This window comes from Calonectris borealis, chromosome 17, assembly GCF_964195595.1.
Source record: "Calonectris borealis chromosome 17, bCalBor7.hap1.2, whole genome shotgun sequence".
NCBI classification, from domain to species: Eukaryota; Metazoa; Chordata; class Aves; order Procellariiformes; family Procellariidae; genus Calonectris; species Calonectris borealis.
In genome coordinates, this window is record NC_134328.1 from 10,533,182 (window position 1) to 10,605,270 (window position 72,089).

At 41.2% G+C, this 72,089-nt stretch overlaps 1 protein-coding gene across 4 annotated transcripts; it reads right to left on the reverse strand.

The window, feature by feature from the left end:
- Positions 1-6,634: 6,634 nt before the first annotated feature.
- On the reverse strand, positions 6,635-58,125 carry BCAS1 (brain enriched myelin associated protein 1). 4 transcript variants are annotated; one of them, XM_075166550.1, is made up of 12 exons: positions 57,910-58,125; positions 57,723-57,804; positions 47,278-47,861; positions 41,634-41,789; positions 41,016-41,060; positions 36,136-36,276; positions 32,918-32,953; positions 32,395-32,598; positions 24,286-24,453; positions 18,025-18,090; positions 13,963-14,229; positions 6,641-8,552 (listed from the first exon to the last, which is right to left on the reverse strand). In XM_075166550.1, the coding sequence occupies exons 1-12, from the start codon at positions 57,976-57,978 to the stop codon at positions 8,478-8,480; spliced, it is 1,893 nt and encodes a 630-aa protein (XP_075022651.1). In that variant the 5' UTR covers positions 57,979-58,125; the 3' UTR covers positions 6,641-8,477. The 4 variants fall into 4 exon arrangements, with proteins under 4 accessions (XP_075022648.1, XP_075022650.1, XP_075022651.1 ...); XM_075166547.1 differs by lacking the exons at positions 18,025-18,090; positions 57,723-57,804; positions 57,910-58,125 and having other exon boundaries at positions 6,635-8,552; positions 47,278-47,850; XM_075166548.1 differs by lacking the exons at positions 36,136-36,276; positions 57,723-57,804; positions 57,910-58,125 and having other exon boundaries at positions 47,278-47,850.
- Positions 58,126-72,089: the final 13,964 nt, after the last annotated feature.

Genomic DNA, 72,089 nt, shown 5'->3' on the forward strand with positions numbered 1-72,089 from the left:
TTTTAGTACAATGTTTGTTTCCAAGTACTTGAAAGCACCTACTCTTGTGTAATGGACTAGGAATAGTAACTACCATCTTTACCCTGTCTACAGCAATTACTTTTTTTTTTTTCCCTTGAAGCTAGAAAAACGGGGCACAGACTCGATGGAAAGAGAGTAAATTTTTCTAAATTCATCCACTTTCCGCATATGGTTTAGTTTCAGTTTTCTCCAAGCTAGAACAATATGCTTTACAGGAGACAAGATGACGAATGCTTAATTTTGGGTTCAGTTAAAACAAATAACTTTCTCTAAAAGCACATGCTTTGTTTCAAAGTGACATTTGTTAAAAGCCTCAGTGTCCATATTATATTACATCACTGCAGGTCAGCTATCATGACTGACACAGTGACATGGGACAATGAAACAAGGCAGATTTGCCTTAACCCTCGCCACGCCACATCTCCTGTACGCTCTGAACACATCACAGACTTCAGGTTCCTTTTGCACTGTTTCTAAATCTCTTTGCAATAATCAACATAGACTACAAACTCAAGATATGTAGAGATTTTTGCTTGTTGAGAAAGAAAAAAAAACCACAAACAACGGCCCCCAAGATTAACCCAATAAAAATAGACTAAAGAAGTATTTACTATAGAGCACACACCAAGAAACAATATTTCATGCTGTCTGGCACAGGCAAGATGCTGACATGCCAAAATCCATCATCATTCTCTCACATCAAGATACTCAATACAAGCCCTGCTTGGGTCTCTCAGTGAGGCTTTGAAGTGACATATTCCCCATTTACAAAACACCAGCACATTTTACAGGGAAAGGCAACTTTAAAAAGTAAGCTTGTTATTTCTGTGATGAATGTTCCTATGTACTTTTAGGCTTCAGTAAATTTACATTTTAGCATTGCCATTCACCTTTAAATAAATATTGATGGAAGCCAAAGTTGTTTATGTTTTCAGGGTTGAAGTTAGGTGGCTAAGTCCACATTTAGGCTTCTAACAAGAAGAAGGGAGAGCATATCACTTCACTGGGTTACAGGTGTGCAACACTTCCAAAAGGTCGGTTTTTAATGAGGGCTCGAGCATTGCCACAGCACTTCCAGACAAATCACAGCACAAACTCCAGAGAAGGCTAAACCCAGAAAAGTTTATCAAGGGCTGATGTCTCCTTGGGAGGCCATAAATGGACTCCACATAAAAGGCTGAGCCCATACTCCAGACTGAAAAGACAACAAAACAATCCCCCACTGGCCTGTCCGCCTGAGGGATGGTTCCGTAACGCACAGCTCCTACCTGGTCCTGTCCGAACCTGACCTTTCTTCTAGCAGCTAATGTGCTAGCTCTATCTTCCTTCCCAATCCTTTTCAAAGGAGCTTAAACTTTCTCAGCAACTCACACATGAAAACCAACTGGGCTGATTCACCCCACTGCAGTAATTAACCCTTGCTACATCTCTATGGGACCTGCAGACCCCACCACAACAGCAGATTGATGGAGACAAAAACCTAGTTTCTACTTGGGAGTTTTACTACACAAAAGGCGAAAGGGCGGGAGATGAGAGCCAAAAATTATTTTCAAGTATAGCCACAACATTGATAAAAGCCTTAGCGTGGATTTAGTCACACTGGATTTAAATTTGTGTAGCTCGTATCTCTGGCAGGGGTGCTCTGCTAGCACAGTTGCAAGCACTTAGCTGCCATCACCAAAATGCTTCTAGTGTGCACCATTAGTGGGTTCTGTGGCTACAGCAAATTGTTTCTGTAACATCTAAGAGGTTCTTGCTCCATGATTAGGGATTTGAATATAGATACAGCCATTTTGTATCAATAAATAGGTGCTTATAGAGTTATCTAGCTTTGATTACTGAATTTGATGAAGGATGCCTGCTAATCTGTGCTGCAGACATTTAAGAGGTTACTGTCTCCACCTGCTTGTTCTCCTATTCTTCTGGCAGCTGAGCAAGAGGACACCTTTCAGTAACCTCAGGTCACACCCAGGGATTTTAGTTTACAGAGATAAATATCCAAGGCTGTGAAATACTTTAGCTGAAGAACTAGCACAGGTTTACTTCTGCAAGTCTCCTGTAGTACTTCCAATGAGAATCACCAGGCTTTAGGAACTTACTAGGTATCTGTTTATCTAGATGTTTATATGAACCTGATCTCCTCAGCAACAAAGCATGATGTGCATTCATTCACACAGAACATGGTATCACCTCCAGAGTGGTGGCAACAAGCACTTATGTTCATATATTTACGAGAAATAGCGTAAGCTATGTAGAGGTAGGAATTTATGGTCTCCTGTACAGAGGCTGAGTGAGAAGGCTTTGAGAAGGAACAGATACAGGACCACAAGCAGGCAGCAGGACATCTGCAAACTAAACTCTCGCTGTTCCTACAAGCCTCGCATTGTAGCAGTGATTACAGCCCTACCCACGCTCCCTCCCAGCCCACACCGGTGGAGGCTGAAGCCAGCTGCTGGCAAAATCCCACACTTTCTTCCAAACCCTCTGTTTGTGCCCTTGAAGGGAGATGCTCCCTGAATGCAGCGCAACCTGCCTGCAGAGGAATCGTGACAGCAGTGTTTTGATTTGAGCCTTCTAAAGTGAATGAGTGATAGGAAGATTTTCGGTTCTACCAGACAGACATATGTTCTTATTTCTATCAGTCTTTTTCTTATCTGGGGTTATATAATCTATTTGTGTAGGAACAGGGCATTTGATAATTATATGCTTTTCCAATACTGTGAATCAGTGGTTAAAAAAAAAAGGAAAAAAAGGAAAAAGATTGCTTCAGAAGCAAGCTCAATTTTACAAGCAAATTTTTCACAAGCAATTCTTTTCCTCCACTTACGACAGCCACTGCCAGTGCTCAAAAGCTGCAAAGAGAAATCTTCCTGTGATGACAGTGCCTCAACATACTGGGTTACTTCAATCTCATTTACTCAAGTAATACAATTTCAGTTTATACCAACTAAGAATCTATTTCTCCAATTGACTAGAAACTGCTGACAGAAAAAAAAAGTGAAAACTCTGCATCTTACTCTTCACTTCCCTTATGTTTTCCAAACAACTCTAATGAAGTAATCAAAAACACCCTTAAAATTTGTGAAGTACTGCAACAAAGATGAGTTTGCAAAATTCTAATCCTGTTTTAAATGTCCTGAAGGTTGTGTGCAGGGTCTGTCTTTATCATTCCCCATGCATTGCGATAATCATGAAGGACCTTACTCCTACTGTGTGTAAAGGTAGGTAAAGGGGTAGTGTCGAATGCTGCATCACCTGCTTACAGCGGGATGTGATAAAGAAGGAATTTGGACTTTGTACCTTTCCGGTTTAAAGTCAAATCGCTAATGCTTCCTGTGCAGGAGGCTGTTTTCCTATGCAGTTTAGTAGGTGACAAATTTAATAGGAAATGATTAAGTAAAAGCAAAGAGTGTTGATAAGGGGTTTATTCTTCAAGGCTTTTGATAATTTGTTTTCAGAAAATAATACAATCTTTAAGGAATTTATATGCATCTTCAGCCTCCGTCAAGGCTGCTGCAGAATTTCCTGTTTTTGTGTTCTCAGAACTGCTAAACTGCTGAAGTTGCCAGTAAAGACCTGGGTGTGTTATCCAGAAGAGGTGGAGACTATAGCAAATCCAGATTCTTCACTGATATTCTCAAATGAGTATACTGAAGTTAGAGCTATTCCATCTCTAACCTCACAAATGGGGTTAGCTCCCACAATCACAACTCCTCTGTGCACTAACCCTTTCTGTTTATCTTCTATCATGCTATCTTTTCTATGTACAAAACCATGGATTTTGTTGCATAAGTTGCCTAAAAGCCACCTGTAAAGATTTACATATAAAAAGGTATTAAGGTAGTCTTAAAACATGTTCTAAGCCCTGGGTGCAGAGCTAGCAATGTGAAACACACAAACCCTGGAAGCAGCTTTGTTACTCCCTTAGATGTCAGGTCCTGGTCTCAGTGTGAGCAGACCGATCCCTCGTCTCCTAAAGCGAAGGACCTCTTTCTTATGAGGGGCAAGATCCTAATCAGATTCCCAACTGGAAAGCTGCTCCAGCTTAACACCAGGCTGAGCGTAGATACGGGTCTGGCATGGTCAACAGGGAGAAAGTCTGCACTTTCTAGATACTCTCAGAGGTGTTTATCGCTTTGCAAACCTCCCTGGGAATGCAAATACAGCACGATTGATGGATGCACACAACTCAACAGAACAAATGCTTTCAGCAGACAGGTGGCCCAACAGGAACCTCCGAAGAATACAAGAACAAGAGTGTAATTATGGTATTTTCAGGCATATATTCTGCAGGAGCTGGGACCCGCAGAAACTCCTCGGCAGTCCCCCCATTTTGGCCGGGGCAGGAGCAGCAGGCGGAGCAGGCCGAGGCGACCTGAAAACATGTGGAGCGGGTCGTGGGGCACCGAGGTGTGGTGCTGCCCAGACAAACAGCCAGCACTGCTCTGGCACCAGCCTTTAAAGCAACACTTCAGCCCCCCACAGGTCACATGCAGGTCTCTTTCTTTCTGCAACCCACCAAGCGATTCCTCACACTTCATGGCCATTTTGCAGTCACCTCCAGGCCCCGTCCCAGCACTCCCACCAGAGAAAAGCCAGGCGGGGTCATGGCAGCCATCACAAACCTACTGTCCCCGAGCACAGACACGGGCCAGGCCCGGCCCTCAGCACTGCCTCAGTTTCCCTCCATCCCCTAAAATGTGGAGGGAAGTGTGACAACTCTGCCAGTCCCCCTCCCACCCTGGGGACAGGGACAGGCGACTTCGGACCAGGTGGTCGGCTGGACGTGGAGCCGGGCCTGGCCATGGAGGCTGGCCTGGTCATGGAGCCGGGCCTGGCCATGGAGGCTGGCCTGGCCATGGAGCCAGGCCTGGCCATGGAGGCTGGTCTGGTCATGGAGCCGGGCCTGGTCATGGAGCCCGGTCTGGCCATGGAGCCGGGCCTGGCCATGGACATGGGCCTGGCCATGGAGATGGGCCTGGCCATGGAGGTGGGCCTGGCCATGGAGGTGGGCCTGGCCATGGAGGCGGGCCTGGTCATGGAGACGGGCCTGGCCATGCAGGCGGGCCTGGCCATGGAGACGGGCCTGGTCATGGAGACGGGCCTGGCCATGCAGGCGGGCCTGGCCATGCAGGCGGGGCTGGCCATGGAGGCGGGCCTGGCCAGGCCTCGCTGCAGCCGCCCTGGCCGTGGCCTCCACTGGGGCCCCCTCAGAGACACCCGCTCCGAGACACACACAAGACAACCACTGGGCAGGGCAGGCCAAAAAAACACCAGGCTTTTGTTTTTTTTTTTAGGCAAGAGTCTGTAGACAATGCTTACACCAAATAAATAATAGCTGCTAAAGTGCAATTACCTGTTTTGTGTGTGCTTATAATTAGCTGCTGGTTACGCGCAGAATTAATGGGCGGACTGTTGAATACCGGAAATCACATTGTTCTACTCGGGCTGTGCGTTGTAAGAGTCAGCGCAGGGCAGTTTTGCCAGGAGTTATCTATAAAAACCTTCTTGAAATGCAGCGGAGTTCAACATCTGGATAGCTTCCAGGGAAGAACAATTGAGCTCAGATATACTTTCATGGGAGATAATTTGCTTTCAGGTTACGAAAACCTGCGGCACCCACCCTGCTGCGAAGCTGCTCCGTGCTTCGCCGGCTCGCGCGGGAGGGCTCGCCCTGCAGACAGCGGGCACGTGCGGCAGAGCCCTGCCCTCACCCAGGAACCCGCTCTTTGGCGGAGCGGGGGGAATAAACACCTGTCCGTTGGAGGGAAGCGTTTTTTACAGAAAAAGTAGCAATTTTAATCCATTCCCTGGGATTCTTATATTTATGAGATTGCATTAGCTGCTTAAAATTCTTCAGAAATACCTATGTGAAACACACCTTAAGATCCTTGAAGCAGTCTGATCTGCTTCAGTTCCCCTTAAAAGATCCTACGCATAAAACCAGAGCTTATTTGTTGACAACAGAGTCTAAATGCAATGTATTGCTTTGGCTGCTCTTTTCCTTTGTCTTGGATTGCAGCCTCTTGCAAAGCTTTGATTTCCAAATGACTTGTTAAGCTTTACTGGGCCTGAACATAAAAGCTGTACTTTTATGTTTCTTATACGGCATGTGGAATGCGGAAGCTCAACTTAACTGTGGATGCATCTCCTAAGACCCTTCTTCCTCTTGGGGCTCCATGTGTGGCTGCTTTATGAGAAGGCTGACTCGCTTCTTCAAAGCTTGGGTTGTTCCTGTTATCAGAAAGGAATCAAACAAAACGGGGAGTTTCTATGTGGGAGGCAGTGCCAACACTTCACCGTTATTTCATCTGCAATAATAGCTCCGTGGCACAAGGGGCATCCACAGCCAAACTTACTGTTTTTCTTGCTTTTCTGCCAAGAGGATTTCCTGATTCCTGAAATTAGCCCCATTGCCAAGTGATACGGTCAAATCACATGGTCAGCAGTCCTAATTGCCTTGGGAACACGGAATTCAATCAACACAGACCTGCTCCTAAAGCATGGATAAGGAAGAGTTGTTCTCTTCCACGGAAGGCCTGATCTATCCATAATATAATATTAATATCTACACTGTCTGTAATATAATAATATATAGATATAGTCTATAATATAATTAATTAGCCAGAGCATATTTTTATTTGAGAATTGCTTAAATACTATTCTAATACAGAAGCAATTACAGCAGTATGAAGTCACCAAATAGCATGATAGCTTATTCCTCTTTTCTGGTAACACTCACTATGCTGACATCTGGCACTTTCATACCAGCATGTAACCATGGTGGTTGTCTCACTGTATGTAGCTTTATATGCATTGACTTAATTAAAGCTGTAGACTCTTGTAGTGTAGACAAAGCCTAAGACTTTTTTGTGGAGCAAAGCTGGATATAACAAGCCCAATTCTTCTCTCATTCTACCATAAATAGGGATGCACAGAAGTCACCTGTCCTACACAGATGTAGAAGTAGGTCATTGTGAATCAGGTTTGAAATCTGTTAGCAGTCACTCTTGATTGATATCACTTTATATGGCATCAAAGGCCCATTGTGCTAGGGAGGAGAACAGAAAGTACTATTATAGCTAAAGGACCCTTTGTCTGTGCTCTCTGTGCATACAACCACCGGCAAGTTTTGGTCACCCGCCGCAAGTCTACAGGTTTGCAGAGGCCAGTGCAAAGATACCACCTACCTACAATGGCTCGTATGGAGAAACAAGGCTCTTTTACCTCTGTCTTCTATGACTAGTTACAAATGTAATTCTGCAGATTTTACAGAATTCTCACTTGATTTCCAGATGTAATCTTTACTCAAATAAAGAATGACAGCTATCAACTTCACTGGCAGGGTTTTTTTGTGTTGATTTATGCCTTAATGTCACATCAATCACCAGAAAACAGGGATGTAAATAACAAACTTTGTTTTAAGATTAAAGCAGCAAATGATTCTTTGAAAGGATAAGTATTCATATATTTAATCATAAGGAGGTCAAAATATACAGTACTGTATCATTCAGATGCTAGCGTGGATTAAAATGTCAGGCCCGCGGTTCCCTGTCCAGGTTAGCTCAGGGTTGAATAAACCACAGAAATCTTAATTTTCTGTAAAATTTATTAACTACAGTTATTACAGGAGTCTTGTGAAGCAGGGAGATGCCTGGATTTTGTTTTTTATTAGGATTAATTACAAGTATGGATATAAACAAATATCTGATGAAACAACTAAGTTTCCTATCATCTGAAAAACATTAATAAGGATTGTAGGTACAGCCTTGGAGTTAGGACTACAGTGGGGACGCGGGTGCCCCCTTGTGTTCCTATTAGAACCTTAAATAGTTTTTAATTTGTTATCCCACTTCACCAAGACAAGAGAGAAGTTGTCTCAATCATGTAAAGCCTTTGCATTTTAGCGTTTTAATTTACATTAATAACCAATATGAAGTATAACTTTAAAACCACTGATTCTATTATACTGCAGACTTTTTGCTAATTTCAGCTCTATTGAAAACCACAAAAGGTGACTTGGTTGTTTTTACATTTAAGTATAACATTTATCAAAGGAGATTTTTTTTTTCCTGGCTGCTTTAAAGCTCTCTAAAGCTGAGGATTTGTTGCTCATGCCTTGCTGCACAAACTGCATTCCTTTGTCACGTGCATTTTTTTCTGCCATTTATTTAATTCACTGCCACTTTCTTACCTTACGTACTCTACCCTCTATAGACTTAAAATCATCCACATGACCTTTCTTTAAATATACTACACATTGCTTGATGATCTTTAGAGTTGCTTTCTAACATCTAATGAACAAACCCTGTAAATGATATACTTTAAATGATACACCAATGTTTGCTTTAGCCTCAGGCATTTGATGACAGCCATGTAAAGGAAAATAATGAGTCATCTCTACTGCAAGGGAGCTTACAGAGAGCTGCTGATCCTTCAGCAGCCCCATGTATTCATTACTTGGATTTCCCAGCAGGTAGGATAGACACTGGATCTGTTTGCACCTCCGCATCAGACATCCTTTTGGAGCCCTGTGGAATAAGATATAGAAATTTATAAAAATTTTTCAGAACAGTTAAGATTGGGATTATGTGTTAGAGTTTTGCTAGCAGATATTTTCCACTCATTTCACCTCTCTGCTTTTCTTAATTTGCCTTTTATTTAATAAGTATATGAGCGCCATCTGCATCATGACAACCCCCGAAAGCTACTGCCTGTGACTTTGCCTGAATGTGTTGGTTATTTTAATGTAATTTTCCCACTCAGCATGGAAAGCAATTGTCTTTAGAAACTGGACTAACGTATCAGAGACACGTTGCTGTGTACTTGTAGTATTGGAGTTTTGGCATAACTTTCTCTAAAATTTCCCGGGCCTAAACGGTTCACTGAAACCATTCTAGAGTCCTTCAAGCATGATTAATAGTGTATTATAGCCAGCCTTGGTCTGCCCTAAGTTAAAGGAACATTAAATACTTGCATGCATGACAGGTATTTGACAATGTTAGGGTGATAAAGCTTTTTTACACTACAAATATAATTCTGGTTTTGGAACCAGTTCAAGACACTAATCCAGCTTAGATGAAGGAAATGCATAGATCTAGCTATACCAACTACCTTTTTGATCAGTAATTGATAAAAACTTGGCTTTAGTTTAAGATGCATTGACCTAATTTTACTGGCCTTGAAGCCATCAAAACTTCAGAACATGACAGCAAAATGGATCCACAAACACTGTTTCAGAGGTCACTGTTAACATTGTGTAGGATGCCAACCCTGTTTGTAGCCAGATGCCTAAACCATTACATGCTAAACAGAAAAACAGCATGACAAAGCGAAAGGTGACTGCTATGTGCCTTCCCTACAATAGGAACTGTGCAAAATCATTGCGAATTATCCTTTCACACAGTACATTGCACACTGGAAACCTGACTCATCACTTCAGGTCACCATAGGACTGTTCTGTGTCAGACCGGGAGAGTCAAAGATCTCAACTTCCTCATCCCTTTCAGGGAAGTAAGAAGAGTGGGTTTTTTATACTGATTAGACTCCACCTCACTGATATTCTTTTAACTTTTCACCTTTGAAAATAAAAAAGAGCAGCCAAAAATCACAATGGACTAAAAGAATCCCCTATCTTAAACTAATGGTAACCTTGTGCAGCTCAGCTGGCTGCAATGGGTTTGCTTCTGCTTACACCGAGGTTGAGTTTGGAAGACCCTCTAGAACAGAATAAATTTTTTTGGCCACTTACATGTAGCAGCAAATGGAAGACACATAAAAAATGTAATAGGTTTTAATATCCATCAAACAATACCAAATGAGCTAGTCATTCCAAATTTATCCAGCAACCCTAAAAACCTACGCATCAGTTAAAAGATTTCCCACATTACAAGAGTAATGGGGTCTGTCAACTGTAGCTGTTCCCCTCTGATGCATGAAGATATTAAGCCATTTCCAGACTGATCTAGGAAACAAGATGATACTATTTGCCATTCTTCCTATAAATGGGTGGAGGGAGGAGTAGAGGAGGGGGAGCTCATTTGAGATAATCCCCATTTTGACTCCTTTAGCACATTTGCAGAAGTGTCATATGTTACTTTCTTGCACTACAGTCTCCCTGCTGCACCCATTTTCAAGGTGGTTGCTGATTAAAGCAGGAAGCTTTGAGGGAGACTGGCTGATGATTCTTGTTAAACTGGAATTTCCAAGCCCAGTCTGAAATAAAGAACTTTGTTCCTGCCCTGTTAACGGACAAATTCCAGCTCTGCCCTCAGATTCAGAAGCACGGGTACCACCGGCTCACGTCTTGCTCTCAGTTACTTTAAATACCCCCTTTCAGTGCAGTGGAAGTTGCCTGCATTTGTGACAGCTAAGCTGGAACATATTATTTTGGGCAGAGCACTTTAAAGTGCACACACAGGAATGTCATGGTATTAAAGTATATTTTTTTTCCAGCTTGTGCTCAGGAGAAGTTTGTGTCAATGTACCAGATACTCTGATCAGAATAGGTCAGAATAGGTTCCGCATGCTAAGCGCTCCCAGCTTCTGACAACTTCAGTATGAGTTATTCCAGCTCAGAAACAGTGTCATTAATCTTTTGGGTTTTTTTTTTTTTCCCCTCTCTAATCTAATCTTTCTAAGACTCACTGAATACCTTTGCATTTTACATTGTAAATTAATCTCTTTTACCATAGGAACAGCCACTGGACCTTATCGTCTGTGCTAAAACCACGCAGCCGGGCCGTAACACTGTTTGCTTGCATAAGTGGCTCCATTTCTATCAAAAGTTTCAGTATTTGTTAGCCCAACTGGGAGCAGATGCTTGAACTGAAGTGTTCTCATCAGCTGCATTCCGGCACTGTGACATCCTCTCACTCTGTGCCCTTCCCCAGAGGAATCGATGGATTCAGGAGAGAGTGGTGTTAAAATAGCTGCTATTGAAATAGCTTGCCAGAATTTAGGAGGAGCTTGGTGGGCACAGATTACATGAGCAAGTAAGGCCTGCGGGATCCCCTCTTAAATATCTCTTGCTTCCATTTTATCAGCATAAAGCTTAATATTTCTGCTGAGTTGTGACCAGATATTTGAGCTGGTATCTTGAAAGGGAAATTCTGGCATTGGTTTGTGTGTGATCTAATACTTTTAGATTAATGATTACACCTTCCTGGGACTTCGTAAGATCACCTAGGAGATGTGTAGATTATTTTTTAGAAGCATTGCAGAACTATTTTCTTAGGTGTGGGTAATCTTCTCGGGGATATTCAAAAAGAGGTAGTCATTCTCTGTGAGATGTTTTCCATACACAGACCTCATTGCTGTGGGTTTGTTTCCCCCCATCCCTGCCCAGTTCAAAAGCACAATAAACTGACCAAATCAGCTATACTGTTATCAGAAACTTCACTTTCTTTAAGTGCCATCTTTTGTTAATGGGAGAGGGAAGCTGTAGGAATACTATTGGCCTCTATAATTGCAATAGAGGATAAGAAACTATACAGCCAAACTGTCTGGCATACTAGTTCAGCAAGCAAAAATATCTCACAGAACATCTCTACTTCCTCTACCTTTATTCTGCATTTTTTTCCCCAAATGGTCTTTTTACCTCTTCACAATCTCCTGATCAAAAAGCTTTTTTTTTGCCTTTTGAATCAGAGACACCTTTCCTGCCTCTCTCTGTGTCTGTCATGAACTTGCATTTGAAAGCATGTTTCCTCAATAGCTTGCACTTCCTTATATCTCCCTTTCTGGAATAATTCTAAATTTGTATCTATTGTTAAACTCTATGAAAGATTTTTGGATATAGCTTGGATGAATGACACCATTCAAAATAAAGTGCAATTGTCAACAGACAAACCCTTTCTCATACAGTGGCTACAGTAAGACTGTTGACAAAGGAGGGCTGTCAGTGCTTAATTTCAACAAGCCTCCAGACCAGAAAAACAAATCTCAATTATCTCTAGAAATAATAGAGGTAGTTAACATTTGCCCCATTTCTAGATAACCTATGCCAGAAAAATGTGGGTGTCTTCCTCCCCTCCAGTTGACGTAAGAGATCTGTTACCATCATCTAAGTGGTTTAAGTAACAGAACTCCTGATTTCACTGCTGGGGAGAGGTTGCCAACACCCAGAGCAGGGTGCGACACCTACGCACCATGCTGGTGAGCGTGGATCAGATGTTACCCACATGCACCGATGTTGGGCACAATGGAAATTTTATATAGGATTTGGAGGCAAAGGGGGGTGAGGAAAGAAAAGTGCACACGGGCATGCATGTATTTGGTAACTTCAATCAGCTAGTATAATTCACAGACACACAAAAACCAATGCCCTGGCTTTTATCACATTGTGCTAAGCAAAAAGATTTCTCCTCTTGACTTCACTGGGAGCCAAGACGAGTGGAAGCCAATGCAAGTTGGTATTTACTCCAGGCGAGCTCCAGGACTTCCTTGCTCCATTGAAACTACAGGAAAATCCCACTGATTCATGATTGACCAGGATTTTACCCCAGAACAATGGAGTGAAACAGAAAGCAGAAGTGGCTGAACTGTTGCTAATCAATACTGCGAAAAGTTATTTTTCTTTTTTTCTTAATTCCCCTTCTAATATGTAATGCAAATGGCCCTCTGTAGGATACATAGTAATTCTGTGAAATGCGTGCAAATTAAACACTCCTTATGATGTGGAAAAACATCTGCCTCTTAATGAGTCATACTGGTCTGCATGGCAGCCTAATTTTATAACCCGGTGTCCTAACAGGGCTAATTTTCAAATCTGCGTTATTATTTCAATCTATATTGCTTGACTTTTCTTCTTTCAAACCTGGAGATTGCTTAGCTCTTTTTCTTTCCTGGCAGCCTTAGAAGTAAGGTAGGGAGGAGCAAAAAAAAGCTGTATGTCTCTTAGGGGAGCCAGATTGACTAGGAATCATTGCAGGTAGCAGTCAAATCTGTTTAGGTTCTTTGCATCACTTGAAATTTGTGGTGAAGCTCAGTTTACGCACAAGGTTTCCAAAAACATGTTAAAAATGACCCCATAGCTCTGTGGATTCATTGCTGTTGCGGCAATGTGAGGAAAGAGGAGCAAACTGCATCCTTCCAATTTAGTTATAAAAAGCAATGGAAATCTCTTCTTTTGCCAAGGCTTAAGAGGCAGTCCCAGGTCTAACCTGTGCTTTTGTTTCTACATTGGCCCCTGAATATGGACAAGGGGAAAAAAAAAAGTTTCCATCTATTTAATGCTCTGAAGAACCACTAGTTGCATCAGTAACACCAAGCCTTACAGAAGCACAGAGTTTTAGTATGCTGAATTCTTTCATTTCTACGTTTCACATTTCAGTGAAGGGGGCGTAGCAAATTTAGGGTAAGATTTAACAAAAAATGCAGGAAGAAAAAATACCACATGGATTTTTGTGTGTGCTTTAACTAGTCTGTAACTGATTGTTAACATGAGGCACTTACGACCGCTATGCTGATTCCCACCCACCCAGTGGTCTACCTTGATTTTTCCCTTGCAGGGATGTCCCAGCTGCTCTGAAGAGCAGCTGAACGACCATCATAGCGGGCAGGTTACTCGGGGAAACCGGCACCACCTCCACTTTTCCTTAATAAACAAACTGTAATTTGTAGGTGGTTCAGTACCTGCTACAGGAACAGTTGAGTCATCCCCGTAGCCAAGGCATGAACCTCTAAAACAGGGGTGTGGGAACAATTATAGCTCTCCCATAGTAAACTGTACCTGCCTGTGAATCAGTACCCTGAGGCCCAGGTTTTCTTGCCTTTGCCCAAAAACTTGCTCCTGTTTGGCCTTAGTCCTGCAAGCTGCTTGTGAAGTTGCAAGAGCAACAATCCCAAAAGCAGCACAAATCTCACATGGTTAACAGCTTGCAGGCCGGGTGCTTAAATCAGCTGGAAAATGACTGAAAAGATAAGATCAAGTTAACGTACAAGGCCCTTAAAAAACCCTCCAAGTGACTGCCTCTTCTCTGTCTTCTTGAAGGAGGGTTCCTTTGAAGCGTCTCCTCCGTTCTGGATGGAGTCGGTCTCGGCTGCTGGCTGCTCCCTGGAGTCTGGCTGCTCCCTGGTTTCCTGTTTGCTGCCTTTCTGCTTGCTCAGCTCCACTGTAGACTTCTTGTCTTTTGAACTCTCTTTGCTCTTTTGGCCCACAGGTTCACTTTCAGCTGGGGCAACTGGCCTCTCTGTGGAGTTTAGTGTCTAAAGCAGTTTCAAACAATGGTTATTTTTAGTGTGCAATGTAAACATTTTAGAAGGAGATCCATAAATATATTAAAAAATGAAAGGCCACCTGGCAGGGAAAAATCCTGCTGTCCAACAGGTTTTCATTTACAGAGTTGGGATGAACTCCTGCAGCCTTGACTTAGGGAAAGACTCCCAGGGAGCCGGTAGAAGTACTTACACGAGCAAAGACTGCAAGATCAAACCATCCCTGCATAGACTTGCTTTATTTACATATACGTCTATGCTGAAGCTGTTTTAGGAGGCAGAGAACATGCATGGAAAGATGCAGAGAGGCACAAGCACGCACTGCCAACTGAGACTCCCCCAGCTCTTGCATCCCAGGCTGTGAAAGCGCCCAAAAAGTGCAAGGGAAAGGTTTGGGAGAGAAAAGAAGTAAAAGATATCATAAAACAAAGGATAAAAACAACTCCGCTATAAAACTGCAATACTCCATGAAAAAATTAACAGCATAGGGTTTGGCTATGGAAGGCCACAGTATCATAGAAAATTTCACCTACAAGTGCAAAAGAAGAGATAGCAAATACTCCAAAGACAAACGCAATGACAGAGCACCTATTTATAGTAAAGCAAAAGATTCTGAAACTCAGAGAAGTACGGGATATATTTGAAATTCGCAGGAGAAAAATCAGATCTGGCAAACAAAGGATAAGACAATGAAACTGTCACTCTTTGTAGAGTAGCAAATATGTTTTTGCTAGGACATCTGTTTGCAAATGGGATTTTCTTTTTTCTTATGAAAAAAAAATGTTGCCTTATTTATTAACATAATAATTAAAATAGCACACACATTTGCCATGTTCAAAAGCTGGAAATCTTACATCTGCCCTCAGGGCACAGCCCAGAGCTTAATGCTATGTAGTTTTTCCAACTTTGGGGATTTTACCATTAGTCTTGAAATATCTGGTGTTCTTCTAAAGGCCTGGGGTTATACACTTACATGACAAGCTTAGCTTTCATTAAAAACAAATACATTTTTAGACATCATGATTTCAGAGAAAAACCTGAAAGCAGAAACTCTGGAGAAACAGAATGCAAATACGTCTCTCATACCTATTAAAAAAAAAACCTCAAGCCACTCTAATTTTGGGGAAACAAGAATGAGAAGAGGTAGCAATACCACCACTGGCCTTTTTCACTTGATTCACCTTTCTTCCCCACTTAAAAAAACCCCACATTTAAATTATAGAACCTGCAACCATTTAATACATTCAGTCTTGACCAGTTAGCTTAAGTCCTCAACAAAATATGTGCTTTAATTTAACTATTTCCTTTTCCAAAGGACAGACACACGTTGGGTATATAGTTGCTTACATCTGGATTTGTCTGCTTTTAGACTTAAACACAGTAATGAAGCTAGTCTTTGCTCTAGTTCTGCAGGAGATGGATGAAGACAGCACATGAAATCTAGAGATGCAGGTGGCCAGCAGCCCCGTACACCACAGGCAGGCACCATCTGAGTGTCAATAGCTTATTGAAGCAAACTGAATAACCTCGGAGTACAGGGGAACTGTTGTCTGGGGCTGCACAGACACCACACGCTACCTGCATCTTGTTCATCTCACTTGAGGAGAGAGACCTGCCTGGACGCACTTCTGGGTGCCCAAGTGATGCAGGAGCTCTCCCAGCACAAGGACAAACAGAACTTCATAAACCTAAGTTTAATTCTGTCTTTCTTCTGACTCATTTTAACTACCAGACGGGAAGCTCTCGGTTGCTGAACCCATCGGTTAGTTTGATAAGATCCTTCTTACTCTTATTTGCCTTAGCTCGCTTTTGAAAAGTTTCTCTTTGGTACAGTTGCAAATGTGCACATTCAATTCAAAAATAACCACAGCACCCAAAATACAGCTATGAGAATGCATATGTCTGAGTTCAAAGGTGCCAGAAAAACTTCTAACCTTTATTAACACTCTGTGAAATCTGTGGGTTTATTCTGTGGGTGTAAAATTAGAGTCGAGTCTTCCTCACCACACGTGTTTGACTGTGTAGTGCCTCACAGTTACAGTATTGCAGCCAAATCCAAACTGGATGCAACAGGACTATTTCTGTGAGCAGGTTTGGGCCTTTGATGTTAGTCAAACAAAACACTTAAAAAAATATTCATAATACATTTTCCAGGTGAAATAAGAAAAAAAAAATCCAATCAGATAATCTCTTTGAGGTGTTTCATATTACCCTTGAAAGGCAGGAAATTGGCATATTTTATATTGATGGGAGCAGCTCAGGAAATACAAAGTGAAGCCTATGAATAATGAAACATGTTAATGTTTCTTATTCTAAAGGGTGATCTGCACCTGACAGATTGCTTTTACTCTCTCAACAGTGCCACTGGAAAAAAAAAAAAGATTAACAGGATAGTATTTTTCCCCATCATGTTACAGGAGACCTTAATCCAAGCTGCTTTTTAAGCGCAAAAGGCAGACACCTAAATTTCTGCAGGTTTTGGATCAGTGTCTTAATGCATTTCTGTAGCATACAAAATGGCAGTGATGAAAAGCAAAGAAGAATCACAGCATTCCAGAGATGCGATAGCATAATTTAAGGAGATCATTTCACAGAAATTCTAAAAAAGGAAAAAGTGAACAGCAGATAGTCTTCCTTGAGCTCTTCTGTGTAATAAAACTGTGCTAATTTACACCCGTGCAAGCGAGAGAAGAATGAAGACTAGTAAGTTGATTAAAGACTAGTAAGTTGATTAAAAAAAAAAAACCTGGTTACTAATTAAAATAATAAAATAATAAAAATTAGATCCAGGACTGTAACTGTTACTCACTTACCCAGATCATTTAATAAAACTGCATATAGAATAAGGAATAAATGTCACAAGACAAGACCTTCTATATTTGGGATGCTTTTAGAGAAATAATTCATAAAGATTAACCTTAGTATCATAGGACATCATGAAAATAGGAAGAGTGAGAAAATAATTTTAGCATTAATTAAAAAAGGAAATAAAAAAGGAAATTCTGAAAGGTCAGTTTTCAATACAACTTCAGTTTTACTGTCAGGTTAAAGGAAACCCTACGTCTATACACAGAACCTGTGTTTTATCTCTCATTGCTGAATGTAATTATTCTGGATGTCTTGACTTGCAACAGATGAGGGTTTGACTCTCAGAAAAAGTAACAGTATTTGTATTTCTAATGAAAACGTGATTTTTCTGAAGCATTTTTAAAGCCATAAAGAACATAATGTAAAGGTCACATGCAAAGTTTTGGTTTAGCTTTTATGAACATAGAATGAAAGAAACAAAAACAGAACAAGAAAAAATATTTTCACAGCTTTTGTTAAATTGCAGTGAATAGTTTTCATTCTCACTTTAATTTCTCTTCTATAGAGTTTCCACCTAAATGATCCTTTCCCTCAGCAGACAAGTAAATCAACAAAGTAAAAATTATTCTAGCTGTGTGTATTTAGTTTTACTACCTAAGCCAAGGTACATGCAGAAAGTAAAATAGCAGCAAGAGAGAGAAGAATAAAATTGAACATAAAAACACTGATTATTTTAAGAAAAGGAACACACCTGGAAAAAAGCATTTTTTTTTTAATCTGATAGTGACCCTTTAAAATCTTGTTTAATAGTATGAATAGGTAAAATAAATAGACAAGTAAAGAAATATGTAAACATATGAAGCTCAGTGAGCATGTAGTGCTTTTCTTTCAGTGATTTTTACATTTCAATAGCTAGAGTTGTATGGAAGTAGGTGACAACAACCCATCACCAAAAGATGAAAAAATCCAGGCACTTACTTGGTGACTGGGGCTTGGGCCATTTACCTCTTCTGAACTGGTTGTCCCTCCATCACCCTTGACTGACTAAAATAACAAAGGATTATAGGACTTCTAACTGGGTTCCTGTTTGAGGCATTACTTCAATATGAAAACACACATGAATCAAAAAATGCAAGGTTTGATTTAAGGATACCCTTTAGAACGCTAAAACAAGGCCAGACATTTCAGAAACTCTACCAACATTTTGAAATACCCCCATCTCCAAGGCAGATTTTTGCTAGTTCTTTTCTATGTGAAGTGATTTTCTCTTGCAAGTTAATTTTCCCATTAAGGCCTGAGAAATATGAATGAGGTCGCAGCGGACCAGAGGTCGTATCAGCCAGTAAACAAGCCAGTGCTATCAGCCCTGCCACGGTAGTTTTCTAGGAAAGAGCTTTTGCTTGCTTTTCAGAGACAAATCTGCCTCATAAGATCTAGTGGGACTTGCTTTCTATTTAACGATCATACTAAGTGCATATCCTGTGAATAATTAAAACCCACTCAGCTTTATGGATATATTTTTATATTTTACCATCATCCATTTTTCACAATTTTTGCTTTCCAGTTTACGCCTTCTCTCTATATACATCTAAGTAATGGCCCTTCTTGGTGCCCACTCTTCCCAGCCAGGAATCAGAGCAGACCCTGAGGCTGTAGCACGGACAGGTCATTCAGAGCAAACCTTGACTCTGAAATATGTTTTTAAGGTACAATCCCCTGTTTCTATCCAGATCTAAAAATGAGAAAAACATGTTTGACAAAGCTAGCTTAATGGGTAAATACTACAAGATTTGTATCAATTAGATTAAGGTTAAGTTACAATTAGTAATATAAAAGAAACAAAAGGAATGGTATGTACATGTTTAATTAAAAAGCATGTTAGAGGGTTCAACATGGTATTCTCTTGGGTACTATATAAGCCACAGAGCTTAGCAGTAAAGCATAAAATAAACTCCAGAATTTCAATGCACCCAAATTTAAATGTCATTTTTCATTGCATAAGTTCAATGAAAACAATGAAAGGATGTGACTTTTGTTCTAAAGATAGATCAGGCGGATTTGTGGTTTTCTGCAGCTTGTAGATTTGTTACTTGAAGCACAACAGTATCAGCTTGATCCTATGTATGGTGTTATTGCAAGGACCTATTTCAGTCTCTGATTTTCCTATAAACCCACAGAAAATCAATATGTACCAGCAGCATGATAGAAAACTAAACCACTCCATGACAATTCATTACTTGTCACAAACTGTGGGAAAAATTCTCTTTCTGGAACATGCCACAGCTCAGCCTCTTGCATGTTTATGCTTGTGACTCTTTATCTGTGTAAGAGGTTGCAGAAATGGAGGGGAGGAAGCACAGTGCGGTCTGTCTTAACATTACAGGATAGAAACTCAGTCCAGAGTGTATGAAGATGTATTGTGATAAGATCTAGTTTGCATTTCTATTTCAGTAAGTCTTTAAATGCCTTCAGGAAAAAAAAGTTTATGCTATAACAGCAACCACTTTGTTACCTTTTTGTTCCAAAAAAAAAAAACAAACCCAAAACACCCAACAGGAAAAAAACCCCAGCCCTGGTTAAGCCAACCTTTAGTAATCCATCTCTTTTTTTTTTTTACCAGAACATAAATAACAGAATAAAAACCTTGAGGTCTTTGCCTAGACAAAGCTCCTTCCTGCCTTCAGTGAAACATATACGTAATGATCACAAGGGTTTCTCTCTAGAGCACTGCTGACCTCTTATCCTTGCCTTTGGTCATTTAGGATTGCTGCTGCTGCCAGCTTCTGAAAGGGTTTTCTGTGGTAGTAAGGGTGGATCAGCATATCTTTAAATGGAGGAGGGTGGGGACAGGCAATAGACTTGCTACATTTTCATGAATAATGAAGGAAAATTAAGGTGGGACAACATAAAATAGTTATTCTTGATTCCAAATGCTACTTATTATGTAAAAGTTTATCGACGTGGGGAAGTAGGCCAGCACAGACACTGCAGACAATTTGGAAAGATTCTTTTTTGTTATTCCAGAAAGATATATTCTCTTTGGGAGCATCTTCATTAATCCAGAAATAGGATGTTTTATTTGCAGAGACCATACTCAACGCTATCTCAGACCAACCGTGCTGCCAGTCAACTTCCCGGCTGAGGACAAAGGCTACAGCCTCGGTTTACAGTTGGTAATTCTGCTCATTCCGATTAAAAAAAATGCCATTTTACACCCTTATCTCCACAACCATTTTGAAAGGATTTATCTTACCTAGCTTTGCATCTGTTTATATTCTGTGGAGAAAAGCAGGAACTTTCAGGGCTCACATCATCTGACATGTCCTAGACCCCGAGGGGCTCTCAGACCCGCTCGCCCCTACTCAGTGCCTTTAAAGGGAACCTGGGGTGACTAGCTCAGGTGTAGCCATTCTGTCAAGGCACCTGCATTGGGTCTGCTCTATCCCACCCTGTAAATAATAAGATAGCTATTTGATTTTGATTAGTGAGGCATGAGTGACTTTCAACTGGAAGCACAAGATTTCACATTCATGTAGGTGTGGCTTATTTAGATAGAAGAGCAGTGGAATTTCTTCATCTCTCATTGAATCTAAATACTTTAAACTAATACTTTATCTTTCTATAATTTCCCAATAGCTTTTATAGCATTGGTTAACCCTCTCCCATTTTAACCACAGCAATGACTTTTGTGACCTTTGCAATTGCAAACAATTCATCACAAACAAGAAGGGACATCTGTACTGAGCGAGTCAGCAGGCAGTCTTCGAGACACACACCGCCTTTTCCAGAGCAAATTACTCCTAGTTCTCGCCATGGTTTTCCTTGTGTCAACAGTGGTAATTATAGTGCTATGGATCTAAACGTTTACTTGCTATCGGCCTGTGCTTGTGCTCTGTGAGCAGAATACGTTAAAACTGAGGCACATGGAGAATAACTGACTTGCATCTCTGAGACTCAAGATAGACTGAAGTAGAATTAAGCTTAATTTCTGAGTGCCAGTCTTGACTCCTGAGAAGATAAGCTATCTTTTCTTAGACACCTGGGTGATTGACCTGTGTAACGTAACTGTGGATGTTATCAGAATACCTTGGGATCATCAGCAGAAGAAAAACCCAGTAGACAATCATTTTAAATTGAAAGTCAATCTCTTTCAGCAGCCAGGGCAATAATCCATCTATTGCCAGAATGGAGACTAAACAATAAAGCATATCAGTAAACAGAAGCCTGGGTTTTATCGAGGAAGTCCTGCCACATTCCTTCCCACTGACAAGCACAGTTTGTTTCAGAGACCGTAAGTACCTGTGCTTGTTAAGATCCTATCTTATGAGAACTCATGGCTCGCTCCATCTGCGGCAAGGCAGGAGGAGTGCTCCAAGAGGACCTGCTGGGTGAGTCAGTGACCTGCATCACCTGGATGGCACGGTTTGTACAGGCTCTGATGCCACTTCAAGGCATTTCCCACACCTCCAGGAGCCTCCTGCCCCAGTGTCACCTGTGGGAGGTGGAACACCACAAGGTACATTTAGGCATTGGCTGAGGTTTGTCCAGATTTGCAAGTGAAAGAGGTTGAACAGATGCAACCACGTGAAGACATCATTTTATCCCCAGTGCTTCAGGTAAGAGGTGCTAAGGACTGAGTTCCTCACACAGGTAGAAAGCACAAGGGGATTGGCTCATGTCAGGCCCTTTGCTGTGCTCCTCAAATGTACATTCATGCCGAGGCCAGAGCTACAGTATAAAGTCTCATATGTCTGAGTTAGCTTTAAATTAACTAGCGTTAGTATGAACAGCAGACTAATGACATTAGCATGAGGACTGGGGAGGCTGCAAATGGCAGCCCCCCAAAATGTGCAAATTACTCTGCTCTGAGCTCCATGGTGCCAGAATTACGCTGCTATCAGGACGTGAGCTAGCAAAGCTGGCTCGGGAATTCCTCCACTTTATGGCTGTTACTGTAGGGTAGCCAGTCCTCAAGAGAAAACTACAGTAGAAATGGACCTTTTCTGAGTGGAAATTGTACCTTCCAGTACAGAGTCTGCCAGTATAGCTATTCTGAGCAAAAGGGCACTATTAGACATCTCTACAGTCCTCATCTCAGCTCTCAGCCCCACAGCACTGGAGCTTCCCCCACTTTTCCATGTGAGAAAATCAAGCCTGTGTTGGAGTCTTAAGCATTTCATGCATTTTCAGCACTCACCACTAGTTCAAAAGCTTTTCAGAAGCTAGTTGTTTAGCAGCGGCTTAAAATCCTTCTTGGGATTAGGAATCAGAACTACTGATTGACCAGCTGGCACGAAGCTGTAGGGCAGCTATAAAGCTCCGATTGTACGCAACAGCACGGCAGTGATCCAGTAATCCAAAAGTTATACAGAGGAAACAGCCTGGGACATACTTCAAGAACAATAAATATATTAAAATAATCCACGACCTGTTTGGAAATCGATAGCCAAAAGTAGAGCAGATGAATACTAAAGGTTTCAAAAAGCTGCAAAACCAGTTACACAGTTAATACAATTCTGTTTCCCATGTGGGTAGATGTTTGCCTACATACTAGTTCTGTCTTTCTAGGCCAAAATCTGGATTAAACCCCAGCTCTGACTAGAGCAGTGTTACATCTGCTGCTTTTAACACAGCTCTGTTTTCTTCCATGGTGACTAAGATGGGTGTGGAACAGCTTTATTTTTTAATCGGTGCTTTTTTTTTTTGGTAGGGTAACATGATTTGAAGCCATGGTTGCCACAGACATCAGTGTTTGATACGCATTGATCCTGAGTCACCTTCTGCATGCCTGGCATGTGCAATGGTGACGAGCCTCTATGCAGGATGACCACAAGTCCCCTTGGATTTAGGAATAAGGTTAAGATTTTTCCAAACTGACTAATTTTGTAAAGTGTTATTTGGAATTAAAGGCCCCTTGGGTGCAAAATTCTTGGCTGATATTAAGAATTTTAGCTTAGAACTTCAAATACACCAGAGTAGCTATGTGGTAAAGTAACTCTGAAGAAGAAAAAGTAAATGCAGCCATCATGGTTTGGGCTAAGGGTAATAAACAACTGAAAATAAAAGAAACACTGTAATCTTTTGGAAATAAAAAAATAAATCAGTATTCGGGGTGTTGCTTGTACCTGACTCACGAATTTTAACCGTTGACAACGTAGCTGTTCACAGCTGTATGTACCAGCATGTACCTGAGAGCAGACAGTTTGGCCAACCTGGGCTATTTATTACATTGTGTTATAAGAAACCACGTTTATCACATTTTAATGTATAAGCTACTCTGACACTCACACCGTGTAACTGCCTGAAAATAAAACAGCATTGATTAAAAATAGAAATTTTTCATACACATTTGCAAACCTTGCCAAAATAGATCAATTGCTATATAAATCCTCAAGACCTGCTACAATTTTAATCAGAGAAGTGTTAGTTCTAGACTTGGATTATTTTCCTGGCCACTTTTCTGGACTTTTTTTGAGGAATACTGTCTGGCTGTCGTTTGTACACAAATCCATCAGGATAGCTCTTCATACCTATAACCACAAGACGATACCAGCCACATCATCACCTCAGTGGTTTCCTTCTTCCCTCCAGTCTTCTTCTGGGAAGGAGGATTAGATTCTACTTTGTGCCTTTCTTTTTCCCACCTAATGTATAACATCTGTGAAGCAGCAATTTTATCCTTTTACATGCCAGTTTAGCAAACCTACATAAGCTGCCAAAAAAAGTTTCACTACTAAAAATATGACTCCCTGAAGCAAGCACAGGACTTAACAATCGTGCAGTGCAGGGACGTTTGATGCTGCCGTGGCAAATAGTGGATGGTTTCCTCTAGGAGCATCTGCCCGGGTCTCACATCACCCAGTGGAAGCGGTTTGTGAAGCTGAAGGCTTCCTCGGTGGCAATCACGAACCCTGGATCAAGCCCCTTGAACTGCCCTGTGCCACCTCGGCGTGGCAAAAAAAGGGCCAAGGCGTAGCCCACGGAGCTGTGCGTGGGGCTGTGGCAGCCCCAGGGCTGTTCCTGGAGGAGCCACGAGAGGGAGATGCAGAACGCGAAATGCGCGGGGGGACGCGCGGCGCCCGGGGCAAGAGGCCCCCACCCGAGGCCTCCGGAGGTGGGCATCGCTCCGCTCCCGCGCTCCCACAGACCTTCGTTTTCAACAGATTTTTCAAGAATTACCACCCCAGCCTTGCAATGAACACATCACTCTCAACTCTCGAAATTCAGCATTTTGCTTACCAGCTTAAAAAACTTCCTCAGGTTTGCTTTGGGGGTTTTACTTTCTTCTCTCCTGGGTTTCACTTCTGCAGCTTCTGGGCTCTTGCTCTCATCTTTGTCGGGAGCCACAGCTTCTAAAGACACGTCTGCTTTTTCATTGCTTACGATCTCTGCTTCTTCCAATGCGTTCTGGGGTTATTTTGGGCAAATATTAAGAAAGTGGAAAAAACATTCAGACTTAATTAGTGAGGTTTTTAAAAAGACGTTACAATCAAAGTGCTTCAGCAGTACAGTAAGCTGGTACATCATGAACAAACGTGGCATGGAAGCATTCTCAGCGTCACTGTATCTATACAGATTTCTTCAGGAATTTGATTAATCTTAATTCAAAAAAGTATATAAACTGGTGGGATTTTAAGCACTTGTTTAAACTGAAAAAATAGCCTTTCTTAAATTGCAGTATCAGTTCCCAAACACAATAATTTATCTTTGATTATGAGTTAAAAAGACTTAAACAAAATCACTTACAGTAGTACACGCCATGAGTAGATGGCACTCAGGTAAAACCCAGTAAAAATGAGAAAGATCATACCCAGGAGTTTGCACACAAAAGAAAGAATAGGATTAAGTAATTTAAACGCACCATGGGCTTTACTAATTGTTAAAACTCTGTTTAGCACCCTTCTTAGAGAGTGAAATACGGAAGTGCAATGTCCCAGCCACAGCGTTCTCAGGTTGGTCACATTCGCAGCACTAGCTCCTCGTCCCAGTTGCAAAGATATAAATGACTTCTGGAGGTACAAGGTAGTTAAGTAGCTCATCTATTACTTCACTTAATCCCATGGGTCACAGTCACCCTCTTTGATAGTGATGACCCTCATTTGAATTCAAGAAAAGCTGCTGGGTACTCAGCAACATTGCCTTTATAGAAGGATTTTGGGTCCCACTGAGCTTTTGTGAATTACTGGAAAGTTCCTTTATTATAATAGTACTCCAACCAGAGGCACGTGGTTTCTAAATTCCTCTGAAATATGGATCCCCACAAGATTTATTGATTAATCTCCTGCATGTCTCATTCCACAGCCTTCTCAAGGCTATCCTGGGAATGCTCAATGTGTTTAACTGAACAACAAGACCTGTGCAGCGCAGAATACGTGAACAGGAGGCACATTTCTGCTGGAGGAGGTGGAGGCACAGCTGGGCAGGAGGCTGAACATGCATTTCCTTAGCCAACTCTTCTGCCCTGGTAAATAACATTCTTCTGTGCCCTCAAGAACTACTAATTAATTCCCATCCCACTGCAATTGTATAAAGAAGTATCTTCCTTTCTGCCATAAAAAGAAGCTATTATGCTAATAACCAGGTAATTTGACCTGAAGCAAGCCCTTTATCATTCTGCGGCTTATTGCAGAAAGGTACAGAACCTTATAAAAGCAGGATAAGTTGCACCCTCAGCCTCCAATACTGAATCAAATGGATGCAGGTAGCCTCGGTATTGGCATTTCAACACATGCTGCTTAAAAAACCAGCATAGTTACAGCTGAAATGTATACTATGGTTACTATAGGAAAGAACTGCTGTGAGTCAGTCTCAATTACTTATATTTCACCATTTTTACGTGTACTTACAGGAACTCACATGTAATGCGTACTCATAGTTATTTTGACCAAATTAATTTTAGCCACATGAACACAAGAAGAATTTAAAAGGTAACACCAAAGATTCTCTGCAGTCCCAGATCCTGATTCAGAGTGCGAAAATGGCTGTCTCCTCATATACTTTTCCAATTGTCTTCAACTCTATGACTCCCATTAGTATCTTTAGTTTAATAGCCCTTGATGGATTTTTTCCTACAGAAATTTAGCTAAACAATTTCTGAATTGATTTACAGCAGCATCCTGTGGCAAAGTATTCTACAGCTAAAGTAGGATTTTTTAAAAAAGTACTTTCTTTTTGTTTGTCACGAAATAATTTCATTTGACACACTCTACTGCTTTTATTTTGAGCAATGACTGATCTTTCCTGTTCACCTTTTACGTTACAGTAGTCATTCTGTATGCTACTGTCACCTCCCTTTCTGCCAACTCCTTTCTGAGCAAAAAAAAAAAAATCCTAATTTATGTAGTTGATACAGAAGCCATTCAATATACTTATGCATTTTTCTCTCAGTATTTTACCTTTTAGCTCTGTCATATTCTTTTTGAGTTGGGGGGAACCCACATACAAGATGGGGACTCGCCATGGACTTCTACAGCAGCACGAGAGATTTTGCTTTGTTTTTTACTCCTCTTTGTGGAAGAATCGAGCATTTTGGGGGTGGGGTAAGGGGGAGAAGAATGATGAGGGAATAAATATTCCTTGTCCCCTGCTGCCTGAGATGACTGCAGCACAGCCCGCTTCCCCATGGAATTGTAGATTTAATTTATATTTATGAACATTTTTGAGATAATCAATCTATAATAATTTTAATCTATATTTCTGCCTATTCACATATACATATAATCAATTCACCATCTATTTGCTTGAAGGAAATGATTCATTGCATGAGTTGAAACAGTGGCTCAATAAAGCAGCAACCTAGCTTCTGGGAGCTCATCATTCAAAGATTACAGTTTGGGATCGTATTACTGCTACGCTGTTACAGCTGCAGCCCAAATGAGTTTTGTCTCTCAAGCTATGTCTATGCAATGGCGTTAGTGTCACTACTGATAACAAATGCATCCTGGGGCGAGATGCCAAACTCTGAAAAGCACTGTCTATTTAAATACAGAAAAGAGCCAAGTTATAGTCAACTATTCAGAGAGATTGATTTGTTTAAATCAGTGACTTTTTGTACATTTCTTGATGGATTCCATAGGAGGCTTTAGGAAAGTTTAAATCCTGTTTTAGAATACGTTATTTTTACTTTTTTTTTTTTTACTTAGATATCCAATGTACCTATGCAGTTACTTTAATTTAGTACTATTAGGCATATCTAAGTTGTTGCAGAAGTGAAAGGTTATCTTGTTTGAGATCTTAGGCTTGCTATTTAAAAATTTATGATGAATTTATTGTAATTATCTCCAGGAATCATTCTTGTATACCCATCTCCCTCAGTAAGACTGAATTAACAGATGTTGAAGATTTTCTTTTAGGATTTTGTGATCTCAAAGATGCCTCTGGAGGCCTAGTCCAACCTCCTGCTCAAAGTTGCTGAGGAACTTGTCAAGTTGAGCTTTTAGTATCTCCAAGGCTGGAGGTTCCACAACTTTGGTGCAATCAGGTCAGGGTATTCAGATATGCTGGGACAAATGGAAACCCTAGAGACATCCAAAATCCTCTCAAGTAAGGCTGATCAAGGTGGCAGATTCTTGGAGCCTGATGACACATGACCATGGTATATGGTGTACTTCAGAGACGCAGAGATTGCCTGTGCATGGTCTTTCAGTAGAAGGGAAAACCCCTTTTAGGTAAAAAGATTTTCTGACATACTTTTAAGAACAGAGTTTTTAATTTTTATTCCTGTTTCCCCTAAGAAGCCGGAAGAAATATTTCCATTTGTGCATTCAAGAAAACCGCCAAGGTGTTTCTGGCAGGAATTGAAAGTGTAATAAGAGCTTGACAAAAATAAAAAGTCAATAAACTTTGAATGATGTTACATTAACCTAAACAGTTCTCTAGAGCAATGGGCTAAATTACTACTTTACTTCACCTGGGATAAAGACAAAAATTATATCAAGTTTTGTGATGAAACTGCCGTTTGGATGTAATAATAATTTGCAAACAGCCCAGCTCTATCAACTTCACGAGTCTTTAATGCGTAAGTGTTCCCATAAATGTAAGTTATCACCTTATACCTACAAATTGCATCAACTGAGGTTGCCAGATTCATGGGTCCAAATTCTGCCTCCAGTTTCCTTAGACACAAATTGTAATAAATTCAACCTAAGTCAGCAGCTATTGTTATGCACCACGGAAAGTATTTAACTTTTTACTAGGTTCTTTCTTTCACTATGTTTGGGAAGCATTCTTCCATCTCTTAAATGATGGTGTCCCTAGTTTTTTCCTAGTAATAAGCTTACTTAAAGCAGTTATGGTGGAAAGTTTGTGTCTACTCTGAGTCTTCTTCTGGTTCTTGTTTTGGGGGAACTGTTACTGCACCATTTTCTTATCTAGGTTCCTGACCATACAAACTATTGCCTTATGAGAGTGTAACTTATTTTGTGACCTGGATAACTTTGACAGGAGTTTTCCTTTTGCTTGCTGCATCTTTCCTCAAAATTGAGGTAAACACTATACCCTGCTTTGATCTTGTGCTGGAGTCTGAACTGGCACTCTCCACTGCATTTCATTAGACTCAAGGAACAGTTCTTCTGTTTTTCCTGGGTCATACTTCATGAAGCAGCTTTTCTTTTATCTTAACAACATTATATGAGAGATGACCTTTTGCTCAAGAAATTTCCACTTAAAAGAGCAGTCATGCTTGAGATCTGTTCCTGCCGCTCGCAGACTCACAGGCAGGAAGCAGAGAGGGTTAGAGAGACTTAACCCACCGCCCTGCCCTCCTTTGCCAATGCAAAGGCGACAGAGGTTGCTGCAGAGTTAAGGTAGCTCAGCTTCAGCCACCAACGCGCTCTCAGACCTCCACCCTGAAGCCCCCTGTGACCTACAGCTGCTGCCTGAAGGTGCCACTCAGCAGGTCTTGAGCTATAACAGCTCAGACTATTAACCAATTAGTATTAACCCCTGTCAGCTTATAGTTAAAGCACACTGGTCTGAAAACAGCCCAGGAACAGGGTTCTGACTCAAGTCCTATTGGTTTTATTCGCTGGGTTGAGGAGGTTAAGGGCCCTCCCTGCTGTACGGATGGCACCTATGCCAGCAGTCAGGTTGTGAAATGGCCCCCAAAAGCCCATTGCTTATTGTCCTCCTCACTCCCTCAACCAGGGGCAATTCTCGTTAAGGTTTCTTCATCCATTTACCCAGCAAAACATGGCCAGAACTTCCTTTTCTCCTGCCTGATAGGTGGTAAACTGCTCCCATCCTGGAATATATGGAAACTTGATAAATCCTCAGTAATTTTAACTTTCATCTTGCACGCTCCACCCAAATATTTATCTTTGCTTTCCTATGGCAGATTATGGTTGCAGGCCCAGCAACAAAAGGAGTTATTCAGCTTCACTTAATAGCTAACCAGTTTACTGTTTCTATTATCAGTGCATAAATACCCCTCAGTAGAACGGGCATGGTTTTTGTGTTTGTATAGCAACAGAACTGCAACAGCTTAAAATTCTATTTTTTTAAAAAATACATCTGCTTTCAAAGATAATTCACAGAGCAGTCTGAATAATACTTCCTCAATCACCTTCCTCCATCATTTACTGGCATGTTTCGATTGGATATAAACAAAGTGCCATGTTTTTCTCTGCCCTGATCAGATATCTACAAGGTCTTGAAAAAGCAGGTTTTGAACACAAATGTGTGAAATTAGTAACTGTAATTTTCTATTAATATTCCTTAGTATTTGCAAAAAAAAAACCACTAGCATGACAAACAGTTATGAAAACTCTTGTGCAGACTGATCAGGAAATGGGGCAAATGCAGTCGAAGTGGTTTCCATCTAAGGAGTTGAATAAGGATTTTTTTTCTTTTTCTTTTACATATTTATTCAGCTGTAGTCAGAGCAGTGGCATTAACTGCAACATGTTGACAGGCACTTCATTAGCTTTACTTTGAAGTAAAAGCTCATCAGAAGATAGATATTTGAGAGACTGCCTGGAAAGAGAGAACCTGAATCTGAATCCTGGATCTATTGAGTGTTGTGGTTGCTATTTGTTAGTTCAAAAGAAAAACTACACATGACTAAATTATACATTTATTTGGAACAGTTGCTAGCTTCGATTCTCTATCCTAGCAAAAGTGCAGTACATTAAGGGTGCCAGAAAGAAAGATAAAGTCACCGCAGGAAAAAAGACAGAATCCTTGAACCAAGCTGAGTTTGAGGCTAAGGACTTTTTTTTTCCCCCCACAACTATCCTCTTTTTTTTTTTTTTAGTTTCAAGCTGACTGGGTCACCAAGGTCTTTCATCAAAAGAAATATAATATTATTCTGTCAAGAAAATCCAGTAAAGCAACATCAGCTTTTTATAGGAAAGGATTCAATGCTCAAGCAGGCAGATTTTTTTTTTTTTTTTTTTAAATCCTTAGGACCAAGTCCAGTTCTCTACTACCGAAATTTACTCCAGGAAACTTGCAAAAACATTTGGTCTCAGGATGATTCCAGACCCAGGAAGTTCTAACCAAGCAGAAATAGCCTCATTTTGCAAAGTTAAAAGTCAGATTTCACATACTATTGTAGTTCAGTGCATTTGGGTAAATGATTTAACTAGCCCTTAATATTTTTGGTAGTAACCAAAACCTGCTTGGAGTTGTAGAGAGTTCTCTACGCTTTCCATTCACTGATGTAAGCAGCTTTATTTTAATGATGATGTAGCATAAATTAAACCCAACATTATGAACAAACAGAACTGAAATACAGAATTTTGGTACAAGGTTTATACCCCTGAGATGTTTGAGATCCCAGGACTTCAGTGAAGATTGTTGTCAGGTTAGAAAGACACAGGGTAGGTACCTAGACCTGGTTTACCTTAGCTATGAGACAATGGGGAGCTGGTGTTCACTGTGGGCAGAACCTACATTATAAAAAGCAGTAAAATTTCTATAACTACATAAGATTTTGGTAAGATTTCAAAAAGTTATTTTGAAAGAGTACCCCAAACTAATCAGATTTTTTTTTTTAAAACCATCACCACTAAACGCTCCTCCACAGGACTGATTTTCAGTATTTTTCTGCAAGAAAATGCTCCCTTCTTACATGCTTTTTCTTTTTCAAACACAAAAGGCCTTGTTACTTCATTATGAAAATACTGAACTTCAGACCAGATTTATTACTCTGTTTTACACTGAAACGGCATACAACCATTTGCCAGAAGGCCTCCTATTTTCTTATTTTGTCTTGATCTTCAGCATACATCCTGCTTCCCATCTCTGTTTTTAAATAAGCCAGGCTACTCAGAGGAGGAGGTTTCCGCAGCAATAACTATACTGAAAACCTCCCTCTCCTGCACAACTTTCCTCTCATTCTAAGTACCTGATTCACCCAGTTCCACAGGAAATTAAGTCCCAAGTAACAAATGTTTCAAGCTTAGATGGTTTTCAAGCATGTTTACTCTGTAAATATCTAAACACCTTTGTTTTTTTTAATAGTAACATTTTTAACAAGTAACATACCCAAACTGTATCTCCAGTATCACTGCCCAGTAGGGAAAATACAGCTAAAGAAGCTGCAGGACTAGCTGCTCAGTCAGCATCTGTGTGTTTGGAAGCATTTCATTTCTGGGATTTGAACTTGAACAGAAGCCCAGGAAAGCAGTTATTCAACATACAGTGATTCAGTAAAGTTTAATACAGCTCTTCTCTTAAATGAAATGAGAAAAGAATAAGCCTTCAGCTTATAAACCACTGAGAATCATAGAAACAGGAACCATGTTTTCAATGTTAGTCCTAATTTTAGTTAAATATTTAACCTGAGGAAAAATATGTCTTCCCAAGCAATCGACCTCAATCCCCCAAACTTAAAGACTGATCCACTCTGGTATGAAACTTTTTCTATTGAGTAAGAATAAACCGACCAGGTTCCAGGTTTTCAGACATTTAGAATTAAATCAAACAATTCTCATAAAAATGGAATGTGTTTTTCTAGCTATATCTCTATTAATGATATAATTTAGTAAAGAATACTATAATCTCTGTAGGATTTTTAACAAACATGTTCAATTGACAGAGTAATATTCATTCTTCCATAATATCATTCAAAAATAGCACAGACAGGTTTAAAAGACTACAGTTTTATAAGATTCTTCGGCAGGAGTCTAACTGCCATTATTAGCCATGTGTATATGTGAGCACCCAAAGCTCACGTATGCATTTGTAACTGCGTATATCATTTATGCCCCTCATGCATTTAGCATGTGGGACATGCTCAACTTTGCAGATTTGACTGCTTTACTGTATCTCTATGCTTAGCAAGAGCTCTAGACACTGTGTGAAGGTGGAGCTGTGGGATGGACCAGCTCCGAAATCCAAACATACCTTTTTCCAAAAGAGCTTGCTCAGTGGCATGGGAGTGGAGGATGCTTTCTCCTTCGTCACCTCTTTGGGGGCTTCGGTGGCTGCTACCTGCTGTTGGGCTGCAGGCTCAGGGGCTTTTGTATTCTGCTTAGTTGTCTGCGGCTCTTGAGAGGAAGGGACATTTTTGTCTGATTTTACAGAGGTAACAGGCTGCTGTTCAGTGCTCTAGAAAGAAACAGGAACACGTTGGCTATTGGAAATGTGTGAAGGACAAGATACTCGCAGCACGTTCAGGCATCGCCTGGTACAAGAGGTAAGCGTGCAGTGGACCACCACTGCAGGACACGCCAAGCAACATGAGCTGCATTGCCCTGTCCTTTCAGATGAAGTAATATCTTGAACAGAGGAAGCAAATTACACAGCAACCCACCCTTCATAACAAAGATGATTAATTGATTAAGAAATTAAAACAGTAGCTTTGAGAATGAAAACGACAGCATTTGACTGCATTATTCATACAGATAACTTGAATCATCCTACTCACTTTGGTATTAGTTGTCTGTTGGGTCTCTTTTGCAGCCTGAAGGGAAACAAAACACAAAGACAGTCTGTCTCTGGCAATGTCAGTGCTCACACAGTTCAGGAATTGTCTGTGTCACAATTTATTTTATTTTTAGTGAATGTTTGTGAAAGTCCTGGCTCCTGCAACCATGGAAACTGATCTCCGGCAGAGGCGAGGCTGCCTGAAGGGACTGCCAGCTCGCATCCTTCTACCTGCAGCAGTGTTGCAGCCTTGTGTTGAATTGCTTTGTGCTCATGCTGCTGTGCTTGCAGCCCTCAACTTGTTCTTTAAAAATATGTGTATTTACATATGCATTCCCAGTTTCTTCAGGTAAGACATTACAGAGGGTTTTAAGGTATCAGCAGAGATTTTTTTCTGAGCTGGGTCCGTGTGTGCAACTTCCAGCACACGCGTACAAGCCAGAGCTGGGTCTTTCCCACTGGGGGAATTGGATACCAGTCAGGGATGTGCTAGCATTGCTTTCAAAGCATGAGGCTTTGCTTTCTGGGATACAAAACACAGGCAGACGACTGCCTGGCGATGAAGGGCACAGAAGAACAGTGGCTTTGTAACTTAGAAGCAGGAGTTGCAGCTCTACAAAGAGAAGCTCTGCAGGTGTTGGAGGTGGGTTTAGTCCATCCACTCACACTTTTGTGCATTAGGTGGGATTGACTTTTTTGTAAAAAAAAAAAAAATATAATCCACAGTGATGGGTCTCCTGGTTTCATCAAAATACACGAAGCCAGGAGGGATCCAGTTTGTTAAACTCCTTTCTGGCCAGTGATATATATCAGTATCTTTTGACCCCAACATCCAGCATAGCTTACACTGAAGATGAGTAACTGAGCTGTACAAAAAGAGGAGCAGCAAGCCACAAACTCAAGTAAATGTGAGCCCAGCACCCCTGGGTTTAGGCAGCCTGCCACACGTTTTGCGGATTTCTTGAAAGAATAGGTGAGAGTTATTTTGCAGGAGCCAAGAACTTCTTTTTGTGGTTAGCTGTAATGAACAAGATCCAGAGCAAGTGGTAAAAAGTAGTGTAATGCCACGAGCTGCCCTCAGTACTAATACTGAAAATAAGTGATTAACCCTTCCAAGTCAGAATTCCATAAATAAGTACAGTTATACTGCAAAACTGGCATGCAAGGCAAGGCAAATATACATGGATGGGAATAAAAGAACTGACAGGGACCCAGCTGCCAAATGCCGTCCAAACTCAATCTTTGAGGTCAAATGGCCAAATCCCATTCCATCAGCTTATGTTATGGATTTACATCAGGATGCATATTGCTGTTTGAAAACAACATTCACAAGTTACTTTAAAGTTAGTATTTATGTAAACACAGGACACTGAAAGACAACGTTTGTTAACCTAATAGTAAATCTTTTTTTAAGGTACTGAGAAGTGTATTTTGGAAGACTTGCAGAGACAGAACTTCCAGAGGAGAGAGTGAAGTGCTTAAAATCAAATATGACTACATATATTAAAACGATCTTTTCAAATAAAGCAATTCATTACCTGTTCATCTAGTTGACACATCATGGTAAGGCATTTCAAATGAAAAGAGATAAACAGAACTACTTTTTTTTTTTTACTAGAGGTGATAACTTCAGGGCTTGTCTGTCACATCACTGCTCTGATTAGAATTTCCACTTTCAATCAGCTTTACAAGCAAACCGTTGGCACCATTTTAATCCATCTCCTTTATTCTTAATATGTCATAAATGATACCCCACTTATTGCTTCTGTATTTTGTATGTGGAAAGAAAGCTGCAAAAATAAACTTAGAAACAAGAAAAAAATATTTAAAAAGTAATAGCATTTTATAAGAGATTTTATTACTGTAAAAATTTAGTGCTGTTGTATTCCTTCAAGATAACTGCTTTCATTCCAGACCAAGTCTTTAAAATCCTATCAAATAGCCAAATGAAAACCAATCATCTCTCTCAACAACTCTTTGGGAGATTTTGAACTATAGAAGAAGAGACTTAGCACCCTAAAAAATGCTAGCCAGCTACGTTTTTACCAGCCCTAATTCATTATGAACAAGTAATTCATATTTTAGTTGTATTAAATATCAAAACTATTAGCTATCAATGTAGTATATACAAGATGAGATCTTAACTTTAAGCTGTTGGCAAGAACTGTAGACTTATAACCATTGGGAAGATTATTATTCCTCCAGTAATATGCAGTTGACATTTTTATCTCAAAAATGAGACAGTGGAAAGAACATTTTTGTTCTGAAAATATCTTAAAGAACTCCCTTTGCCTTGTGCCCTTGATTATAAAGCCCCCTACTCACCAGAAATTCCATGTGGGTGTTTTGAGTGAGCATTAAATATTAATTACTTTCCTCCCCCAGTGGAAGGGTCTCTGCTTCTGCATTCTTTGGGCTAAAAAGCTACAATTCTCTGCTTGCCTGCCACAGAACATCATGGCAGATTATCTTCTTCGGAGAATGCAGAAATGCCCAAATATAGACCTTGAGATCAAAGCTGATGAAAAGTTTTCAGTGACTTTTTTTTTAAAAGATAAAAGCTGATGTCCTCAAAAACAACCATTTGCATGAAAACTGTGCATTTTGAACAACTTTAAAATATCCTTGAAGACCAAACTTTTTCCATCCAAACTACACTTAGAATTCAAACAACAATTGCTTTTCTTGTTTTGAGTGAAAAGTAACTATTTCTGAAGGAAGTTCTGTGTTCCAACCTCCTCTGTGCCATATCAGATGCCACAGTTCACCAAATCACCAATTTCAACCACATGGCAGTGCCCATTAAGGCAATGTGGATCATAAAGCCTTAATTGTAGTTGGACTGAGCTCTTGAACTTGTCCTACAATTGCAGGCACTGTTCATATATTTTGCATAATTCACTCTTTGTCAGTACCTGTTATTTTATTTTTATTTTAAGTGGCCAGGGAGGTTTAGTCAGCATTAGTAAGTAACTGGGAAGCACATAGCAGGGAAGGTTAGGGGGATTGTTTCAGAGTCCTGAATTCACAGATGGTACATGTTGCACATGAAGACTGTTTCTATAACGCATGGCACAGAAATGCTCACACCAGTAGTTTTCGGAGCACTGCACAGCTGGCCAGATGCTGATTTCAGTTACCAATTAAATAACTTCAATCTGTGACAGGAGCCATCTGTTACTGCTCAGGGTTCTGCTCGTGCTAGAGTTTTATACAGACCTTATGCCTAAAGAGTTTACTAAATGTACTGTGTCCTAGCTTGGGAGACTCTGCCTTCTTTTTCTTGGCTCCTTTAGTTTGGGATTCTGCCGCTGTCTTCGGAGCAGGTTGCCCAGCATGGCCTTTTTCCGCTTTCGATCCCTTTTGTACAACAGCATTTGAAGTTGAGTACTTATTGCAAAGTTCTTATTTGGTTCATGAAAAAACATTCAAACACTCATACATGTAGTATTAAAAACAAACTTTTCCTTTTTGCCCTGGACAACAAATTATGTTTTCTTCTTAGTTACTCAGTTCTCCGTAGACTTTTTTTCACACGAGTAGTGAAATAAATATAAAAGCTAGGGCAATCCAGTTGATTCAAAATTAAACCACAATTTCCCTCTAATTATTCATTAAATTGAGACCCAAATCTCACAAAGACTGAGACTTGGGTATTTAAATTCATGAGTAACCAACTGAATTTGGGATTTATAAGTTTAAAGTAGGCAGATATATAAAACTTTGAAAATACCTGAATTCTTTTTATTGCAGTATTATAGGGACTTCAAAATGTTTTGCATAATGCATTATTTAGGAAAAGGGCAGTATGGATATTCATGATATATTATGCCACATAAAATATTTCAAGTTTACACTAACGTTCATGAAATTAGTTAGAAATGAAAGTTTTGGAAAAATAGTAATGATAGACTGATACTAGAAGTGTTGAATGAGTGCTGCTTCCTTTTCATTCCATTCTATATATCTGCAGGAGGCACTTGTTTTGGGAATCATCACCCACTGATGTTAGAGACTGGATCCCCAAAAAGCTAGGCAGCACATTGCAAAATCCACTACAAAAGGCTATAAAATAGAGAAACACTGATAGATGTCTATATGGGGGAAAAAAGCAGTATCAAGCTATTTTTAAAGAGTGGTAGCAGACTACCTGCAGCTCAATGCAGACTAAATTACCCTGCATAGGGTAAAGGTGGGCCTATTCAAATACATGACTTTTCTACAAGTCTTGGAAAAACTTGAGTAACATTTGCCAAAATGTTCCATTTAACTTTTCACAGCATTGGAAAAAAAATTTTTTTAATCATAATTCAGGTACCTCCTCAAAACTTCACTCTTCAAGTCACTGTTGTTGTCCCTCCCGCACCCCCCACAATCTTCAACACAACCCTCTGCATTTATCAGTGGAGGAAAAAAAAAGCTTAAGTTTTCATGTTATGAACAATGGCATTTTTTCCCTTCCTTCCTCACCATTTTCCCCTTTTCAATAATTAAAAAGGGAGGGGGACACAAAAACACAAGTTTCCAAAGTTACTTAACTGAGCTTCAACATACAAACAAGTTAACACAAGAGTCTGTTCTATGGTAACAGCACTGTACGTATGCCCATAACATATGACTAATCACAAAGAATACGGGGCAGCATTCTTCACTCTTCAGTGTCTCACAGCGTCAGGTTTTAAAGCAGTAAGATGTCTCTGATTACCTAGTACAAAGGAGGGCGTGGTATTTTTTGTTTACTACTTGCTAGTATCCTGGACTTTATTCTGATCTCCCTTAAGTAATTTATTTCCTGATTTAATTAAGAATCAGACCAACATATAGTGAAGAAATATAAATTTAAAAAATTATATTTGAATGACAAATGACTCAAGGGTTCACAATTAGCTTGTCTCCTTGCAAGCTTCATTCTGTTTTCTTTTACACTTGAACATGGCAAGAAGAAAAGCTTCCAACCAGTAAAAAGCTTTAAAATCAGTTGACAAAAACATCCAGGAACTGCGGAAGCACAAAGAGACCCAAACTCCAAGGAAACAATCAGCCTACAGTATTTACAGGGTGAAGTATCAAGCACTGTGGATGACCACAACTAGTAGGGTAGGAGGAAAGGTCCGGAGTACCGACCGTAACAGGTATGAGCGCGTGAAGTTGAGATCTGGGTCTCAAGACTGGTTCACTCAGCACAGCTACCTGCGTCCTTTGGACTATGGAGAGGCTGTGGCCAGTCGCATCAAAATTGGCCATTTTTCCCTGCATTTCTCCCATCCTCAGTTTTCCCAAACATACCGTGATGCGGGAACAAGTCAGGATCTGCTACAGAAGGGTCAAATAGATGGTCTGGGGCAGATCTGATCTGAATGCCGTGTTGGTTAGTATAAACTTGCAAAGGATCAATTAATCCAAGGAAGTATGACTCAACTCGCACTAAACTCCTGTGTTTACACGGATGAAATGACAATCATTAAGGGTGTGCCCAGGCTGCTGAAAGCATTCATGTCTTCAGCCAGCTGATTAAAGCCAGAGGCATCGCTGATGACAGCATGTTGCTACAAAAACCACCGAGTTCAGCTTCGCTGATGCCACGCACCTCTGCATTTCAGCAGGGGGGAGGATGCTGAAGCAGGCTGTGGCTGTTTTTCACATTTAAGAGAAAGCTCGTCTGTCCTTTTAGCCATGGGAGAGCACTGCTGAGAGACACTGGGAACGTACCAGCCCTTGTGTGGTGAAACCCAGCTCCTCCCGGCAAAGGGGGTGCATGAGCAGCCAAAATGAAAGCGTGACCAGGACTCAAAGGCCCAGCAGTCCCTGTGCCAGCCAAATCATGCAAAAGCCCCACAGCACCCAGGAGAGGCTCAGACTGCACGAAGGGGAAAGCCTCACGTAAGAACACATCTTCACCATTAAGACAGAAGTTATTCCTCAGGGGAAAAGGGACCATTATTTCATTATACATATCAGCTGAAAAATCTGCAGCTTTTCTATATGACAGTCAATAAATTAACCTTTTTAATGTTTTTCCTTTAATATAGTGAAAATGTCATTCTTTGTATCAGGAAGATAGTGAAGATAAAGGAATTCTTCATAAAAAACATCTCCCATTTAACCTCTGTACAATGATTTTGCATATCCTGCTAGTCATCTGGATTTGTTTACCCTCACAGGTGTGATAGCAAACCAAACCCAACAGCATATTTGTTTCCAAATTACAGTACGCCCACACCAACAGTCACCTGTTATAGAAGCACATGGGTGTGCTTGATAAAGTCAGGTATGCAAACGGGACTGAACAACCGGATTCTTCAGAAATTGTTGAAAGAGCTACAAGTCTTACTGAAACAGTGCAATTTGGTAACTACCTTTTCTGGATATCTTGGAACATCTTAGCCCTGGTTGACGATTTCCAGAATTATTGAGCTATAATCAGGGAGTGATGTGTATCCCCATGTACTCACCAAGCTTTCTGGAAAGACTAACTTGACCATTTTAGTACCAGGCTATATAAAAAATGGAATGGGACAAAAGGATAAAAAATAGGATAGAAAACAAAAATGTTGATGCCTACAATGACTTTGGCTACCTAATTGTTGCATGGAAAGACCATTTCCTTTTTTAGGATTTTTTTCTTTATGTGTTAATTAAATTTTATCACAGGCATTACAAGAAAAACTTTAGTCATTATAGTCATAACAACATATAAGGACATTTAATCTGAAAGTTCCCAGTTATGCCGTCAGTGATATGCCTGTAAGCCACTGAAACACCAGAAGATAGAAGGCAGCTTAATATAAATTGTCTGACTTCTGCTTCTGTTGAAACTATTGTAAGTTTTGGCACCAACAGAACAGGAAAAAAGGGGAAAGGAGAAGTCTTTAAACACCTACAGTTTTCCATTTTAGAAGATTATGTTTTCAACTCAAAAATCTTATAGTTCAGGTTTTTCCACATTTTTTTTCTTTACAAGTTTGTTAAATACATTGGATCAATCTGATATTTTCAATATCTCTTGTAGCAAATGAAGCTATAATAATGAAGCTTTCCTGAATTCACACATAAAGGACCATCACCGCTCATGGATGCTAAAAACAAGTTTCCCCTTGCCACTGGAGTCCAAGAGCAAATGGTTTGTAAAGAGGAAAGCAAGAGGCCACAACCGCCTGCCACATGGAGGAGCTGGCTCTGTACCTGTCCAGCCAACACGGATATTTCAGTTCCCAGTGGGAACATCACACACACTTAGAGTCAGCCTGATGCGTTGTATTAGAACAGCTTGAGCATTCAATTCACCCCGCTTAAAAACCCCGATCCTCATCTCTGCATGTGAAGGGGAGAATCGTGAGCGGTCAGGGAAGGACAGCTCTCCCTGCGAGTCCCAGTCCCGCTCGGAGCAGCTCCATCGTCTTCCTGAGGTTTCAGCTCTGCACAGGAACAGCCCATCAGCCCTGACTGTAGCACAGTCCGTACAGGGGTGCTTCAGCCAGAAGAGTCCCGGAGAGGAAATGTTGGGATCTCCTTCTGCTTTTTATTGATTTCAGTGGGAGGCTGATCCTTGCCCACCCTCCTGCGCCCCAAGGGGGGACCCGGCAGTAGCCAGGGGTGCACTGGAGGGTGGGAGCAGGCTCCTGCCCACCTCGTCACCGAGCTGCCGCAGGCAGGGGGACCTCGCGTGTCCTCCCCACCAAGACGTGGCAGCTCCAGCAGGTGTGAAGAGAGATAAAGGAGATGTGCATATACACAACTGGAAATGAAAAACCAGAAGCTTTGCACAGCTCTATGAGCAAATGGAGTTTTCTGTGGACTCAGGAGGATTTCACTGCAGGGACCTGTAGTTTTAGATCAAGGACAAGTCAGAGTAACAACCAAAAGCGTACCAGGTCATCATCAACCTTGCAGAAAATGCTACAGTTCAGATCTTGATTGTAACACATGATATGAAGAATTGCACTGTTTACGTTCATCTTCCTTTCAAATTTATTCAGGGGAAAAATATTTTAAATTATTTCAAATGATAACATCATTTGGGGATAAAGCAACACAATAAAGAGGAAATACCTGTGTCAAAAATGTCTAGTGACCAGTGACAGAATGAGGAATCTGCCTACCTTGTCTTCAGAATCACTTTTGGCTTCAGCTTTGCTTGGGGAGACCTTAAAAGTATTTGAGAAAAAACAAACAGTGACACCCAAGTCAGTCTTTCAAAAGATCTGAAAGATCATGTTTGAAACTAGCAGCTTTTTCTAGCACAAAGGTGAAAAAAGTACAAATATTGCTTTCCCCTCCACGTGGGAAAATTTATAATATAAATCTTTCTTGAGAACAACTTAAAGTCAATGGCTAAAATGAAAAATATCTGGACCAAAGACATATTATTCAAGCTTATACATCCAATTAATCCATAAAAATGAACTTTTAGAGATACTACAAAATAAAGTTTCGTCATGCAGAAAATCCTTAAGACAGCTAAATACCTCCAGGTCTACAAGTATCTATGCAGAAGAGGAAGTTTCCAGAGTAGGTCATCATCGTTTGATCATAACTGCACTGTACCTACACATCTCTCCATCCCTGTCAAGTCGTTCTCTAAGGCATCTGTTTAGCTTCATTACTTCTCAGTGCCCATGACAGCAAACATGTTACATTTAGCTCAACATGTCCACGTGGGATTTTTATAAGCAATTTAAAGCATAGCCAAGAGATGAAAAGGAAAGGCAAAAGCTTACCAGTGTTTTAAGGAAACTCATGACGGAGTTGTCTACTGCAGCAGCTGGTTGGGAGCTGTCTTGTTTTACCTCTGCCTTTTCAGGTTGCTCAGCAGCGAGACGGTTGACACCTGCCGAGTCCTGCTGTAGGTCTTTTCGGTTGCAGTCATCTATCTCCTAAAAAAAGGGGCAGAGTTTCCTCAGTCCTAGCTTGCTTAATTTCCAGTGGAATGCAAAAGTAACATTTGTGACTTGCATTATGTTGCTCTGAGAGTCACGACCCTAATTCCAACCATACTTCTCCAGCCTACGTATTCAGAACAATCGAGCATTTATACATCTCTTTTCCCTCTTTTCTAATATATTCAGCATTTGCCGTTGGTTGGAAGAACATTGTTCTCAGCTACCAAGTATAACAAACACAAGTAAAGTTGCACACGGCATCCCAAACAACACCGCTTTTCTCTTTTCGAGGCTGAACTTGTGAATAGGAACAAACGCTGAGATTTTGGCCTTTGACGGCTCAGTGTCTGATTGTACCATACAAAGATTGCTTCTGATACTCTGTATTCTGCAATTCCAGAAATAATTTTTATCTAGCAAACACAAACATGGTACAGATTAACAGCAGGAAAAAAGCAACAGCCAAAGTAATTCTTCTGAGCCAGATGGAGCTGCCTCCTCTCTTCCTGGAATTACAGTTCCCAGAGCCCAAAAATAGTTTTCCAGTGCTCAAGCACTCACAAGTATGTAATATTAAGTTACTCAGTTTCTGTTTAGACACCTAAACAAGGGTCTGGTTTTTAAAACAACCTCTTCTTGGATCAGTTTTGGAGAGCTTGGCACCCTTTTATGCTGAAGTTGCCTGCCATTCTGGCCACTTTTGCCTTGAGCCTGCACAGGTGAAGCCAACACAAACGTGCAGGAGAGAGCAGCTTGAGACAAGTCCCCGTGTCCCATTCAGCATTTCCTTTTTTAATATTTAAGAGTACTACATCTGGCTAGTAATGTCTGAGTCTGTTACCAATAACCCTTCTCCCTTTTGTCTATCTGTCTACACTGTAAGTGCAGGGCTGGATCTGTCAATCACTATTAAAGTAAATTGTGCCTAGCAGGATGGTGGCCTCGACGTTGGTGGGGGATTTGAGACATTATGGAACAGAATCATAGCAGTGCCGTAATTTTTCAGCAGCAGTTATCACCCCCAACTATTTAGACAGCAGTACACATCTGGTCACTTAGGAAACAGTGACTAGAGAAGGAGTTGTTAGGATACTAGATGCCCAGATTACTCCAGAGGAAAAATCAGGACAAGAAATAAAACTGATGAGCCTGTCCAGGTGTCTCCAGTAAATAGTAACTTTGAATCACTGCTCTCAAAGACTGCCTCAAGGTCTAAGTGACACCAAGGGTTTTTTCCTAACCTGCCAATTAGACATAGTTGTTCAGTACCATTTTCACTAGGAAAAACTAAAATAAAGTTGTACTCTTGAAAACCTTTCCCTGTACTGGGCAATTAAAAAACCCCCACAATATTTGTATAGGATTTGCAGAGGACATACATTTCTGTAGGTCACTAAAGGAAGGAGTAGACTAGAGATGCATAAATGTTTTAAAACTTCAGCGGGCTAATTTGGCATCAGGAAAGATGAGCATGGAGTGGCCAGTCTCTATGCAGCACCTAAGGAGTTAAAATACGCGAGGTTTTACTTGCAAGAACAGACTTCTGTCTAATTCTCCACCCACCGTTTTCCAAGTTTACCCAGGAAGAAACACAGCACAGTAGTTCAGAGTGCTTCAACAGGCTATTTAGAAGTTTCTGACAAGGGTCTAACACGCCACTTTGTCCAGCTGCCAGTTACGGGCCAGAGTGGCTCCAAGAACAATATGTCCCATGCAGAACATGCGTGGCCACGCCAGCTTCGGCAGCCCTGCTTCCAGGGATGCCATCTAAAGAGCTCTGGTCATAAAAAATGCTGGCTCTATTTCAGATATTAAAGGGGCAACAAAGGCATGAGGCAAGAAACCAAAGAAGCAGGAGGCAGAAGATATGTTGCTAAACAAAACTAGCTTCATAACTGAAGTACTTGATGCTATCAAACAAAAATAAGGAAACTATTTTTTACACACACAAGCCCAAGCTCTGGTGTTTAGGAGGAAGGGATCTCTTTGCTAAGCACTGCAGCAAAGAGCTGTTATCAGCAGCAGATACCACCGGGGACAACTGCAGAGGTGACAGGTACCACCACTGGCAGCACTAGCCGTTGCAGGGTATCTCCCTGCTAAAGCCACACTTTGCCCTGCAGAAGCGAAAGCTATTGCAGACTGTGCAGAGCTTGAGGCATGACAAAAATCCCTAAACTCCAACTTGAGAGCACAAATGGGCCCTGTAACGACGCACTAGTGCACAAGGAACCCTACTCCAGGATTCCCAAGCCAAGGCTGCCATTAGCTACCAGGATATAACTCAAATCTGGACTTTGATAGATGCTGTGATCCATCTTGCACTTTTGTGGGAAGCAGCACAGACTCAGGCCATCAGCATTAAGTCAGGGAGAGATTATGTCCTACAATATCACATTTTCAGAGCCATAGTCAAAAACCACAAAAACCTCTGTAGCAGCTGACTGCAAAGCCCCGGAGGCAAATAATGAAAGAAAACTCTAAAAATAATAGGAGAAAGTCGGTATTAGAAGTCAACAGATACTATGTAAATGTTCAGTTCATTTCTCTGAGGAGCCAAATTTGGGGGTAATAAACACCTTAAATACTTATACTGTAGTTTCAGTTCAGTCATTAAAAAAAACATATCAAAAGAATGTATTCCTGCCAGCACTTTTGTTTGTATGAATCATGGCTCAGTGAAACATTTCAGGCATATAATTTATCTTTTCTTTGGCTTACATAGTAAATGCTTCATGAATTCATGAATTCTGTCCTTGTTTTAATTATGCTGTGTTCTGAATGTAGTTTTGTAGACCACAAAAATAAAGAGTGGTTCACCAAACACAGAATGTTTGTGCAGCTCTTAAGCTACAACTGTAGAGCCTCTCTCTTACTTACCAGCAACGCTGTTTGTTTTGTGTTGGCACTCAATTCAGGGAAACCGCTTTGCTTTTAGTTTTTACAGATACTACAAGTCATAATCCACCAAAAAAAAAAGAAAAAAAACCTGTTGGCAGCAATATCTAGATTCTTAGTATGATTATTTGGTAACAGTTTGTAGTTACTACAGTAACAGCAAATTAAATTAGACTTGGTCATTCTCCCATCCTACATGAGAACTAGCAACTTCAGAGGGAACAGAAGGCAACTGTGCTGCAAGGCAGAGCCAGAGCCTTTGTTTCAGAAATGGAGTTAAAGTAAGTTTGGCAACATATCAGAAGTGTTTAGTTGATATATTTTTCCCAGAAAAGGTCATTAACTCCTCTCTGCCCCCAACATATCTCCGTTTCATATCTGAAGAATGAAAGACAAAAATTATAGTCCAGAAATTCAAGGATAAGGTTAAAATTTCACTCTCCCTTGTGATACAGTTCTGCCACGCATTTACACTGAGCAACTTAAACCCCGATTTTGTGAGTCCTCAAAGATTTTCAGTGGTACAACTTTAAGCGCACATGTAAAAGATGTACGCTTTTGTTAAACAGGAGACCTGTCCTCAGGCAGGTCCCCAGGCACCAAAAAGCCGTTGTGTGGGCTAGGATCCTGCAAACACTTACACACGTACCGAACATAACCTACAGCTGATGAGTGCCTGGGATTTCCAGATTATTCCCATCAGTAAGGTTCAGGATGTGGATAGGTATAAGCTGAAGACTGGAACAGAATTCAAAATTAATAAGAAAGCTAGGCATTATAGATATAAAAAAGCTTGGTCTGAATGAACAGTGCTTCTAGCATCTGTTTGAACTGACAGAATAAGACTTAGATTATCTTGTCCTGTCCCCTGATGATTGCTCGTTACAAACACTTGCTTACTTGAGCTTTCCCAACATGACTATTTGCTACCAGCAAATGTTTAACTCTGACTTCTGGTTAAAGCTACTTCAGATTGTTATTTCATTTTAGAGAATCTCACACTGTACTACTTCAACAGCACGAACTGTGACCTTTCGTACTCCATAGTTTGCAATCACAGCAAAATAGGAAATTATGAATTTTGCATTTGATAGTAAAAGTAACAATTCTCGCGAGCCACAGGCAAAACTTGTTCTTTGTGTGTATTAGTCAAAAATATCTCCAGGATTTCACGATGTTGAAAAGCTTCAGTCTTACAAGCTACAAACAGAAGTGCCAGTATGCATTGAATAGATTATTCATTCTGAATTATTCACCCTGTTCTGTTTATGTAGCAAATAACTTGATATTCTGCTAGGTTGAGACCATGGATTCTTTAAATGCACACATATAGCTGTCTGAAATACTAGTGATGGGTGCCACTTTTGAAGGGCAATGGTCAAAAATGCAACTGTTTATTCTTGCAGATGAATCTTCAGAAAGATACTACAATTTATAAGTTTATACAAGAAATGTGATCTTCAAATTTGAGGAGGCATAAGACAGAGAAGACAAGGTAGAAGAATAGAAATTGAAGAGACTTTTAGGGACAATCTGCAATGTCGTCAGTGCAAGCAATGAGCATCTTGTGAACTATGTTCAACGCTATTCAAAGCAATTAGCGATCACACAGCAGTCTTATTTGTAAGCCTGAACTAGGCCAGTAAAAGCGGTTACTATTAAAATGGCATTTACGCATAGATTCTGATAACGGGCCATGCGCTAGTTTCTCCCTCCTGTTCTTGACGTTGGACAGGATTTGAGCTAGATCACCAATTAGTGTATACTGGCACCTCTCCAGCAGAACTAATAAGAGTTATGCCACTTATCCCCATCCAGGGGATGGACTTTTTCAGTAGTTAATTACCTGAAAATTAATCCTATAGTATATTTGCTGATATCAAACTTTGCAGGAAGTGCAAAATCTAAATTCATGTCTGTTTTCAGCTCCTTTCTTCAGCATGCTCTCTCAGATAAGTTACTTAATTTTTTATATTGCATTCTCATCCTGTAAAATCAATTCTAAGGGACCATATTTCCTTGACTGAAAAAAAAAATCACAATAGCCAAGAGTGCAAAAATTGCTAAATTGCTACTGCATAATATTCCTTATTCTGGTATGTAGGTATGCAACAAGCAGCTATTGCTCGAGAAGAGTGACTATTTTAAGAATGGCACAAAACATGCTAAAGAACTTCTTTAAAACCATCCAGTGTCGAACTCCAAGCTCCTAAAGCTAAGAAACAATTTTACTTTCAGGTATTTTTGCTTTCATTTGTAGCTGGCTGCTGTTCATCATCCTGGCAATTGGAGCATGAACACAGCTATCTTGCCCAAACCTTTCAGAGAAATACAACTGAATTTAAACTCTAGGTCAGATGCCAGCATTCAGTCGTGAGGCAGACATCCAAGCTATTATCACTCCACCATAGGTTCTTCTCCCATACCTCTATTCAGCCACCCCTGTGGGGGGTTACCTGCCATAATTTTAAGAGCAACACCGATACATTCACACAGCCATCACGACATCAAGTTGTCCTGCGCTATTAGTATTCCTAAGAGGGTTCATTAAGAGAGAAGTGGATATTCCTACTCAAGCACTTGCCTTCCCCTGTAGGACACTGCCTGATGTGCTCTGTAATCCAGCAGCCTCCTTCGCTGTGATGCGCCCGTCAGGAAGGTCTGAAGTCTGCCTTTCCTCCTGGGTATCAATTTGCGTTTTACTCCTTTCTTTTCCCTTCTCCAGTTTGAAGACCCTGTCAAAGAAGGTTACTTGTTTTGGCTTTGGGGTGGCTGCATCCTCTCCCTCAGGTGTCACTGATGCCGAGAGGTCGATGTCGCTAAGCGATGCTGCCGGCGGGGCCCGGGTCAGGTTTTTATCTGCGCCTTCCTCCCGTGCAGCTGCCGCGGGAACCTCCAGGCTGTCACTTGGTGCTTTGTTCGCCCCGGGCGCCTCCGAGCTGACATCAAGTTTCGCCGATCCAACTGATGAATCTGTAGCTGGATCTTCAGTACGCCCTGGTACAGACCATGAAAACGCGAAGACAGAGCGGGATTTAGCAGATGGCAGGGCTCTCCTGGCAGCGCTCCCAAGGCTCTGCCCGCCTGCGTCGGGAACGGGGCTCTGCTCCATTGTCTCCGGGGAAGAAACGGCCGCATTATCCCGTGCAACGTTTGCCTTTGCATCCACTGCAAACAGAAGCATAAACCAGTAATTATCCCGCACAGCAAAGAAGTTATACTGGTTGTATAATTAATCGTGGTGACCTTGCTCTTTAATAAACTAGTTCTGAAACATGGAGCCTCGGGGAGGACCACACAGAGTGCAGCTTGTTTAGAGACCCTGTTGTCTTCCTGTGCTAAATAGGAGCTGCCGCTCATCTATCAGACCTGCCCATCTGATTTTCTTTCCTGTCATTCCTCATTGAAGTCGGTGCAAATCTTATGTTCTCCACAGCCCCCTCTCAGCTGCCAAAGTCAGGTAACGGCCCAGGTTTTTGCCTACTTAGCCCAGTGGACATGCTGAGGATATTTTAGTTTCCAATTAAAATTAAAGGAGTGATATGCAAAAAAAACCCACCACCAATAAACTTGAGGCAAAGTTATGTTATTATATTACACTTTCCTCTGTCAAACGGGAAAAAAGAATGGAAACTGCGAGGACTGATTTCGTTTCCCGGCTTGCCAAACTCCCCACAGGGCTTTGCAGTCACAACTTATTTCATTCATTTTTCCAGCACTGTTCCTTGCCTTGCTGCCTACTCTCCATAGTGCAGTTTCTACTTGCACTTCTCCTCTATTGTCTGTAGGTTAGTTTAAGCCTGATTTGAATACTTATAGATCAAATCTGAGCCAGGCTTTTTATCCTTACATTTCTGACTCTTTTTACCCACAAACAATATGGCCCCTAATCACATTGCCCCCCCCAAATTCTCACAAATAATTCCCCCTTGTGTACACACATGGCAATCACACCTTAGATGTGGAAATCTTTCATCTCAAAAGTATATTTTATGATTTTGTATTACAACGGCACTTTGATAATACAGCTGAGGTGAAAATCCCCAATGCTGTATATGCAGACAGGAGGAGAAGGCTCCTGCTTTACAGAAGAGAAAAGAAACAAGAGACAAAAGGAAAAAAAAACAACTTTCTTGTATCTGTTTTGTGGATGGGAGACTGAATCACAGATTATGTGGTGTGAAACCCCAGAAAACAAGAGGAGGCTTGTCGAGAGGTAAACCTTACAGCTCCCGCTCAGCCTGAGCTTCTCTTCCCTGCTCTGACTAGAATATATATCCGATTTCCCTGTCAATCACCACCACAGATTTCAAGGATGAATTTAGATCTACTTAATTGTAACTATGAAAAACTGACAGTCTCAAACTGACTTGCTAAATTGGAATTTTAAAATTGTCAGTTTCAGTGTAAAATTGAAATTATTTCAAATGATAATTGTAATAGTCTAGTCAATATTATGCCCTTCACATTTTACTTTAACAGAAATAAAACCCCAGATACCAACAAAACCTGAGTAAAACGCCTGTCTTCTACAGTACAGATCTTCAGTGTTCAGTTTCATCTTTTAAATTCCTTTTTAAGATAAGGAAAGCAGAACATTTTTAGATCACAGCTTTCAAAACTACCCCTTAGCTTGTCACAGCAAAATTACCCCAACTTTCCACCCCCCCGCCAAGGATTTTGCATACCACCACGCAAGCATCAGCAGGCACTGTACAGCAGCGCCTGCATCCATCCGATACTGTCCTCCTGCAGCAGTGCCCAGGGACCCTGGTCACGTCCCCGGGGAAATGCAGGAGGAGAGGAGAGCCCCAGCATCCAGCCGTGACATCCCCTTCCTCACGGCCTTAACTCGGTGACCGAGAGTCCCCACTGGACCCTTGTTTCACAGGTCAGGGTTGGTCCTGACTAGGAGGGAGCTTCCATAAACCCGAGAGAGGAGAAGTGCCAGAGCTTGCCGGCATGCCAGCGTGAATCTCAAGTGACTTTACTGTAATACTTGCCAGCGTGGAGGCAACAGCTGACAAAGTAAGGGCTGTGGCCGCAGGATTCACGACTGCGGCCAACATTTTACTAGCTGCCGGGGAGCTGGCACCTAACTTCTCTACTTCTAACATTTTTAATCTGACGTTTGCTTTCTTATTGTGTTTTGGGCATTTGCAAGCGTGCGGAGGGGCCAGAACACCTCAGTACAACCTGTTCTGTCCAGGTAAATAGAACTTCACTTCTTTGTGTGCACTCTAATAGAGAAAATTTCTTTCCCTGGATTCTCTCTGTTACTATTCATGTAAGAAAATAACTCACTGGCAAGAATCTTTTGCCAGTAATATTCTTCTGCAATATTTCACAAGCACCCATTCCAACATACTGACATGCAAAGAAGAGGCACAAATAACTAGTACGCAACCACCTCTTCAGTCAGGGCCACTACGTATCAGTTATAGTTTCCTAAGCCTCCTGTAGTACTACATGAAAAAGAACTGAGGCACTAACTTCTAATTATAGTTGGAAACTTGGGAAGGAAGCAAAAAGCAAACCCTTCCCCAGCTAAAGAAAGCAGAAACAATATCCATTGGAAAATAATTGTAATAGAAGCTGAACTTCTGCTTTATGTAACAGATGAAAAATGAAACACAGGAAAACTGTCTTTAGTATAAAAATAGGAATATAAGCTCATCATTAAGAAAACCAACCAAACAAAAAGTAGCTCATGAACCTATCAGGCTCCTTTTATCTCTAATTATCATGGAAGGAATGAAAGACCTGGAAAATATCACCGGCATGAGCTCTGCAGCGTGTCTCTTGTGTCAAAACAGTTCAAACTGCTTCAGGGAAAGCCTGCTCAGACACCAGGCAAAGCAGATCCCACCACCAGAGAGGAGACACTACTGTGGTGGGCTGAACAGAAGAGTTTGACTCATGCCATATTCACAGCAAACTGTGAAGGAGAAAGGCTTTGAAATGGCAGTATTTGGATGAAAAGTGCATGATATTTTTGTTTTTAAAGAGGCACAGAAGGGCCATTCTTTCCAAGATTATTCCACAATCCAGAGGCAGAATTAGGAATAGAAGCAAAACCTCCCAACTTCTAGGCCAGGTCTGCAAGTAGATCAAAGCTGGTCACTCTGAGATTAATATCTGCTCTGAAACTAAAATCAATATACAATTTACAGCCCTGCTGTGAGATTGCATTTTGTACTACTAGTACACAGGCATTTTCCTTTCAAGTATTTAACAAAAGACAGTCACACTACAGAAGATTTGTCCTTCCTTTCCCCTCACTTCATCAGGATATGTTAAAAAGGCAATACTTCAGCTGCACAAAGTCCCTCTTCTGTAAGAGCACACTCAAAATAAGGATTTTTTTTTTCTGAAATTTGCTAGATTAGACCGACATTTTTTCCTTGACTTATAAGAAAAACTGTGCAGAGAAGAGTAATGGTTAGTGCAATGTTACATCAATACCATTCCCCTGCTCAGAAGTAATTGCTGACAGACTTTCTCCCCCTTCCTTTCGTATCCTTGACTTCCATTAAGCACTTCCATAGGTGAGGATGAAGAACAGCACTATGTTTGCTGACGCAGAATGGCACCAAGTCTGCAGAATTCGCACTGAATTTTAAAAAGCAAGTGCTTAGGTTTTAATAAACAGAGCCAGCAAATAAAATATTGTAATGGACAAAGCCTTAAGGCGAGCACAGGCTTCAAGTTCACCATGTGAGCTGCAAAACTGACCATATAGGTATGGAATTATTTCTGTTTGTTATGGGACCCCATGGGCAGGCAGCAGAGCTCAGAAAGCATCGGTGTAGAGTGCCTGCAGCGAAGCACCTATTTCACATGTGTTTGGGACCAAGATGCAGCACTCGACCAGAGGCAATGGCAGATGTGGGCAGGAATCCTGAGGATGTGACTGACATGAAAGGAAGTTCAGAGCCGCCAGTCCGACATAAATGAAAAGGCTGCCCGAGCTTTTGTCAGCCGACTTGCCTTTGCTAGTCAGTGGGAATATAACCAGACTTCAGCCTGGTGCACATAACAGATGGCAGCCAAACTCCCTCAAGTGGGACCAAAAGCAATTCTGTCCAGCACTTCCAGATTGCCTTCCCCCCTCCTCCACTAGAACCTGATTTTCTCTGAAGCTTAGTTTGCTCTTTTTACTCCTGGCAGCAGCCGAAGCCATGTACTAGGTAGGCATCTATTTTTGATGCTCAATTTCAGCAAGTTAAATCCTTCAGATGCTTTCTTAAAACATGCTCCTTTTCCTTAGCCTTTGATTGCTAGTCTGGTTTCAGCAGTTATATGCACCCTCATGGCTAATACTCACACGTATGGAACATATAAAATAAGGTCCTGTGATGTCTTACATTGGCAGCTTCTCACCTCCTTCTCACCTCCTGCCATTTATCCTACTGACTCTTTCATAGTGCAAGTATTTAGCTGTTGAATGAGGAACAACTTGAATTGGCAAGGTCTTCAGCATAGACATCTCCTCCTGTAGGCAACTAGCATGTGAACATGCCATAAAATAAATGCGAGGACAAAAAGTTTTCTGATGTTGTTGCTTTTGACAATAGAAAAAAAATCAGTTTTTTTCAAAACTGAACAAGCCATTAGCTACAAATACAGTTTTAGTATCTTTGACTATTTTGAATGCAAGCCAGTTACAAACAGATATTTTGCTTAGCAATGTAATTATGGTACCACAGCATTTTCTTGTTCCCTGGAGTTCAGATAATCATGGAGACAATAGATTTTAATGGCCATGAAGGAACCATTGAGGGCTACAAGGCAACATTTGGCACTAAGGAGTCTATCAGTGTAGGCCAGCACAATGGATTATAATAGCCCTGAATGAATTACTGCAGCAAATACGAGGTTTAAAATCTAAATACCTAGCAACAAAGAGAGAATTTTCTAATTTACATTTCTGATATATTTTTATAGATATTGTGTAGGTTAATTTTTCCTTCCATTATTTGGAACTGAGTTGGTATCATAATGCTACAGTAGACGTAGAATTTGCAGATCTCCAAGTATACCTCATGTTTGTGGGGGAGACCCCCAAAAACTGTTGTGACAAGACTAAATGACTGAGTTTTCAGAGGCATTAGAGAATTCCAAAATAGGACATTTTTGCCCTTTCTTAAAAAAGAAAAAACATACCAATACTCTTTTGCCATCTTACTCAACTATTCCACGCAAATAAAGTTGACAGTACATTTATGCTTTAAGAATAACTTTGTTTCACTAAGCTAACTAACATTGTTATTTACCTAACAGATTTACTGAAATTAATGGAAACAGGGGAAGAGAAGCTAGTAGCAAGAATAGTAATGATCATTCTTTAAAAAAAAAAACCCAAAACTAAAATGCGTTGTTTCACACCTTCCAGGCACAGAGAGTTATTGCAATACACCCATTTCTGTTAGATACTGGCTAGTAGCAGAATTTCCTGAATCATATTTATTCTCCGGAACAAGGAGTTGCATCTTAACTGAACTTTTCTTCCTTGTGTAATCTTTTTTACGAGCAGGTCATTGCTTTAATCTGCATGTAATTGCCACCCAAATACAAACAAAATTTTTCCCATTTTGTCCTCCTGATACATTTCTGCTCTATGTAACGCAAATCTCAGAGATACACAGCTTTTAGTTCTGGCCTTCTTCCCTTTACCTGTTGTCCACCAAGTACCTCTATTACTTGACGTTCAAAAAGGCCAACACAAAACATCAGGAAAAGTCAGGATCAAATTTGCTATCCTTTTGCTTGCAAAGCAACATGTCATGAAATAGCAGTGAGGGCACCGCTACTATTTAAACGGCATTACAGGAGGAGAAGGTGGATGCTAGCACTCTGTGCAATGTCTGCAGCCCTGATAATCAATAGGAGCAGGAAAGGCAAGTCATGGAAAGAATCCTTAAGTCCACACATCTGTCAGCCTGTTTGAGCAGAAGCAGCAAATGTAGGGAACCAGTCACCAATCTGCTCACCCAGATGTGAAGCAGATGGTGACGGGGCTCTTCCAAATAACATTACTTCCTCTGTTCATATTAGGTTAACTCTCTGGATTCTTTTTTCATTATATTAGCAGATATAGATTTCATAGACTCATTTATCAACTATACCATTTAATGCACAGCACATGGTCAGATCACTGGCAATCACAGAAATGCAAACTAACAAGACAAAGACCACAAACATACGTCTAACACTATTAATAAAATCCTCTTGCTTCACTTGCTTTTTTGCAGCTCTCTTGTCTTCTCCAGAAGTGCTCACCTTATGACTATAAAATAGATTACAGTACTATTTCTTGCATTATTTAATTTTAGAAATACTATCAACTACATTTTCTATAGGACTAACTTCTATCTCCAAACAGCACTTGCACTTTTATTTCACCAAGACCTTGATTACATTACACAAACCAGTGAGACTTCAGTGGTATCTAAATAGTTAATAGTTTTCACTGCTTTTTAACATTAATAAAGTTAAAATACAAGTAATATCAACACAGGACAGTCCAATTTTTCAACTTGCTACTTAAACTGATTTAGTAATTACATGAATTAGCCATTTTAAGTAAAACAATGCCATAGGCTTCATTCTATATACTAAGAGTAAAATGTACACTTATTTTCTAAGTCTTCAGACAGTGTAAATCATCTGGCTTTTATTTACTTCCCAGAACTCTGCTGGTTTACACCAGCAGAAACACACAGCTACAGGCTTTTATTTTCTAGTAGGCAACCGTTTAAACTGCCTTATTATAGCTAGATGGCATTAGGAAATTAGCCATGGAACAGAGATTCTGAACTGTAATTAGTACCATCTGCATATTGACATACCAGTCTTTGATTATTTTTGTCTAAGCTTAGATATTTCAACTGGATGTAACAGGCTGTGAGGGTTCTCTTAACAATGAATAATAAAATAATATTTTCTTTCCTTAGAGACATTGGAGAGAATTGTTGGTTTTTATTGTATTCTGAAAACAGAAAGAAATCCAATGCAAGGAAAACACTGCTAAATTAATGTGGCTGAATCTGCAGAGATGTAAACTGAAGCAGTGCTGCTCCAAATGAGTGCTGCCTGAATGCTGCTCAAAAAGGCTCCAAAGCCAACAAGAGGTGGAAGGAGAAATTAATGAGGTGCTGAAAGGTGAGGAGAGAGACACATAACTGTGGATGAGAGCAACTGCCCATGAATATGTGGAGATAACTTTTCAAAACTACGTGGAGCCAAATTTTTAATGCTCAGGCCATGTAGTTCACACCAGATTTTCAAGATATCAACACTGGAAGTGGGGCTCAGCTGCTGACGGGCACCTTTCCATGGGGAGCCCAGGGCCCAGCCTGCCACTGGTGTCATCACTCGAAAACCCAGTTGCTCTCCTGCTATGAACACCACCCAAATAGGTCTGAAACGGGATGCGCTTGCTGAGCAGTGATTTACCCGCACCCCCACCAACTATTCAACTTCTGCACTAACACCCACCGTTTATACGTAATAGGGGCATATCGATTTTATTTCAGTAGTGTACAGGGAAAGAGAAACAAGTCGTTGTCCCCCGCTGCCATGCTTTTGTTGCCCTACCAGTAGTTGAGTAATAGATTCTAATACATCCTATAACAGTAACAGCAGAGAGGTGGTCAGGGTTACAACATCAGTCCTGCGACACAGATTGAATAAATTCTGGTAAATAGGACTGACCTCTTGGTAGTAATGCTGTCAGCCATGCTGCATTCCCAGCTGTCACTTATCCAGCTCTATAATTACTGTGCTATACCCTAAATCCTCTAGAATTGACACAGTTAAATTTAAATGATCTCGCTGCAGATTAGAGGTAGTCTGCTCTCTTCAAGAAGGTCTACTATCTCTAACATGAGAGCAAGGTAGGTTTCTATATATCAAAGGTAGCACTAAGGCCCAGCTCAGGATCAGAAGTGGCATTTCACTGCAAAACCTAAGGTCCAGAGCCAATTCTGTTATAACAACATCACTGCAGGTATAACACCTACCACCTCACGGTACTTTTTCCAGCCAATCACTTTTTCTAAATGACAAACAGGACAGAAAAAAAATACCCCTATACATATTTCATTGTTGACAAATAATTGTTTGGCATCTTTGAAGTCAAAGCAATGCACCTACTCAGGAACACAGGACCAGAAATCAGAGAACAAGACGGAAATATTTAGGTGAACAGAAAGACACTTACACTTCTATCATATCATTCGTTGAAACTGCTACTGAAAGGACCAGAAATACGGTTTCACAAGGAAAATGCAGAGGTGGATTCTAAGACTTTACAATCTTGTGGATGAGAACACGTAGCTAGGACATGGGTTTTATTTTATTTTTAATTTTATTTCTTTTTTGTAACCAGCTTGCAAAGAATTTCACAAAATTTTATTTTATTAATGTTAAACTGCTCAAAAACATACCCAGAAGGCTGATTACATGCAGAGCATTTCAAAAGAATGTCTTTTATTGCAGTCACTAAAAGAAGTCTCCCCAAAACAGTTCCATACTCCCTTCTTTTTCCCTTTGTCACCTTAATACAATATTACTCTGGGCTTTAAATAATTTACAGAAATACATTTCTTTTGGGCTTGCGTGATTCCATCACCCTTTACTACACTCGATATCGTAACAACCTGGGCCACTCGGTAAGCACCCCTCAGAGTCATGGAGCTAAAATGCCAGATCAGCAGGGTGAACTCCTGTTGTGCCAACCTCAGGTATCCCTTGAAACGTCTTCCTCAAGCTCCTTACAAAACCTAAATCAAGTGAGACGCATTGAGCTCATTGGTAAGCAGGTCAGTGTTACCTGGAGCAATACAGTAGTCATTTTTCTGGCCCACTACTCTCTTACCTCCTCTATCCATCCCAAGACACTCCATTTCTGCAAAGCTTTGCACTGTTGTGGCCTGCTTATCTTTAGGCATCATTATTATGCAATTTGGGGATAGATGCTTAAGTCTAGGGCACATTGTTGGTTTCTTTTATAAACAGAAAATTATAGTGGCTCTCCATATGACAACCTAGTTTCTGTATAGTCCTGAGGTCGTGCCCACCGTGAGAGGGAATGGGTTTGGCAAAGCAAAACAGCCTGAGCAACAGCACAAACATTTGCCTCACAAAGGTTACTCCTCCACAGTAGTTGGGGAATATTTTAAAGCTCAACAAATTTAGTTTCTAGCCTGCATAAGTTTATATTTTCAATGCATTCAATCCCCTTGTTTGTGGTGGGTTTTTTTTTTTTTTCTTTAGTAGTCTCCTACCTCCCTTCCAGACTATCAGTTTCCACACCAGTGGATATTTCAGTCTGGCATCTGAGCACAAGGACATCACCTGGTAACTCCGTGCTAGCAGGGGGTTATTTAAAGACATGATTTAAAGACAACTTGCTCTCCCTTCCAACACATGAACTGCTGTCTCATTCCAGTCTGCAAAACCACATTTCATTGTGTCCCCCACAAACACAAAACCTCACTAACAGGCCACTGATCCTTGCATTGGTGCCATTACTGCATTGAGCCCCTCTCAAGAGCCCCAATTCGTGCTCCTTGCAGCAATGACTCCTCCAAGGCTCGTTAGAGGCACTATTTCCACCAGAGCCCAAGCAGAGGCAGTTTATCACAGGACACCCTGAGGTTCGTGCAGCAGCCTGAAAGGCACCAGTGCCAAACCACTCCAGCCCTATAATACTTCACGCTAACCAAAATCTTCAGTCCATCAAACCACTTTTTGTGGACCAGATGCAGAGCCAAATTCTTAGAACAATTAAACAAACAGTTTCCAGAAGACAAAAAATATTTGCCTATTTTACTCTTTGTTATCTTTAAACTTTCAAGCTTCTGAAAAACCACATGTACTGATTCACAAGTAAGAGCTGAAACATGGGCTCATCTTTTAATTTGAGACCATGCACCAATATTTATTGTTGCTCCAGTATAAATCTCTCTCTGCCTGTCTGGTGGCAAAAGAAGTGCAAATATGCCACCCCTTCCCAGTACATACCTTCACCATTCATTGCAGGAGAATGAGTCTCAACAAATGCAACGGATCCATTTTTAATATTGTCAGGAGATTCAGATAGAGCCTGAAATAGCAAATAATAGAGTTCTTAGGACTGGGTACATCATGGGATTTGAAAATTGCAATATGCACTAGCCAGGGAAGATGAGAGTGGGCAGTTCTTGCTTACCTGATAGCTCTTTACTGTGCACGTATTGTCTTCTTCAGGCTCCTCTGGGACACTGATTGTATTCCCCATAGTTCCTGTAAGGTGGAGGAAAGAAAGAAAAAAAAAAAACCTCAAACACCTTTCTTTCTCATTAATATGAATTTACTGCCTCATTCAAATTAAGAGACAGCCAATGGTGACAGACTTTAACAGGCTGTTTAAATTAAATAAATTTAAATTAAAGCCCCACCTGCTTTCCCAAAGGCACCTGCCCTAGTCATCAGTCTGCACCAACCAGTCTTACTCAAACCCAATTATGCATAGGGGCTCACAGCTGCTCACTAAAAACGGTACAAACTAACAAACTTTTCTTGTTTGTTGACAAAAACTGGATGCAATCACACCTGCATCATTCATTAGGACTCAGTAGATAGTAACATGGAGTTAGCAGCAGAATAAAGTGAAAAAGACCGAAATATATGAATAAATTACAGCAGCTTGGTGGGGTTTTATATTCTTGTTTGGTTTTCATTTGAAAACAATAAGAGAGAAAAGAGGCAGCATGTAAAGACATCATGAATGTAAACTCTGAAAATTAGGCCCTGTATGTCCTGCAGTTATGTATAACAAATCCTCTGAGAAGAATTCTCGCCTGTGGCTGTGGAAGTGTTTGGCCTGCTCTAGACAGCTTTGCCGGTCGACTGCGGCTCACAGAAGTAACTGAGCTGCATTGCCTTGGCTAGTTCGAGCACTGCCAAGACTGTAGCTGCAGCAGGTCAGAGACAACATGAACCAGCAGCATTCATCTCTGGTCCTGGATGTGTTTTTCCAGCACCTTGTGTTGCCACAGGCGCAGCACTACTGATACCCAAGCTAAAATGGCTTTCTAATGTTCATACCTACTGGAGTCACAGCTCTGATTACTATCCAGGCATAATATTAGCTAGTTAATTATTATTAGTCCATTAGATAATTCAACACTTAGTGAAACTGTTCTGATTTCTGTAAATTTTGTTTCAGGAGCAATGTATTTGATTCAATTTTAGCCTCTTTCCTATGTATAAGTACACATAAACCTGTTGGGGTCTTCCTTTTCCTTTTCCTTTTCCTTTTCCTTTTCCTTTTCCTTTTCCTTTTCCTTTTCCCCTTAATTTAAAATACATTTACGTACTCTCTGAGCTCACTGTGCTTTAGGACTGTAAATTCTTTGGGACCAAACACACAGCCTGCAACATGGTTGAAGGGCAAACCAGACTGAAGTTAAGAGGAAGGTTCCTATTGACTTTGGCTCAGGATATATATGTATATATACTGTTAAAGCTACACAAATAAACAATAAAAGAGACAAACAAAGAGAGGAAGGCAGAGGGCTGGAGCCAGCTCCAGCCTCAGTGCTCATCCTGTTGGATGTCCTGCACAGCCACCATGGGTACCAGGTGCTCTTCTCTTTCACTATTGCTCATAATGCTGTAGGAATCAGTGAAGCTGCGGATGTATGGATGACAGCAACTTCTTTAGTGTTTTAATTAAACAACCCTTGGCTATTGGAGAAGAGAAGGAAAAAAGTAGTTTTGCTAAATCACGTTCACTAGAATTTGAATGCGAGAACTGGGGGCAGCTCTCCTTTCAGCCCACAGCCCCAAGCGTCTTCTTCCAGTCACTGTTTACAGAGCTCAGGCTGGTTGTGGTTTTTTGCTAACCCCAATCTACAAACCTTTGCTTTATAGGGATGGTCCAGATCTGGTTTCTATTTTATGCTGCATCCTAGCTGATGTGGAATCCAAGCTGGGCCTCTCTCCAGAGATGGTTATTGTTCTCTGCTAAGTGCCTAGCGCCGCGCTGGACACCGAACGGCCCCCGCTGATGCTGAAACATGAACTGCGGTCGTGCGCTGCTGAGAATCGCTGCATAAATAGTGGCTGTAGGACTGAGCCTTGATTTCAGAGTGCAGAGTTATTTTACAGGGATTTTATCTTCTCAGCCGATATTTCCACTATAAATCAGAACTTCTGATTTATGGTGGAAAACAGCCAACGTTTCCCCATGGAGGTACCATAGCCTCTTGTCCTTGCTATGTAATTCTGTTTCCTAGCAACTTTAAGTATTATCCTATCGGAAGAGAAGAAAACAAGATTCAAATCCTACTGCTTAGTCTCGATGGTAAATTTAGTATCTGTTTGAATCTGGAGGATTTACTTTTGTTTTCCATTCACAAGGCCGCCTGGTTTATGCCAGGAGACAACTTAAGCAGAGGATGGAATATTTGCAGGTTACGTGCTTCCTTTTTCACATGCGCTGTAAAATCAGTACGTATCTGAGGGGAGCAAATTCCTGTTTTTTTTTTAATTTCAACAATGATTTGTAGCTTGATTCTCAATTACTCCAGTTTCCTGTTGATGCGGTTCTACTCATGTCAAGTAAGTTATCTTTAACTGATACAGAGCAGAGATCACAGGCTCTGATCTCTGGTATATTTTACTCTAGGAGAGATTACCCATTTTCTACAATCAAGTTTATAAATCTCACTGAAATGAAACACACACAGTGGTCATGTGGAATTTTTAAAGATTTTCCCTCACCAGAACCCTCTCTCTCATAGAAAGCTGGACAAGACTTGGAGGCTATTTTTTCTAAAAATGGGACAAACTTACTACATAACCTTCTCGGGAATATGATCCCAAAACACCAAATGCAGTTCTCCACCATGCACATATACAATATGTCTTCGGACTTTTTCCCTCCTTGCAACAGTAATAGATTATTGTATTGCACTGTTTTTTGCATTGTATGAGCAGTATTACAGCTACACATTTGGCATGCCTTGGGGCAAAGTGGCTACTGAAGAAAAGTGACAAGTCTGTGGCCATTCCTCTGGGTACAGAGCTCAGTCAGCAGCACAGCCTCACAGTCCTGGCCCAGATCCTTTAATAAAATTAGGAAGAGATATGTGTATGTATGCTTCTTCCCTATTTTAAAGAAAAAATGAAAGGTCACTGCCACCTATAGACAAAACTGAGTATCAGCAGAAGCGATAATATACACACACAAAATGGTATCAAATTGGCAGAGTTTCAAGTTGCCAAGCAAATAATGTCACAGCTATTCGCTTCTGCCATCGCATCTAGAAATTGCTGCTGCAGAGACCATTGCATGTTATTGCACCCATATGTGGCTCTAGATTTACATAAACAAGCTCTGCTCCAGCTCCGTCATTAACATGAAATGGTTACATTTTCCCCAAAGTGCTCAGGACTCTAGTTTACACTAACAAATCCATTTTTCTCTCATTTGAAACAACTTCTCTTGAAGCTAAAGTTATTAAATGTGGAGCCAAGAAAGTTTTAGGAAAAATAAGGGGCTCCCACAAGGCTCTCATTTGGTGTCTTTTTTCACCAGTGCATGTATGAAGACCACAGTTTGAACACGGGCTGCCAAAAGCTAAGCACCACGCCCCGTTTTGGCACCCAGCTGAAGTCCTCACACCAGCAAATGGAGTTTCAAAAGATGCTGAGGACTCCCAGTGTGCAGCGACCTGCCTGAGAACCGCAGCTCTCAGGATCTGGCCACGCGCTTGTTCCTAGTGGGCAGAATCAGACATTGTCAACCACTGGGGACTTCTGTCCAGCTGTGAACCCTACACTGTCTCTTGGGATGCTGACTTGGTCTCTCCATTGGGTGTTTTTGCTGTCTCGGTTATTAATCATGGTTATTCATTGGTGGTACAACCACCCGGCAGGACCTATTTGTGCTCTTTGTTCTTCATCTGAAAAGCACAAAGCTGGTCTCTGTGCTAAGCTGTGAGTATGGAGCAAACCTCCACCAGACCTGGGAGGTGTTGTTGGCAAGATGTCTATATGTTATGAGGGAAGGTTTGACAACATTCACAGGGACAAGACAATTTTCGGGGGTTGAGAGGGGAAAAGAGAGGATGCTGATGCAAGGACACTTTTTTCAAAATGAGAAGAAAACCCTTAGAAGTCGAGAGGAACTGTAGTAAGCTCATTCTCATCCTTAGGCTTCCTTTCTAGATACAGATTTTTCGATTAAGTTTCAAGGAGATTATCCTTGTGGGGGGCTCATTCAGGGCAGCTGGAATGCAGCCTGACTGGTTTAAAAAGGAACATGTTCTACCAGCCTCCAGGTCAGACGCAGCTCTGAAACAGTTCCTTTCCCAAATTATGCTTCACTGCTTCTATTTTAAAGCAGAAAATAATCCAAAAGAAAAATTGTATTTTTGAGATTTTTTTTTTTTTTAATATTATATGAACCGTAGTGTGCCCCAAGCATGAGCTCAAGGCTTGGTAAAATTCTCCTTTTTCTCTCACTCTCAAAATCCATTGTTTTGGCCCTGGCAGAGCAGTGAAATCTTTGAAAACTATGAGAGAAAATTACAACAAAATCCGTGATCTACTCTGTACTCTGGCCAAAGCCAGATAAGCCTGACCTTTCTAATGTATTGACCAACCTAGAATATTACAATCGCCTGTGTCACAGCGTCTGTTAATATAACAAGTACACAATTAATTCCTCACTAAAACTTGCCATAAGTTGTACTTAAATGTCGGAAAAAAATAATCAACTTTACTTAGTTCTTTTTGCATCTTGTTTCATTGCAGATATGTCCACTTTGCAAGTGTCGGGGAAAGACTTAAACAAACTCGCCAATATTCCAGGGGCAGAGGAAGGACCTAGCACACATTGATTCGTGCAGAAAGCAGCCTGCCTTGTGGCTGCAGGGCAAGGGCTGGATCCTCTTTAGTAGGTCCCTGTCCCTTATCCTGCCTCTTGGAAAAGAGGTGAAGGTGGGGACATGTCAGTCAGTGTCCAGCTAGAAATGCAGAAGCTCCTGCTCCAATTCATGTGGAGCCAAGGAAGGACTCATAATAAGATAGGGGTTTAGAAAGTCTCCTTACCTTCCTTCAGTGCAGCTCTCAATTGCTTTCCTGCAGAAAAAGATAACTCAGACACCTGTGCAGTATGATGAAACCAGGGGACAAATGTATCTGAGCATTGTCAGTGGCTAAGGAGGAGAAATGGACACACAATAGACAGTAGTGAAGGGACGGGAGAAGGAAGGATTGAGATGACTCACCTAGAGCAAACAAGAAACACCCAAGAACAATTTGAATAGCAACCTGGTAGCTGCCCCTGCATCCAGGACATGCAGAATTACAGTCCTGACGGCTCTAGGGGCAGTTTTTAATACAATTCTTTCAGCCACTCTGCATTGTAGCCAAATGTGAAAAGCAAAATAGTTCAAACATTCACACCCTGGGCTTTCAGGGAGGGAACAGTTCAACAATGCCACGAAGGCGAACAATCCCAACCTGGCTGGTAGAAACACTCTGTCAGAAAGCTGATCTTTTTATTCTTGTGTCCTTTTGCAGAAAAAGCCAGTGCACCAAAAGGGAAAATTTATACCAGGCACTTTAAAGCCCAAACAAAAAAAGCCAAGCACTTGCAGGAGCTCCCAAGATCATTCAGCACAAGAGCACATGCAGGGCTAAACTCAAGCAGAGTGGCACCAGAGTGGCAGCAGAGGAAGAGCAAAAGCAAAACCCAAGAAAAGTCAAACCAACAGCAGCAGCACCAGTTACCTGGGGGAGGGCGGCCGGGGCACCCAGAGCCCCTGGGAGCTGGAGCTGGTCAGGGTGAGGTGCTGCTTGCCCAGCCCCGGCGGCTCTGCCCCTGCCCCTGCCCCTGCCTCTGCCTCCCGTAATCAGCCCAGGGAGCGATCACAAACACTGGGTGCAAACACACAGAGGGGTGGAGCAGTCCACCTTCCCAGCCCTTCTCGAAATATTTTCTGTTCTTGAGCGTTCTGGCCACCCAAACCTGCTCAAATGCATATCTGACTTCTGGGCTTCTGGGCAGCCCAACATGGACGCTCTGTTGTTGGAAATTGCAACGTTGTGCTGAACACCTAAAAACCCCTTCCAAATATGGATTTTTCACACAATGGCAGAAAAAACCAAAGTACATGTAATGACATGACTGTTTGCTGTAGTCAAAGTGGATCTTAATATCCTTCCACAATGTGTAAACTGACTAAGTGTTTATATTTTAAACCTATTGTCATAATTTACTGCTCCCTTACGTGAGTCACTAAGCTCACCCTCAGACTGGGGGTGTCTGGAGCAGGGAAAGGCTTTTTGTCTGGGTTTTCACACCACCTCAGCCAATAAAACCGGGGTTCCCACAGACTGTCGTAATACCAACAAAAAATTCCTTATTTTATACTTTGAGAAAGCGATAGCAAAGAGTTGTGAAAGGCTTACACAGGGTGATACCATAAACCAGTTTGGGGACTGGCTGGAGCTCCTGCTGCAAGGCTCCTCCCCAGCACAGCGGGTGACAGCAGCAATGCTGCTAACACTGTCATGATGCGGAGATACTAAAAGCACAATGTCAACTTCTCCTTAATCATTAATGAAATATCCTGAGGCCAGGGGTTCCCAGAAGTTCTTTTTAGGCTTCCTTTCATCCAAGCCTGGTGTACATAGATCACTTGACTGTCAGCTTCAAGTGTTCAAATATATTAATCAGCTTCTTTCAAGCAGTGTGTGTCTGCACAGTATGTGTCTCAAGATTCAAATAAACTGGAATACCATTGCAATCCCTGCGATCTTTTTCCCTATATCCTTGCTCATATCATCCGGACGGCACTTTTAATTTCTGTGTTGCTTTATGGTTTTGAATATAATTCTGTTATTAGCCATGATAAAGAAACGGATCTGTAACATGGTGATATGCTGGCTGTCAGATGCTTCAGAGGATGATGAAGAAACTATAAGCATGAAAACAGAACTTCTGATTATGCCCACCAACTCAGCAGTGCATGGGAGGATGAGTGGATATTCTGATTCCCTCAGGTCTTCAAGCATGAGGTCAAGCAGCTTTATCATTTTTTCCTTATTTTATCACCTTAGATATTGCAAATCTTTGCCTACAGGCTCAGATGATACCCCACAAGTTCAGTCTCATAATCCTGTCCAGAGAAAGAATTTGATTTTGGGAATGGTCTCTGGATGGCACATGGTGGCAACAAAACTTATCTGCGGGCTAAGGTACAAAATACCAACCTGGCTGCAAAACCAGTCACCCATTCAGTGACTCCAGACTAGCTTTCATTCACTGTTTTTTGTATTTTTTGGTCTTTCTCCTTGGGTTTAACTATTATAATGAAATAATTTTGAAATGCAAGATGTAAATATTTAATTCCAGAAATACTTAATTTCTTTAAGAAAAAGTCATTAAGATTCAGTGTATGTTTGCACCATATTTTGCTTTCCATGGAGATATTTGCTCTTAAAAAGTCGTCAAATTCAGTCTTAAAAACTTAATGTGCATCATAAAAAAATAATTTGGATTATCATATACTTCACCTTATGGCATGTGCTGTGAATTTAAGAATAAAAATACTCCTTTTCCTCAGAAAAGGCTATTCTTAGAATTGAGCCCAAACAGATGGTAGTATTGCTGAAGAATGTTTGTACGCTTTATTTTGCACAGAATTGTGTTTGCCATTATTCATCCTGGCATATTTTCCCCTTCATGACTTGAATTGAGGCAGGAATAATTTAGATACTTTTGAAAGAAAAGGTCACTGCCTGGCTTTGGGCATTTAACATAAGTGCTTAAGTGAGGGGACAGATCTCCTTTGGGTGCTACATAGGCTGTGCTGCGAATCTGCGTTAACCTGGACAAATCAGGAGGTGGTTGTGCCACCCGTCTGAAGTGCCTTGCTCTCTCACGTCCGATCCCTGAATTTTGGCATGGTTGGATACCTGCAACCAGGCAATGTGAATATGCTCAGGGTCCCCATGTGTCTTTCCACAGTATCAAGGCTATTCGTGTTGAGATCAAAGCCGTTTCTCCCTCCCCTCGTCCTCATAGCTCATCCTTCTCTGAGCCGGTTTGGCAGCACTTACAACAACAGAAATAACTGCAGCAAATATCAGAAGAAATGTCTTTCTGCTGTGACTCCTCCAACATCAGTGCAATTATACTGAGAGCTAATTTTATGTGCAGTCACTGAGATGCTCTTCTTGATTACACTGGTGTAACCTTATTAAATTGGAGAGATCAGAGCGAGATTTATACCGATCTAATTTTTCCCAGTTATTTGATCCTAATGGACAATTATCCATCCATTCTTTGAGGCAAATTTCAGCTCCGGTTTTATTATTCTTTTACAGCCATTTCAAAGACATCCCATGTATTCGTGAAGGACAGACCAGAGGTGCAGACGGTGAGTTTTGTTTTGCCTCGTGCTTAGGAATTATATAGCTGGGTGGCAGCGGAGGGAGGACGATGGCCACAGAGGAGAATCCTCTCCAAAGCAGAGGAAACTGGGTGTTTGTTTCATGATTTTTTCAGTGATCAAAATGCAATTTTTTCTATCCAAAATCTATAATGAAACTGTCACCAAATAAATCTTTCTCCCCTGCAGGAAATGCTCAGCTTGTGCACCTGACAGCTGCATAAAACTTCCTGTTAATTAATGGCACAGATCTCCCAACAATTATATATGATTAGCCAGCTTTTTATTACTGTCCAGAATGAGAGCCAACACCATTCGAATATTGACAATTGAAGAGGGGATTAATATTGGTCTATATTTGCATCTCCTTTTGCTATATGTAGTCTTGAAAGGGGCTGATACGTTAATTTAAGGTGAGGACTTCCATCCGGCTGTTACGGTCAAGGTTTATTTAGCAGAGCAGGAGGGATGAGCAGCAATACACCCTTAGCAACACTGGAGAGAGCTGAGAGAAGGAAACTGCAGGACAACAGCTGAGGAAAAAATAATTAGGCACAACTCCAGTCAAATTCTGAGAGTTTCAGACAAAATACAAATGAATCTTTGACTCAACCTTTCCCGTTTCAGTCCCAAGAGGACGGATGAAGTGAGTCATGGACTTCCTTCTTCTTTCAGATGAGGGAGGACCAGCCCAACATTTGTGTTGCTTAATTTACCCTGTATCCCAAGCGGAGAGAGCCGTGTGAGCCACCTAAATCCCAGAGCCAGGCCAGCCCCCGGCAGGACCCGCCTGCCCTCAGCACCCAGGCAGGTTTGGACCGACTGCCCGAGGGGTGACACACTGGCCTCCGAGGTCTGCAGGGTTTGGTGAGTGGTGGCTGAGTAACAGCCGTAAACAGGGATGAGTTGTGAAGTAAAAGATGCTTTGTTTACAGTGAAAAATTCCAAGTTTGTTGAGTTCAATTTCATTCCCATCCAAGAAGACCATGGAATGGGTAAATTGGGTACGTTTCTGCCTTCTGTGGTCAGAGAAACAGGCTGAGGTACAAGGAATCCAGCAGGGTTGCAAGGCTGAAGTAGGTGATTTGGTTCCAGCCAGTGCTGGAAGGAAGCAGACACCAAAGTAAATGGAGTTGGTGACGTAGAGGCGTTTCTCATGGAAATGCAATAGGAGCTATGTAACCATCTCCCTTTCCACCATTCTGTGGTTTCAGCTTAATCTGAATGTCCAAACCACATTTAATATCATCTGAATATCCCAGTGAGAATTCTCCCCAGTGAAAATGTTGGCCAAATGTGTCATTTAATACCATGCCTGAGGGAAGGCTGTCCTGGCAGTGAGAGCTTTCGCACGCTGGCACAGTCATTTCAGAAGAAAGGGAGAGGCTGTCCCATCCGACACTTCAGTGCAGATGGGAGATGCCAAACAACGCCACAACTCTTAGTCTTCAGAAGTAACCTTGCATTTCTAAGAAACTTTGGGTGAGACCTCTGAGGTTCAGGTTTGTCAGATCAATATAAGTTACTTCAGTAACCCACCATAGAGTAGGTTTCTAGAAACTCAGAAGCAGTGCAATGATTGATGCTGTTACAGACCTGGGGCTTCAACAACTGATGTACCCCAAAATAAGATGCTGGCAGTCGTAAACACCTGATCCCTGGGGCGAAATCCATAATCCTTGGGACAGACATGAGCTCGAAAGATGGTGCAGAGGCAGAGTCAGAGACGTCACACCAGCAACGCAAACATCCCCATCTTTCGGAGAGCAGGTGCTGTTTTGAACTAAACAAAGAAAAGCACATCTGAATCATGTGCCTCCAGAACCGACACGCCTGACTCAGAGTTACAGGGAAAACTGTTTCTGCTTAAGTTCTGCTTAAGTTTTAAGCTTTATTGGATCTGGCTCCTTTACAGTTAGCGATTCCTAGTGATTACTGAAGAATTATGTTTTCAGCAAGTAGGTTTTCCCCACTGTCTCTTATGGAGTCCATATTAATTGTTGAATCTGTCTTGTATTTAGCCAATGCGGTCTGAATGGGTAATGAAAAAGAGAGAATAATTGCTTCAGCGCGGGGAGCTCCAGGGAAGCAGAATCATCAGTAATTATTACCATGCTCCCCATACCTCTCAGCGGGGACCACGAGCGAGGCTGCAGCCTGAGTTACTGTGGTCTCGCTCTGAAATAACTCCACCAAACCCAGTGGAATCCCTCCAGATCCATGCTAATGTGAAAGCAGAATTTGGCTCACGCTGAAACACCATGCTGAATGAGAAACGTTCGCTTGTGCTGCTTACCAGAAAGAGCCTGAACATGATTTTTCAAACTATGTATTGCAACCTCTAGTTTCTCCAGACACTGACTGTGGTTCACAGTGTTGATGTAGGAAGAGAACTAGTAATGTGTTATTGTCTCTCCTTCCCCCATCACAAAAAAAACAGGTTCCTGCTGTCACTATTTTTTTAAAGAGGGAGAATTACAAAACATATACCAGCTATTTCTTCATGTGGGAGCTTCTAGAACAGATAAAAGGTTACTGTGTCAGGGCTGAAACAGAGAGTTATTGTATACATACTGCCTCAGTGGGTGGGACAGGCATTTGAACCACAATTATTCTCCTGTATGAGCATTTTATGTTTCCATCAAATATGTACTGATGATAACAATACTATGTTAAATATTTCACTTCATTAATACAACTTCTGCAAAGGCTGGGTCACGACTTTTGCCAGCTGTCACAGCTTTGAAGCCCGCTGGCTGTACTTTCCCCCTGTCAGTCTATCACCCTTCCCCTCCGCAAGCCTGAAATATAAAATGTGAGGAGCTTGGCTTACTAAAAAGTAGGAGAAAAAAGGCTTATTGTAGACCATCCTTCACTTTAGTGAGAAACTAGTTGCAATCAGCATGAACCTGCAGCAGCATTAGCAGTAAGAGAAATAATTATCTTTAAGAGGGTGCTTGATCCATGTGGATCGTGTCTATGATGCTTTTCTGTCCTGAGGAGGAGCCAGGCGTGAAGTTAAGACTGTACCAGCGGACGGTGGGGTGGGCTGAGCTGGGGATAGGTGCTGGCTTTCAGGCAGAGGGCAAGTCCCCACAGTCAGGTTTTGGCTGGGCAAATGGCTGGTGCCAACTGCCATGAGGGTGAAGCGGTGTCGGCAGTCCTGCCTTTCTGTCACGGTGTTGATTTTAAACCTGTATTTCACCACCAGCTGCCCTCATGGCTTTGGGCTGAAGAAAATGTCCAAATTTTCTTTTCTTTTCTTTGGTCTTCTCCCAAGAAAACAATATCGACTGGCCTCTTAGGCACCTTGTTTTGATGCTTCACGCTCACAGGGCGTGATCTGGGAAAACTCTAGGTACAACCCCAGTTGTGAAGTCCTACAGCTGCCGCGGTGTGCAGAGCTAACACCCCTCTGCAGCGCAGGAGAGGTCCCTCAGGTCCCTGCAGGGTTAGGACAGCTGGAGCCAATTTTTCTTTCTGGAAAAATGATTTGCTAAACTTCTGTCAAGTGAAAACCTAAGCATGGATAGCTCTAACTTTAGTATACTGAAGGGATAAAAGCTTTAAACTATGCAAGGAAACATTAATTTCAGTGAATGGCTGTGAAGTATAAGAATATTATACAATTTTATTGCTACCACGGGAGGTAAGCTTCCCCTGAAATATCAGATATGACCTCGGCCAGCTCCTGCACTGCCCCTTTCCCTTTCTGAAATCATCAGCTCAGCTCCTCAGTTAAACTCTGTGACCCTGCCACATTACTCAGCAAGTTCTTGATTGTTACAAGCTAAAGCTTTCTTTCAGGATAACTCCCAGCTTTAACGGAACGGGCCTGTCCTTCAGCACAGCTCCTCGGAAGTCAATGACATTACACCAGCGGATTAGCTCAGCAGGTAGCGAATGTGACACAAGTCAGCTGGGAGAAACACAGCAGGAATTTCAGGCAGCACGGGAGGACTTCTTGTAAATCCTCCTGGTTCACGAAACCAGTTGTTTCATGTACAAAAATATATGACACGCATCTTGGGATTTCATAGTTTGTGCTGCTTATGTTTGAATGCATTTAGAAACATTTTAATAGGTTTGGTTTTTTTTTAAATTAATTATCAATGTGAAAAAAATTGTCGATACGTAAAAAAAAGGCAAAGAGGAGTTATCAAATATTCAGAATTCATACTGCAATTCAAGAGATCTACAGTCTAACGGTAACTCATTACCAGTAAAATCAGTAATACTCAAATCAAAAATATTATACATTTTTGAAGGGGATAATATTACCAGATAGTAACTTCATATCTCTCACCCACAGTTCTGACATTGCAGTTCGGTGCTAACCTCCCGGCGTGATTCTTCCCACAAGCGATCAGTCCTGCATGAAAGCTCTCTGATATTAATTTTGTAGTAAGGAGCAATATTTCTGGGGCAGAAATGAAACTGAGTTGATTTAATTTGTCACATCTGCATTAAAAATTAGTAAAAAAAAAAATACTAGAAGATTTCTAGGCCTGATGCAGCTTGGAGCAATTACTTCTGGATTCAAAATCATGTATCAGTTTTTGAGCTTTAAATTAAGAAGATTCACCTAATTTAAGCGGAGCTCTCCAGGAATGACCGTTACTATCTGACACACTGTGTCGTTTGCTGACCAGGGTATGGCCTGACCAAGGCTTGGGATTTGTACTTTCCATGTAACCTTCAACTTTGTCCTTCATTTTGCCCACTTGTAAAATGGAATGACAACTTTACCTCCAACCACATGCTCAGCATCAGTTTGCAGGGGCTTGGGAAGCACTACGATATTACTGCAAAGGGACTCCCAAGTGTCCAAAGAGAAGCCAAACCTCAAGTCCGTACTCTTGGGCTTCAAGAAAAAGACATACAGACTCCTGAAGAAATGCAAAAACTTTTGTTCTTTCCCCATTTCAAAGATGCATCCCCAAACACTGTTGAATGCTTGCTCTTCAATAGCCAGTTAAATTGTATTCCTTCACAAATTAACCTGAAAATGTCTAGGATGCAGTTTTTTAAGGTGAGAACTTAATGCCAAGTCTTTTCTTCCCTGTCCTTCAGGACCGGTTGTAATGACATTCTCCTATCTGTTGCCCCACTGCAGTCCTCGTAACACCCAAAATTCAGTTCACAGACAAGCTTTGGAGGGCAGAGGTGATGTTCTGGTGCCAGTTAAAAACCCCAGCAGGTATTCCTCCAAGGGCAACCAGTGGGGATTATTCCTGCCCTCTCTGCTAGGCATCAGAGGATTTGTTTGACTTCAGATGTTGCATTAATTTGTCAACATATTCCAGAGTATATTAGCAACTGAATTAGCGGTGCCGATATGACTGTGACAGAGGTTTTTCTAATGCAGAACAGGTGACTGTGTGGTATTTAGAAAATACATCTTTTGCAGTCGGGCTCTTTGGAACTAGCTCATTATACAGATGCATGACCAAAATAACATTCCCTTCGATTTCATGGACTTGTAAAGTCATAAACTTTAAGATTCTCTCTCATTATACGTCTCTAGCCAATTGTCCTGATTCCTAATGCTTCGGTATAGTATCACAAAGTCTTGCATGTCTCTAAAAATCAACATTGAGGAAATACAATAAAACAATCCAGGTGATAGCTGAATGAATAACGCTCACAAAAGTAAGCAAATTATAGATCAGATAAACAAAGCCCAGAAGCAAATGTGGGTTGGGTGAAAGCACCTATCGGAATTGTCAGTACAAAGTGATTGCACTTTGCCTTTGGGAACGGTGCCAAAGGGAATGCCTTCTGGGTGGAAAAGCATGTCTCCTGGCTAGCTTCAGTACTGGCTTGGGTTGAGACTACGCAGTGAACGCCTCCATCAGTTTTAATCCTCTGGTGGGGAGGTGAAATGTCAGCAGCACAGATCTAGGCACAGCTGATTGTAAGAAACGTGAGTTAGCCC

What these genes read in the sequence shown, in the direction of transcription:
- BCAS1 (XM_075166550.1), bottom strand. Translation starts at nt 57,978, where the DNA reads ATGGGGAATACAATCAGTGTCCCAGAGGAGCCTGAAGAAGACAATACG. An exon ending in GCAGTGTCCTACAGGGGAAG is followed by an intron (nt 41,790 to 47,277) that starts GCAAGTGCTTGA and finishes CCCTTTTTTTAG; the next exon opens with GAGATAGATGACTGCAACCG. An exon ending in AAAGTGATTCTGAAGACAAG is followed by an intron (nt 36,277 to 41,015) that starts GTAGGCAGATTC and finishes GTTGTACAAAAG; the next exon opens with GGATCGAAAGCGGAAAAAGG.